This window comes from Spermophilus citellus, assembly GCF_964194105.1.
Source record: "Spermophilus citellus genome assembly, chromosome: 6".
Lineage (NCBI taxonomy): Eukaryota > Metazoa > Chordata > Mammalia > Rodentia > Sciuridae > Spermophilus > Spermophilus citellus.
In genome coordinates this window covers 163236944-163306377 of record NC_138187.1, presented here as the reverse complement: position 1 = coordinate 163306377, position 69434 = coordinate 163236944, and the positions used below count along the sequence as shown (strand labels likewise).

The window sequence follows — 69434 nt, the reverse complement described above, 5'->3', positions numbered from 1 at the left end:
CAAGCACGTAACGGTCTTCTTTCTCTTTCTCTTTCTCTCTTTCTCTCTTTCTTTCTTTCTTTTTTACTTTCAATTGCTCTGAGATACAGATGCGTGCACACGTGCACACGCACACACACACGTGTGTGTGTTTTGAACCAGTTTTGAGTTCAGTAGCACTAACTGTATTCGCATTGTTGTGTAATAGACCTTTAGCCAAGTGTGGTGGTACACACCTGTAGTCAAGCTATTCGGGGGCTGTGGCAGGAGGATCAGTTGAGCCCATGTACTCAGGACCAATCTGGGCAACGAAGTTGAGGCCCTGTCTCAAAAAAAAGCAGATCTCTAGAAGTTTTCATCTTGCAAAATTGCAACTCTAAACCTACCAAACAATCCCCTCTCCCCCCACCCCCAGCACTGGCAACCACCATCCTACTTCCTATTTCACTATTTGACTGATCTAAATATAAGCCAGCTGGGTGTGGCAGCACATGCCTGTAGTTCCTGCAACTCAGGAGGCTGAGGCAGGAGGATCTCAAGTTCAAGGCCAGCCTCAGCCACTTAGAGAGACCCTCAGAAACTTAGATATTTTAGTTTTTATCTAGTTGTTATTTTAGAAAAATAAAAAGGGCGGAGGATGTAGCTCAGTGGTAAAGCATCTGAGGATTAGATCCCCAGTACCAAAATAACTAAATAAATAAATACTAGCGGAATCGTATGGCCCTTGGTGACAAGCCCATTTCACTCAGCATAAGGCTCATTCATGTTGGAGCCCGTGATAAGATTTCCTTCTGTTTCAAGGTGACATAATATTCCTCTGTATGAATGTAACACATTTTCTGTGCCCATTTATATGTAAATGGTATTTGCTTCCATATTTTGGCTGTTGTGAATAATGCTGAAATGAATGTGGGTTTGCAAGTAATTTTTGAGATTCTGCTTTCAATTCTTTTGGCTGTTTACCCAAAAATGGGATTAGGACTCACATGGTAACCCAGTTTTAGATTCCTGAAGACCTCCACATTGTTTTCCACAGGGACCGCATGGCTTTATAGCCCCACCAGCTGTGCACAGAGGTCCCAGTTTCCCACAGCCTTGCCAACACTATGACTTCCTGGTTTTTAATCACCTACTTTTACCAGCAGTCGTGCTAAGTGGATGTGTCGTTTTGATCTTCATCTCCAGAGACGGTGACATCGAGCATCCTTTCGTATACTGTGGACCCTCTGTGCCTCTTCTTTGAGTCATTGTCTGTGTGGGTCCCTTCCTGTTCTGTCTCACTGTGGGGGGCCTTTCTGTGTCCTGGGTGTGAAGCTCACAGCAGAGACGCGTAGACTCGGGCTTCCGGCTGCCTGCACCACCTCTTAGCTCTGTCCTTTGCTTCGTGGGGCAGGGTTTTCAGTTTGGTGTGACCCCTTTGTCACCTGGGCTTTTGGTCTCAGAGTCAAGGCATGATTTTCCCATTTTCTTTTGAGAAGCTTAGGTCTTTGATTCACTGTGAACTGATTTTTTATTTGATGTAAGGTAAGGGTCCAACTCCATTCTTGTTTTTATTTGTGCTTTCTAGTTAATACCTAGGTCCATAACGACGTGATCCTACAGGGAGGGAATATGATTTGTCCAATCGAGTCCCTATATGTGGATATCTAGTTTTCCTGTTCCAATTTTGAAGGCTTTTTTTTTTTTTTTTTTTTTTTTGGTGTGGGATCTTGCTGAAGATCATTTGGCCAGACACATGATTTCTAGACTCTGTCCTGTGTGTCTGTCTTCATGACAGTAAGTAATCACATTGTCTTGATTACTGTAGCTTTAAACTCAGAAAGTATAAGGCCTCTAACTTCGTTCTTCTTTTTCAAGATTGTTTTGGCAATTTGGGGTCCCTTGAGATTTCATATGAATTTTGGAGTGTTTTTTCCCATTTTTGCAAAAAAAAAAAAAATCATTGAGATTTTGATAGGGATTACTTGATACTTTGGGTAGTATGGAAATTTTCATATTATTATGTCTTCCAATCCATTAACGAGATATGTATTTCCATTTATTTTTGAATTCTCTAATTTTTCTCAGCAACATTTTGCAGTTTTTAGTGTAAGGTCTTTTATCTTCTGCGTTAAGTTTGATCCTAAGTATTTTACTCTTTTTGATGGCATGGTAAATGGGACTGTTTTCTTAACTTCCTTCCAGATTGTTCATTGTTACTGTTTAGAAACACAGCTGCCTTTAATATTAATTTTATGTCATGAACTTTGCTGGATTTATTTATTAGTTCTAACAGTTTTATATGTATGCGTAATCTTTAGTTGCCTACATATTAGATCATGCCATTTGCAAGCAAAGATAATTTTACTTTTTCCTTTCCAATCTGCAAGCTTTCTATTTATTTTTCTTGCCTAATTGCTCTGGCTAGGACTCCTAGTACCATGTTGAATACAAGTGGCAATGGTAGGCAAACTTACATTGCTCCTGATCTTAATAGGAACGATTTCAGGGCTTGGGGTTGTGGCTCAGTGATAGAGTGCTTGCCTAGCATGTGTGAGGCACTGGGTTAAATTCTCAGCACCACATGTAAATAAATAAAAATGAAGTTCTATCAACAACTAAAAAAATAAAATTTAATTTTTTTAAAACAGGAAAGATTTCAGTTTTCACCGTTGAGTATGATGTTCACTATGGACTGTGTACAGTTTTACTTGTGATTTATTTTGGAGGACTAAATTTGGCAGGCACTAGCCAGGCATTAAAAATGACAGCTCAGCTGGGGGTGGAACTCAGTAGTAGAACACCTGCCTAGCTTGTGTGATGCCCTCGTTTTGATCCCTAGCTCCAAAAAGAAGAAGGAAAAGGAAGAGGAAGAGGAGGATGAGGAGAAAAGAAAGGAAGGAAGAAATGCTAGCCTGCCGACCTAGGATGACCAACTGGCAACAGAAGATCATTGTATGGGTTTTCCAGACCCAGCTTCATGGAGACGTGGGGAACCACGGTCTTGTAGGCTGTGTTCTCTCAAACTCACGGGTTTCAAGAGACGTGAGTATTGTGTGCTACTCGGGAAGCATTTCCAATGTGGGTGACGAAGGTGAGTCATTGGCCTGGTGGTCCTCAAAGCCAACCCTGTGTTCAACGGGAGTGAGCTCAGCGGAGCAGCTGCTATAACAAACAGGACTTTCCCCTGGGGTCTGTTGAAGAAGAAGGAGGACTTGGAAGGACTGTTCACTTCTAGACTCTCGGTGGTTTTAGAGACTCGGGACCTCCAAGTGTAGAGGTCTTTCTCTCGGGACCAAAGGGGAGGCAGTAGAAGGACGAACAACCAGGAGAGAGAGAGTTGTGCTCTGGCAAGTCCCAGAGCCCTGCAGAAAGGGTCCTTCGGCAGGCGAGGGGTGGAGCAGCGACTGCAAGTGAGGAGCCGTGGTGCTACTTCTGTTGTGCTGACTTGGGGTGGAGCAGCGACTGCAGGTGAGGAGCCGTGGTGCTACTTCTGTTGTGCTGACTTGGGGTGGAAAGAGGGAGGGAAGCTTCCCCCATTCATCCACCAACTGTTCCCTGCGGGTGAGGAGGAGTGAAGAGGCAGCTGCTGAGCAGGTGCCCTGGGACCCTGAGAAGTCACACCCGCATGTCCCTGCCACCTGAGCTAGAAAGGTGCCCTTGAGGGAGCTGGGACAAGGCACACCGCCCATGACCTAGGGAGGGATGCCTCTTCAGCATTCGGGTCTCTGCCCAGCAATGACCCTGGGCCAAGATGGCCATCCTTCCTAGAACCCCCTCCCCATTGTGCTTTCTCAACACCCACTTCCTTCTTACCAACCCTAGTTCTCCTTCTGGTTGGGGCCTTACTGTAAGAACGCCTTTGAGAGAAAGCACCAGACAGACAAAGAGCCAACCAAGACACGGCCAGAGAGAGCGCGTGAGCCCTCAAACACAGCTGCAGAATTAAAACACAACAGAGGAACAGAGTGTTCCAGCTGATGAACTTCCTGTTGATGGTCTCTGGGGAGCAGGGGAGGGCTGCAGTCCTAGAATTGGGGTAGAAGGAGGGCAGGGGCCTGGCGGGGGTGGGACTTGAGTTTCCCAGCTTGATCCCCAGGACTGGGTCCCACCTGCAAGGCGGAGACACACTTCCTGAGGCTGGTCAGAGGAGGCCTTGGGCCACTGATGTGCCCAACCTACAGCAAAACAGGATGTTAGCTCAGACGTGACTGAGCCAAGAGATGCAAATTCCTCCCTGGCCCACCCCACCCCACCCCCAGCCCCTGCACCCACACATGGCTGCAGAGCCACGGCTGTCTCCAGGGTGACTGGCGTCTGCGTCCTGGCCAGCCCTGCAGTGGGGGTTAGATTTAGTTCTGACCCATTTCATTAGGGTTTCAGACTTTCGGTCACTCTGACAAGGAGTCCTTTACCACATCCCTGGGGACTGAAGGCAGTTATCCAATGGGGAAGTGAGAGTGGACAATTTGCCCTCTACAGTCCCCATGTGGTGGCCCCTAGGTGCCTGTGCTCATTGGGCTGTCGGCTGCAGCGTCCGCAGGCCAGCATCTGGGGTCTCTCTCTCTTGCTCATTCTTACCTCTTCTCTTGCTCTTCACTGCCACCAAAAAGTCCCTTCCTGTGCCTTGAAGGAAACAGAAATTACAAACCGGAAGCAATTCTGCTCAAGTTCAATTATCTTCAAAATGCAAATATCACTTCTTTTTATGGGCAAATGCCAAGCTTAAAACACCCCAGAACAGCACTCTGGGTGTGGCCACCTTTCCTGTGGAGGTGAGCAGGGGCTCTTGAATGACCACTGCTTGAAGGCCACCTGTGCCCTGTTGGAGCAGGTGCTGTGAGCCAAGGACACCTGAAGTGGCCCTCCCCACAAGCTCCTCTGGCTCTGGGGCAATCTGTTCATAGGCTCCTTCTACCCAGAGCTCCGCTGTCCAGTGTCCATTGTCCACCCCACCACCAAGCACATCTAGGTCGGCCTCCTCTGCCTCTTGCCCCTGGGTCTTTCTTGACCACTCCGTCCCTGTGGCCCTGGCTTTCCTCAGGACCAAGCAGCGGTCAGCTATTGGCGGCCTCGGGACACTGGGTAGTGTATTTAGTGTGCATTCTGATTCAAACACTTGGGACTGTTGTCACTTTCTCAGATAAATGACACCCATAAGGCAGGCTCCTGGGTTTGCCTCAGGGGGGCAGCACATCAGGGGACACCAAGAAGAGAAGACTTTTGGAATCCCAAAGCCGAAAAGGTAAAAGCCGAAAAGGTAAAAGCAGACTTAGGCCATGTAATGATGATCCCCAACAGCAAAAGCACAGAGAAGGGGGGCAGGGGTTGTGAGAGCCAGGGGGTGGGAGCAAGTGAACCAGCGTATGGGAGGCAAGGCCTGGGAAGAGACCAGAGCGCCCCCCTCCCTGGGAGGCCTGCACCAGCACCTCACCAATGAGCCACCTCCCCAGCCCTTAGGTTTTATTTAGAGACAGGGTCTCACAAAGTTGCTTGGGTCCTCACTAAGTTGCTGAGGCTGGCCTTGAACTTGTGATCCTCCCGCCTCAGCCTCCTGAGCCACTGGGATTACAGCTGTGCGCTACTGCACTGGACTCTGTAGACCTTTGTAGATGTGTTAAGTCTGAGTGATATAAAAACCCCTTTCACCTCCCCTCCTCCTCCACCTCTTTGGCATGTGCAAGCAAAAAATTCAGAATTGGATCTGAACTTGGAATACTCAAGAACCATCACATAAAACAGGTGAGAAGAATTAAGGCAAAGACAAGCCCTTCCTTTGAGTCGGGCTGTAGTCGAGTAGACCCATTTATAAGTAGAAATCGGAACCACAAGCCGGAGGCTTGGCACTGAGAGGTGAACTTGGAGTCCCGCTGTGGAGGAGACCGCGCATGCTGCCGGAACCTGCCCCTGGCTGTGACCTTTCCTTCACGAGAGCATGTGGCTGCCCTTCCTGTTGCTGTGACAACCATGACCCACGTCTGTCACACATGCTACATGCTGACCGTTCCCCTCCCAGCAACCCTGTGTGGTGAGTCCTTCCTCCTCATTCTGCAGATGAAGAATCTGAGGAGCAAAAAAGTATCTCGTCCAAGGTCACAGTTGGCCCCGGGCGGCCTGGTGCCAGAGCTGACCCTAAGTGGCTGTGCTACACTCTGTGTCACCAAGTTTTAGGTGGGCGTGTGGAACTGGATTACAGATTAATCACCTACCTTCACACAGGGATGGTGTACATTTGTGTGTTCACCAACATGTATTTTTACCAGACTTGAACCCAGCGCTGATCATGGAACTTGAAGACAGGGTGGACTGGGCCTTTGTTGGGCTTGGAGTTTGGTGGAGGACACAGCCAACAGGTGGTTCTAAAATCCTCACCATGACAGGAGCAGGAGAGGCAGGAGCTGGCCATGCCTCCCCCCAGGTGGCCAGGACCCTCTTCGCAGGAGCCTCGGCTGAGCACTGAAGGCTGTGAGAGGCAGCTCTGGGCAAAGCAGGGTGGACTCCAGTTTAGGAAAGAGCCCACCAGGAGGCCCAGGCGGGGGGTTCTCCGAGGGAGGCCAGGGAACAGCGTGAGCCCCGCGGGAAGCTGGCTTCGTCCCCAGTGGGGGGCGCCACCAGGTGTTCTAGAAGAGAGCCCGGGAGGGTAGCGCTGGAGGCAGGGAGGACAGGTAGGAGCTGCCCAGTCCAGAGGCGAGCGGTGGAGGGAGGCGGAGGGCAGCACCCAGTAGAATCACAGCACCCCGCTGGGAGAGATGAAGAGGGACCAGGAGACTCCCCTTTCGCCATGAGCAGAGAGACGCGTAGCGGGACCACCCAAGAGGGAAAAAGAGCAGGAGAGGACAGAGGCGTGTAGCTGATTTACCAGAGTCACACCCTGGAACTCAGGTGCAGGGGCTTTTCTCTGCCTGCTGCTGTCCCTGAGAAGACAGGGATGCGCTGCAGGGGGACTCAGCACCCCTCCTAGAGTCCATTCCACCTTATCAGTGTAAAGTCACTGGGGAGACTCCAGTGGTGGCCACGTGGAGCCTGAAGCTGGGGATGGCCACCAGGCCACTGCGGCTCCCTCCTCACCTTACTAACAAGAACCTCACACTGTGCTGCGGCCCGGCTTCCTGCAAACGGACCTTTGTTTCTGTAAATGTCACCCCACCTCCACTCTAGAAAAATCAGTTCTTTTTCTTTGTATGAGAATAAGGCAGAAAATGGTGGTCCATGTCACCTGCTGCTCTAAATTTAGACAGGAGCTGAGACATACGGATTGTGATGATGACTTCAATTTCTCAAATTATTTTTTTCCTTCTCAAAGGACATTAGTTTCCAACCCCCTCTTCTGCCACACACTCTCCCTTCTCTGCCCTTATCTCTCTGTGTTTCTCTTTCTGACCTTTCTGGACAATTTCTTTCTCCCCATCTCTGCTGCTTAGTATTTGGAGGGACTGTCTCTGTCTGTGCTTGTGTGTCTGATTTTGTCTTATTGCAAGTTTGTATCCATCTGGATCAGCCATATACCTTCAGCTATCACAACAACAAGAAGAAAAATAACTCAAAAAGTTTGAACTATAAAGAAATCCCAGAGGGAAATCTCTCCAGGATTGGTCAATTTAGTACCTCAACAAAGTCATTGAGTTCTTTATTAAATGAATATTTACTGAGTGCTTATTTGTGCTTGACCTTGACTTTGGCATACAAAATAGATACCAAGAAAAAAGAAACAAAAGTATCTGTGTTCGGGAAGTTCTGCCTCATGGCAACAAAGTGGCTGCTTCAGTTCCAGTTATCAGGTAGAATAATATTTCTTCCTGCATATCTCTTTAGCATAAAAGATAAACATTTCTCATTTTATCTCAACCAAAATTTCTTTACTTATCCTCCAGTTCTACACAGGGAAAAAGGTATTTCCACAGTTGGCTTAGACTATTCAGGATTTACCTGTCTGCTGAAACTAAAAAAACTAACAAAACCAAGCAAACAAACAAGACAAAACCCACGGACATCAGGCCTTGCTCCCTGTAGGTCTGGGTGGGCTCACGCACAGGTATTTCTTCAAAGTTCCCTTGGTTGTCCCCATTTTCAGCCAGAAGTGGAGCTCATGGGCAGGTGGCTGCTGGGCACACTTCCTCAGGCTGAGGTTGATGGGTCTTTGGTAGATCTGCCCAGTTTCACTCCTGACCCTGGGATGGTGCCTCAGAGGGGAAGGGCCAGCCCCTGGGACGCTGTCCAGTCCCCTGGGGTTTTCACCAGTGTTGCTCTTGAGCCCCGGTGGTTGGGCCTGCGGCCTGCCCTCAGCCACAGCCTGCCCAGCCTCCCCAGAGCCCCCACTGACTGCAGGGGCAGAACTAGGCCTCCCTGGAGAGACCCAAGGCCTTGAGCACCCTTCGATTTGGGTATCCAAGGAGGGGCAGGGGTGTGCGTGTGTGTGTGTGTGTGTGTGTGTGTGTGTGTGTGTGTGAGAGAGAGAGAGAGAGAATCTGTAGAGTTATGAAAGAAATTTTGCTTCTCGCTCTGAATTTTAAAAACAGATGATCAGCAGAACAGTGTGGCCCCATACAAAAGCCGATTGATCTGAGCTTTCTGTAGTTCTGTTTGGAAACTAATTCCGTTACTACTTATCACGGCCTTGATGATCTCTCCTCCCACGGGGTCCTTTCCCCCATGGCAGCCCCATTTCAGAAAGGCTCTGTCTTTGATTTAAAGGTAAAGATCCTACAAATTTGCTTCATTTATTCATTCATTCTTCCATGTATCCATCCATCAAATATATGCCAGAGGCCTGGCTGGGCCTGGGGAAGCCAGTGGCTAGGCCTCCTGGCTGGGCCTGGGGAAGCCAGTGGCTAGGCCTCCTGGCTGGGCCTGGGGAAGCCAGTGGCTAGGCCTCCTGGCTGGGCCTGGGGAAGCCAGTGGCTAGGCCTCCTGGCTGGGCCTGGGGAAGCCAGTGGCTAGGCCTCCTGGCATGGGCCTGGGGAAGCCACAGTCCCTCCCTGGTGTTCCTTGCTCTTAGTCCATGCAGACTTCCACTTATCGCTTGGCTGGTTCAGACCATCAGGGCATGTACAGGGGAGGCCCAGGGACTGAGGAGGAAGCAGATCCTTTGAGGCCTCAGACCCCACAGGAGGGGGAGGCACTGACTGCTCAGAGAGCCACTTTCCCTTCCCCTAGTTGTCACCTCCTCCCACAGAGCTGCTGCTCATCCAGCAGCCCACAGCGCTTCCCAGCTGGGTTCTCTCCAATCTGGCTTCTGGGGGTCTTGTAGAGGTCAGTTCAGGGAGCACACACCCACGGCCACTCACTCACCGCCCCTCCTCCTCCCCTCCTGTCTTCCACTGCGTCCTTGGTCCACGGTCTCTGCCTGGGCCCAGGGAGCTCTGCAGCAGTACCCCACTTTGCATTGGGGACCCAGAAACATGGGAGGGAGGCCATGCATTTGCTTTGCGGGTCATCTCTTCTCAGCCCAGGGAGGGCCTGGGCAGGGCGTGGAGAGCAGCCACAAGGCACCTTGGGTGGCTGTCATGTGGTCAGGGCCTAACGGTTTCCTCTGGGTAGGCATTTCCTCCCTTCTGTTTGTGAAGCCAGACACCTGTACAGGGCTGCCCCATTCTGAGCAGAGAGCAGGATAGGTTGAGGGAGAAGGGAGAGGCCCAGGGTGCCGGGTTAGAAGACATGGTCATACATGATGCTCTGATTATCAGCTCAGTCCTGTGCCTTTAAACAAAGAAAGAGAAGGGCTGGGGCTGGGGCTCAATGGCAGAGCATTTGTGTAACATGTGTGAGGGTTTGATCCTCAGCACCAGATAAAAATAAATAAAGACATTGTGTGTCCATCTACAACTAAAAAAAAAATTAAAATAAATTAAGTAAAGATATTGTGTCCATCTACAACTAAAAATATTTTTTTATTAGAAAGAAAGGGAAGAGTTAGGCACACAATATACATTGCTACCAGGAAAAGTGCTCTGCCCCCACAAGCCTTAACCTGTGACCTCACCTCTGCAGCTGACAGTCTTGGATGGGAGGGGCTTTGCCTGAACTCCTGGGATGCGGGCTCTTTTGCCGACCCCAGAGTAGCTGGCTCTAAGTGAAAGGCTCTTATCCATTTGAAACTTACACGTGAAGCTAGGGATAGCGCATCCTTCCAGAGCACCTATTACATCGTCAGGGTAAGCAAAATGAGGACCCGAGGCCGGAGAGGTTAAGTGACCTGTCCAAGGAAACACAGGGTTCAACCCTCCTTCTGCAGGTTGCTGAGATGGGGTCTTTCCCCTGTGCTCAGCTGGGCAGATGAACTGTCCAGCCTGGCAGGAGGGCTGCGAGTGATTTAGAAGGTCAGGCCTTAGAAGTCTCTACGAAAGGAAGGTGGCCACTTCTTTAAGACTGGTGCACAACCTAGCAGCTGAAGTGCTCAAAGGCCCACATGCGCTGCTTGAAGAAGGGTAAGGGTTGTGGCCAGTTCTCAGCTCCTTCCTCCCCCAGGGTGTCCCCATCTCCCTTCGCAGCGCTTGCTCACCTGTCCCACTGTCCACCTCTGGGAGGGACCCCTTCCCTAGCTGAGTTGGGATCAAGGCTTGGAGACAGGCTGGGGGTAAGAATGCTGCAGCAGGACATGGGCACCCAAGTCCCTTCTGCTGGCCAGTCCCAGGGGCATCTCCCCTGTCTGTCTGTCCTGGGAAGCGGGTCCCAGGAGGGGCGCCTAGAGCTGTGGCCAGCACATAAACGGGCAGCAGACAATGACCTTGGCACTGATCCAGTCCCATGTCCTCCCATGCAGACTCTTTGCGGTCCGAGGGCTGGGCCGGCCCTGGGGAGAGTTGGAGATGGGAATGGATGTTCAGGATCCTGCCCTTGCTATATTTACTGGGAAGGAAGGAAAGGCCCTTTGAGGCAGCTGTGGGAGCTGAGATTCCCACAGAACCCAGAGCACAAATCAAGCCAGATTTGAGGAAAGTTTTCCCACAGCGACTGGAAAGCTTTGCCTTGATTCCTTATTTTTCTCCTCCTCCCTCCCTGAAACACAGGTGGATGGCAGGTGGGCAGAGCGCAGCGGTTCACAGAACTGGGGAGGGAGGGGCGTCGGGGAAGGTGGCCGTCGCGCCACGCGGAGCCGCTCCGGCAGGTGGAGGGGGACCCCGGGAAAACCCGGTGTGAGGTTCACTGCGAAGAGAGGGGAGCGCGGAGCCCGAGGCAGGGAGGGTGGACTCGGGAAGGAGGAGGGCGGCCGACGCCCCTGAGCCCTGGCCGGGCGAGCGCGGCGGGACGCGCAGCCCCTGGTTTGGCGGATGGCTGGAGTCGCCGGCCGCCGGTCCCGCCCGAGGAGGGACAGGGTCTGTTTAGATCTGCGTCTAAATTTAAACGCGCTCGCCCGCCGCCTCCGCCCCGCCCTCGCCCGGGCCCTCCTCCTCCGCGTCCTGTGCGCGCGGCCCGTGCTGCGCCTCGCCTTCGCCCGCCGCGGCGCGACTCGCCGGGGACATGGAGGTAAGGAGCGGCCCGCGCTGCGGGGCGACCTGCCGGGCAGCCGGGCGGGCGCGGGGGGCTTTTCCCGGCGCGGCTCCTGGCCCCGCACTCGCACGCTGGAGAGAAACCGAGGGCGGCCACGGCTCTGATGGGACAGAGTGCGGCAAGGACCGGCCAGAGGGCAGAGCCCCGAATCTCAGAGGTGGCCCTGAAACTGAAACAGCTGCCGTGAGCGGCTGGCCCTCTTTGCAGGTCTGGGGCTTCCCTTGTCACTTGCAGAGTGGCCTTTCTGGAGTCCATCTGTCCTCTTCTGAAGTCCCTCTGCGCCTGCCTCATCTTTCATAACTTTCTGAAAAGCGCCCCTAACCCGCCGTCAGATGACCTTTTTCTAGTGAGACCCTAGGCTCCCGGATGCCCCTGTCCTCTGAAACTGTGTGTCTTGGGACGCGTTGGTCATATGTGGGGGAGCTCCAGAGGGGACCCAGGCTCCTCTGACTGCTGGGAGGAGGGCTGGGGACTTTCTGGCCCGTCCAGTCTTAGTGGGTGAGGGCCACCACCGCTCATAGGAGGAGTGGCTTCCTCTCCCCCTTAAAACTGACACCTAACCTAAATCAACCTTAGCAGGACCTGGGGCTTTTGAAAAGAGCAAAGAGAAGCCGCAAATGTCATGCTGTTTTTAAGGTGGTTCCCACTGGTACTCTAAAGAACACTGCTCCCCTCTGGGCTGGGGTCTGCCGTCCTCAGGATGCAATAACTGCTGGCTCTTACTAGCCAGCTGTTGCGCCTGAGGCCAGTCTCCCAAGCTGGACTCCTGCTGGCCTTCTCTGAAGGGACAGTGGGTTTGTCCTGCATGTTCACCTCACCCACTTGTCTTCCAGGAACTGGGCTCTCCTGGGAGTCTTCAGGGAGGGAGGGACCATGAGATCCACTGGGGTCTGAGAAGGACTGTCTGGAGACAATCGCAAAGCAGAGAAAGTTGCTACAGACGCAGGACCCCTCCTCTTGGAGAGCTGGGTTGCACTCCATCCTCTTGGAGACTTGGGGTGCCTTAAACCTGGGGGAAGGGGTTCAATACGAATCATGCCTTTTCTAATCCCTCCAAGAATGGACTGAGATAAGAGGAAAGCGAATTTACACTTAAAGCAAGTTTGAACTTCAGGAAAACCTCCAAAGGACTCCTGCCACTGGGGGACTTTCTCCCCCACTCAGTTGAGGAAGGAGCAGTGGGTGGTGGAGACCCTGAAACAGTCAGCACAGCAATTTCCTGTGTGGTTTGGGGGTGGGGCATGAAAAGGGAAGGCCCACCCTTTAGGAACTGAGAGATGGAGAGAACTCCCTGGAGTTTGGGGGCCTGGGAGGGGCCTGACAGGAAGCCTGGCAGATCACTGTGACTCCCAGGGATGGGTTTGCTGGTTGGGAATGGCTGCTTTTGAAGTGTCTGTCGAAATCACCTGAAAAAAAAAAAACAACCTGCCACTGCTAGCATTGGTGAAGTGAAGGCAGGAGATGACGATGCTCAGCTAGGAAGCTGGCTTGTCCTGTGGGGCACAGCGTGCTGGTGGGCTTGGGGATTCCTGAAAAGCTCAGAGTGGTTTTGAGAGGTGAAGGCCACTCTTGAGACATGGGGGAACTGCTGGTTTGGGAAGAAACTGAGTTAAATTCCTTCCAACACTAGGAATTCAAACCAGACCTGTGAGGCTCACCTTCCTCTCTAGAACCCTCTTACCTAGCAGGAGCCATTGGGAATTTTTTTTTTTTGAGTCAGTTTTATCTCGTCCTCGACATGGGTCCTTCCGTCAGCCTGCCGTTGGCCCTCTGGAATAAACAGGAGTCGGGTGGCTGCCCTCAGACCCCTGCCTTTGACACCCGCAGTCCAGTAGGGTTCACTGTGTCCCGTCGGGTGTATGATCTTGTGCTAAGTAAGTGGCTGCTCAGAACCTGAAAGGAGTGCAGAGCAGCTGAGCCTCAAAGGAAGCCTCAAGCAAGGTGAGAGGAAGCCTGAGGAGCAGGTGCAGGCAGAACGTGCCCCTCTGTTCAGGAGAGTAGACCAGTGGCTGCAGGGAGAGCAAGAGAGGAGGGGCCACTGAGTCACAGCAGGTGCTGCCCAGCAGGTGGGTGGGGGCTGGGACCCAGGCCATCTGCAGGAAGGAAAATCCCCTTGCCTAGCTGTGTGCCTTTTTCCAATTCCTACAGACTGTCTTCTCTAGAAAAGATTCCAGGTGAAGTTATTGTAGATTCCTGGTGTACCCAGAGGACAGAGGAGTATAGTGAAGAAGGAGCTGGAGCCTGAGAACTTCAAATTTAAATCAATAGTCTCAATTCCTTCTATGCAGGTTGCAGGCCAGCTGGTGTGTGTCCCCCTGGATTCTGCTCCATGGGCAGTAGAAACTCTGCAGTGTTGCCTAAGAGAGTGGCCCTGAGGCAGCAGGGGTGAGAGGGCAGAGGTGCAGCTCATGGAGTGTGCGAGGCAGTCAGGGTGGGGAGCCCCTCTGAGTGCAGGTGTATTCTGACTGAGAGACAGCAAGAATGGAGACACAGCAAAGAGGGAAGACCGTGTGCTGGAGAGACTGCAGAAGTCACTTCCTGGATCACCGATCCAGGAGCTGGGATCACCTAGGTTTGCGCTCACCAAGGTGTCCAGGCAGGGCCTGTGTGCAGGTCTGCAGGCCTCCAGAGATTAGCACCGTGCAGAGCCTCAAATCACGGTTCTCAACAAAAGCTCGCTTGATAAATTTAGTAGAAACTGGGAGCTCCTCCCCGTCAGTCTGCAGCTCAGAAGCCACTACCTCTGCAAGCCCTCCCAGATGCCTTCAGTCTCGAGTCTCAGAATACTTTGTTCAGACCACCATTGGGGCATGGGGCAGCTCTGTGACTGTCACCTGCCTGGCTCTCCCTGAAGGTTGCAGGAGGCAGGGCCATTCTTACGTATTCTAGGGCCAGTGCCATCCAATAAAGACTTGTTGGATGAGTAAGTTTGTTGCTAGAAATGAGACAAAGATCAGATTTTTAAAAAACAGTGTTTAGGTATGTTAGCTTTGATTGTTCTAGGCAGAAATTTCCATGGCTCCATGAGAAATACAGACCTCTTATGATACAAATGTGGTTCTTCTGTAGGAAAAAATAATGGGTGAAGTTATCATAGATAGGAACCCAGAGAACATAGGTGTTTAGTAAGAAAGAGCTGGAAACTCTGAACACTGAATTTAAGTTAGTATTCTCAGTTCCTTATATTCAAACCGTAGGCACTGCCAAGTAGCCTGAGGGTGCTTGAAAAAAGTTTAACTTTCTCTGACTAAATCCTTCACTTGTTCAGCTAAATAGTAGAAAATTCAAAGTGTCTCCCCACCACATGGGTCTGCTATTTAGTTGAACCAATGAAAGGTTTAAATGAGTGAAAACTGAACTTTATCACCTCTGAACAAATCAGGAATTCCTGGATGGAGACAGCGAAGGAGCCTGTCCTCCATGAGGCATGCCAGGTTCCTCCTGGATATTGTCTGCACCGTTTATTTGATATCTGTTGAGCATTTATTATGTGCCACATCTTGTACTTAAAATGCCACTTAAAAATAGAGAGCCTTGGGTCTGGGGCTGTGGCTCAGGGTTAGTGCTCTCGCTAGCACGCACGAGACACTGGGTTTGATCCTCAGCACCACATAAATATAAAGGTATTGTGTCCACCTAAAACCTAAAAATAAATATTTTTTAAAAATATAGAGAGCCAGGTGCAGTGATGCACGCCTATAATCCCAGCAGCTCTGGAGGCTGAGGCAGGAGGATTGTAAATTCAAAGCCAGCCTCAGCAACAGCGAGGCGCTAAGCAACTCAGTGAGACCCTGTCTCTAAATAAAATACAAAATAGGGCTGGGGCTGTGGCTCAGTGGTTGAGAGCCCCTGAGTTCAATCCCTGGTGCCACCCTCCTCCCCCCAAAAATAGAGAGCTGCCACGTCTTCATCCAGGAGTGACAGTAATGGCAAGAGTACGCGCTGGTAGACCTGACGTGTCCACTTTGGAATCTGTTTTCATTCATACCGTTTGGCCTTATTAAACATTTCCTAAGGCATTAAAAAATATCACGAGGATGGAGGAGACCCCAAGCCCTAGAAGACGTTATTTGGAGGTGTCCCGGCCGAAGCCCACACTCTCGCTGCCCTCCGCCCACAGGCTGGGCCGGGGGTTGTCATTGGAGGTACCGCAGCCTCTGGAGCTGGAGTGAGGACTGACACAGGCCCTGCCTTCCTCTCTGCTCCACCGAGCTCTGCAGACCCTGGCAATGGCTTCACTTGGTTGCTTGTCCCAGGGGAAGAGGGGCCGTGGCGCCGTGGGGCACCCTGGCGGGCCCGATGGGCACTGGAGGCAGATTGCAGAGCCTCCGTGGGAAATCTGAGCACGGCCGCTCTGCAGCCCCGGAATCTTATCAGGGCCGCCAGAGAAAGCATTTCAGTTCCAGAGAAATCCGAAGGCAGCTCTGCCTCCCCCCAGTGATAACACCAGAGGTCTACAGAGCCAGCCTAGCCGGCTGAGCTCCCTGGAAGTCCTGGAGAAGTCACCCAGCTCTGGGTGGAACAGGGCTCTCTGACTGTCCCCACACACCGTCGAGAACAGAGGTCTGTGGCGGGCGGTGCGGCCTCATCTGGGAAGGTGCGGCCTGGGCCTTGAGTGGCTCCTGGGGGAGTCTTCTTATCAGAGTTTCCTCACAACAGCAAGATGCTCCTCGTGTTCAGCCTGCAGGATGTCGTGTGCCACACACCAATCCATGACAATGCTGACAAAGTTGAGACTCAGCCACCCCAACCACATGGCCCCAGGGCCCTGCAGGAGCTCCTCGTCCAAGGGGGTCTGCCTGGGCCAGACCAGAGAGGACACTGTCCCTGTCCCTTGGTCTTTGGGCAGTGAGCACCCCTCTGTTCCTCTTGGGCTTTCTGAATACCTTTCTCCTGGGAATCCCGGAAACTGGGCCCTGGGACACACCCTGTAGTGATGTGTTCGGATGCATCAGACCCGATTCCAGGGAAAGGCCTCACTGCCAATCCCAGCCTCTGGAGTCTCTGAGGAGGAGACAAGGTGGACAGGCAGGGTCCCCTGTGAGGGACCCCTCTGAGATGCCACCGAAGCTCATCCCGTGTGGGAGTGTAAGCAGCCTTAGCCAGACACTGTGAGATGGGACCCTGAGAAGCTGGATGTTGGAGCTGACATTCTCCCCGTCTGAGAAACAGGCGTCGGTCACATCAGAGATGTCCCAGCCTTCCTTTCTAATGTGTTTGCCCTGCCTGTACACCTGCTTGCACTCCACCAGGGCCATCCTCCTGGCCTGGGGGCAGGGGTCACGGCACTTTCCCAGGCTGGACCTTTCTAATCTTTGGTGGCAATTCACAGGATGCCACACTGGCATATTAGACTCAGCCAACACCCACGTGCCCTGGGCCCTCACTGCCCACCAGCACTGGGGATCCAGACCAGAATGTATCTGTCACCTTGCTGGCCCCTGAAGATCCCGCAGTCTAGGAGGGGAAGCACCTAGACCGGATGCCACGCACCACAGGAAGGAGGGGCCTCCCAGCCTGGGGCTCATCCGTTAGAGATGGCAGAGGTGGGTGAAGAGAGGAAGAGGAGTCAGCCGCCCAGCTCTCTGAGGGGCAGGTCTCCCAGTCAGAGGGCCTGGCGAGAGCGGAGCCCTAGGTGCCAGCCGTGCCGGGCTCACAGCTCGCTCCTGGAAGAGAAGCCCATAAAAGCGTTTGCAGTGGGAGGACTTGCTGGGGGACACGGAGAAATGTCAGGTGCCGTTGCTGCCATAAAAGGCACTGTCTTCTATTTGGGGAAACAAAATATACGCACATGACATGACATAAAAAGTACAAGATACTATCTTGATGAACTCGGAGGTACGTGGGAGTTCAGCGTCAGCTTCTCTGTAACGGGGTGGAGAAACCCCGCCTCAGCCGGGATGCCTCGGCCAGTGCGGTCCTCCCCTCCTGGCAGCCCTGGGGGTCTGCGGGGACAGGAGACCCCGAGTCCAAGGGTGAGCACACTCCTGCCTGGGTCTGCACCCCCCAAGGCTCCTGCTGAGGAAGTCGATTTGGAACAGGTTCTTGGCCCCAAGGGCGTCCCCCAGCTGGGGGCTCTCAGATGGGGACACTGAGGAGCTCTGGAAGTGGCAGCTAATGTTCAAGAAATGGGCGTGACATCAGACGCGTCCCCAGCATTGTTTGTGAACTCTAGGCAGACCCACCAAAAGGCACCGCAGGCCCTGCGCTGCTCCGCCCAGAGGCCTCTGGGAGTAAACCCCACACACGCTCCTGTCCCACTCACAGCCACCACAGCCCACTCGTTCCTCCCACTGGGGTCAAACCCAGGGCCTCACACAGGCTGCGCTCCCGTCTGCGGCTGAGCTCCCCTGCCCCACCTCTGCACTCTCTGAAAAGCCAGCATGTCCCCTCGGAGCCCAGGGCTGCCCAGGGACGAGCCAGGTGGAGCAGGAGTAACAGCCTGCCACAGGCCTCAGCCCCCACCCAACTAGACCAGGAACGGAAGCGAGAAGCAGAACCCGCAGCTGCCATTGCTCAACCCAGGCACCTGCCCCAGGGCACAGAGAATTTCATCACTGGAGGCTCCGGCCTCCTTGGGCCTCCCTGCTAGACCTCTACTTGAGTAGTTCACTGGGCTAGACAGACCAGACCCTACCCCACACCCATCTCAGCTCCTGAACTACATTCCCAGGCCTCAGGCCCGGCTTGTCATGCTCTCAAGATATGCTCTAGGGAGAGTGGAGGTTCTCTTCTGAGCAGCCTCACCGCCGTGGTGTGGGACAGACCTGAAAGCTGGCCGTCGGGCTACTGACTGCCTCTGTTGAATGCCCACCATGTGGACTCCTGCATAGATTTATCATTTTAATCTCTAGGTAAGGATGTTCGTGCGGCTTGCGCAGACCTGGAAGGTGGCTGCCAGAGAGCCACACTTGAACCCACGGCTGTGGCTGGGGTCCTGGGCCCTGTTCCCTCCCTTGCCCTCCTCCAGGGCGGTGTGGTTCCTGGAGAAGCCACAGGCCTCCCGGACTCACCCCTGCTGCCCGCCGCTGCGAGGAGGCTCAGGGCTGGGCCTTCACCTCGGATTGCCTCTTGGCCCTCATCTGCACATCTGGAAGCCTCCTGAGGCCCTGTCCCTGGGGGACCCTGGTGCCAGCACTTAAGGCGGGGGAAACAGTGGGTTTGTAAGGGGTGTCAGTCAGGGTATAAGCACTTTGAGCAGGGGGGAGCGTGAGCACTTTTTCTCACCCTTTTAATTTTAAAGATGAGGACATGAGGGAAGGCAGTGGCCCAGCCGTAGCGGGTCTAGGCCTCCTGGCTGCAGCTGCAGCAGGACCCTGGACCCTGGTGCTTAAGTGGACCCGTGACTGTTTATTTCCTCCCAGCTCTGAATTGCCCCCTCGGGGTTCTCAGGGGTCTCCCACACTCCAGGTCTCCCCGTCGGGCACCATCTCCTGTGCAGGTGGAGAGGGCGGGTGAACAGCAGTGAGCGTCAGAGGGCCGGAGGGCCCAGCCCCCGGGGGCAGCCCGCATCTGCCTTCCTACCAAGAGCCTTTCTCAGGGCCCTTGGCCCCTTTGCCCAGTCATGCTGGGTTCCCCTCATGGAGGCTCGGATTTGAGTGTGGGGAGGAGGGGGACCCAGAGGACTGTAAATGGATTTTCTTAGGGGAGATGGATGGGAGGCTTGGGGACCTGCCTGGTGCTCTGGCCAGGTGCCGCGGTCCTGCACGGGGGAGGATCCAAGCCAGCCGAGCAGGCAGGCCTACCTGAACAAATGACCACCCGCTGGCTGGCTCAGAACACAAACGCTGATTCTCTCCATTCTGGAGGCCAGATGTCCAGGTGCCTCCTGCACCTCTTCCGGTTCCTGGTGGTTGCTGGGTCTTGACTTACCGAGGGCTGCGTCACTCGGCCTTTGCTGGTCCTCGCCTGTGTTCCTGATAGGGACGTGTGTCACTGACAATTCAGGATGACCCCTCATCTCAAAGACCTTCCAGACACGGAGGGGCGGGCTCTGGGGTGATGTGGAGCATTTCCATGAGGGACGGGTCACTTCCAGTGTCTTTCCAGAGAGAGCGTGGTGCTGCAGGGTGGGGACCTGCTCCAGATCACGTGGGGTCCCCACCTCCATGAAGGACCAGGCCTGGCACGATGCCACGTGATCTCCTTCAACATTTTGCTCTCCCACACCCAATGCCTTCACTGATGAACTTTCATCCCCTTATTAAAGCTGTGTGCTGAGAAATTAGCAATGAGAATAATTAAGTCACAGTGTTTACCCAGAAGACTCCAGAGGCAGAATGAGGAACAGAGACAAAAGAAATGGTCACAAAAGAGAGGACTGTAAAGAGCTCCGCCGCATGAGTGTAGAGAGGCCCGAGTCGCCCTGACACACAGTGCCACAGTTTAGTGGCTTCTCACGCGTACTGTACGTCTGTCGGGGTGGCTGGGGGCTCTCTCCAGGTCAGTGTTTGTCCTCCTGTGGGACCGAGCTGATGAAGCAGCTACCACCCAGAACATTGCTGGAGATCGGGGCAGAGGGGAGGAAAGTTCTGCAGGACGTGCAGTGGCCATCAGGTGCTTTCTCCTGGAAGGGTCAGAAGTGGCCGCAGCTCCACTCAGCCGCAGGGGCCAGGAGGACTTCATGCATGTCTGCAGCGCCTGGCAGAGTCTGCAGGCCTCACGGAGCAGCCGCAGCCGTCTCTGAGCTGGTCTGAAGTGAGACTGCCTCCCGCTGACCTGGCGGGAGGCTGAGGAGGAGCCCTCCCGCCTCCTGACCTGGGCTTCGCGCTGTCCTGGGAGCAGGCGCTCTTCTTGGTTGACCTGAGGGCTCCACCCAGGCACAGGGGGCTTCAGTGACGCCCGCTGCACTTCATGCACTGGGGAGATCTAGAGAGGCAGGCCGGCGTGACTGGGAACCCAGGGGTGCGTGTGTGTCCCATTTCTACAGAGAATGACAGCCATTAGGAGAGCCCTTTAGGCTGCTTCTTGACATCCTGGGACCAGTCCAAGAGCCACACCATCAGGAGGAGCCGTTTCCCCCTGGTGGTGCCTGGGACTGTGATCCTTCTACTTCTTGCCCTTCTGATGGTAGAGGCGCCCACGGCGGGGACTGGGCGCCTCTTCCTGTGGAGTTGTGCGGCTCCTCATCACAAGTCCTGCCTCTCGTGCCCATGGGAGGGTTCGTGGAGGTCACTCTGCTGGTCACGTGGGAATCAGGTGGTAGTCTGAAGGACCGGGCGGCCACAGGCTGCGATAGGCCCAGGGATGGATGGGGTACAGAAGGCAGACGGCGAAACCGGGGTTTCAGGTCCACAGTGGCGGTCAGGCCTCGTCTGTGACACCTGCTTTCTTTCTTTTTTTTTAAATATTTATTTTTTAGTCGGACACAATACCTTTATTTTGTTTATTTATTTTTATGGTGCTGAGGATCGAACCGAGGGCCTTGCACGTGCTAGGTGAGCGCTCTGCCACTGCGCCTCCAGCCCTGACACCTGCTTTTCTGACTGACCGGCTGTGTTGAGGAGGCAGTAAGATCATGCATGCAATAAGTTAGGTGATTTATGAACCCACCTTAAAAAGTTGAGCTGTCCCATAAAACCAAGGTGCTGGTGTTCATTCTAATTGAACCAATACCGTGAACAATCATAACAGCCCGAGGGTGTCTTCTAGTGGGAGGTGGCAGAAGAGGGTGACGCTGATGAGTGTGAGCTGCGCTATGCAGCAGAGTCTTCCTAATCAGGACAGGGAGGTTTTCTACAGCAGAAAAGAAGCTTGGACCTGTGCAGTGGCCACAAAGGAAGTGCTCTTTCTTTCAAAGCCCTTTCCCATATCTCCTCTGGACTCTAAGCTCTGAGACCCCGCTGTCGGCCTGGTGTCCCACGGTGAGCATAATGTGTGCTCTGCATACCTCAAGAACGAGGGTGGGATGTGGCTGCACACAGTGGAGAGGCAGCCACGTGGGAAGAGCGCAGACGCCGAGCCAGGAGGCTGGGTTTGCATCCCGACTTTCCCATTTAGTAGCTGCAGACCTGCCTGCAGCTTGGCTTGCACGTCCGTCCGTCCATCAGTCCAATGGAAACGCTGATGGCACCTGCCTGGGAGGGTCCTTAGGAGGGCCGACTGAGTCAGTGCTTGTCCAAAGTGGGTGGTTAGAATGGTGCCTGGCACACAGTAGGTCAGCAGTTCTCGTCATGGGAGGGAACAGCCCACCCTACCCTCCACCGTTAGTGCAGCTCTGTCTGGGACATGGGATGGACGAGACCATCTGGGGTCCTCTCCAGCCCAGGAGTCTGGTGGGGTGGTCAGGGCTGCTGGCTAACTCTCTGTACTTCCATGGGACACTGGGCCTTCTTAGGGCAGTGCTGGGCCAGAGCTTGTGTCTCCTGCACCCTGGGGAGTCTTGGCACAGAGTAGCTAGTCAGAGCGCAGCTCACAGGGCCTGGGCTTTCACGTAAAGGAAGCCCTTCACCTTTGCTTTGGCAGACCTGAATCCCCAGCATCGCTCCTCATGCACTTTGGGCCTTTCTTAAGTAGAATGAGGGTTATTTGAACACAGGCTATGGATCTGAGCCAAGACAGCTGCCAAGTAACCAGCAGGCAGGTAGCACATACCGTGTGGAAACACTGGACGGAGAATGTGATTCACGTGCTGGGCAGGCAGGAACATGGCAGTATGAGATTCCATCGTGGTATTCAGAAGGGAGTGCAACTTCAAACTGATAAACTGTTTATTTCTGGCATGTTTCATTTAATATCATCAGACTGCAGCTGACCACAGGTAACTGAAACTGCAGAAAGTGAAACCCTGGCTGAGAGGTGACCAGTGTGTAGCTTTCCTGGCTTCCCCCTGCCTCACCTGGTTCTGTGTCCTGACTGGTCTTTTGCCCCACAGGGAGGGTAGAGTCTGAGTCCACAAGATAGCTGTGGGGAGTGGAGGGTGAGGCCAGCCGTTCACAGCAGAGCCATCCCCCTGCCTCAGTGGGCAGCAGCCTGGAGCTTTCAGTGGGTTTAGGGAGTTGAGTGCCTTCTGGTTTCTCGAACAATCACATTGCTTTTACAACAACGGGTATTTTTACTAAGATGGGTTCAGAGTAGTCGGAGCTACCTTGCTGGAAGCATCCTCATCCAGGACCCCTGGCCTTTCCTGAGCATAGGAGTCTCAGTGGCAGGACACAGGGCTCTATTAAACATTTTTGTTAATGACTTGAATGAAAGGGAGAAAGAATCCAGATGACCCACAGCTGGAATTATTAATGGGACACAAGACACACTCAAGTCAAAAATGATTAATGCAGGATGAGACACTGGCCAGAACCAACAGAATGAAGCTAAACAGGGAGGGTGAGAAGCCCTCTGCTTAGCTGTAGGAAGGGGCCTGGCCTGGAAGCGCACGACATTGTTCAACCATTCCACGAACGTCTGGGGCCACCCGAATGCTCGGTTCTGCTGGAGAGAGTGAGAGCCAAGAGGCCTTGTGGAGGCCGAGGGAAGGGACTGGCCCTGGAGGCAGAGGCCGAGGGAAGTGACCTTCGGGTAGAATGAGCTGCGGGGACGCCCAGGTGCTGCCACCCCCTGGGTTGAGGAAGTCAGCCAAAAAGGACAGCCTCCATGTGCTGAGCCGCACCCGACAGGCGGCCATGGTGAAGGAGTCAGGCGGGGACAGCGGCTACCAGAACGCAGGGTCTCCTGAGTGTGGGCGCGGGTGCACGTGTGGCGCGGAGGGATGGGAGAGCAGGTGGTCACGGCCAGGGGGCTGACGAACAGGGCTGCTCAGGCCAGGAAGAGGGTGGACGGTGTGCTCTCTGCAGGCTGCAAAGGGGGGCCCTGGATGGCAGGGCTCAGGGCATCACGGGAGCACCGAGGGTGGCCCTGCGTCTGGCCCTGCGTGCTCGCGCGCCACCAGAGGGAGAGCCGGCGAGGCCGCTGTGCCGCACCCCTGGGAGGACTCAGAACAGTGAAGGAAAGCCCATGCTCAGGTTAAGTGAGAAGGCCTGAGCTTTAGCTGACCACCAACACTTTTATTGATTATTATTCATTCACTTATGGGGGAGCCGGGGATCAGATTTAAGCCCAGCCCAACAACATTTTTTTGAGGAAAAAGATAACTCAATCTCAGACTTGATTTTCACACCCCAAATGCAGGATTTGAGTCTCTCCTCCTGCCCAGGCCTCCTGGACTCTCCGCAGGTCCTTTTCCCAGATTCTCTCTCTAGCTCCGAAAAGGAGGCCTCAGGGACACCAGGCCTGTGGGCTCTGGGCTGTGACCTGAGGCTGGAGAGGATGGGAGTGGGGTAGCCAGGTGCCCTCTAAGTGCCTCCGTGGCACCCAGGCTGTGGTCCTGCAGCAGATGAATCATGAGGCTTCAGCCGTCCACTGACAAAGTCTGAAGGAGGAATGTTCTGGTTCTTGTTTCTCAACCGATGATCAAAGTGTGATCAAGAAAAAACCCTTGGTGCATGCCTGTGGTCCCAGCCACTTGGAGGCCTGTCTGCGCAACTCAGTGAGATCCTTCTCAAAAATAATAAATAAATAAATAAAATAAAAAGGGCTGGGAATGTGGCTCAGTGGTAGAGCACTAGTCTGGCATGCATGAGACCTTGGGTCCTCTACCCAGTACTATAAAAAAGTAAAATATTCATTTATTATTAAGCCAATCTTGAACATTTACAGGTAAACCATAAACCTTCATCATCCTAACACAATGACTATTTCTCTCTCTCTCTCTCTCTTTCTCTCTCTCTCTCTCTCTCTCATTTAAAAGAAGGGAGAAATGGATAATTCTACTATGTGTAACTACTTTCAGCTTTGGGTCTTTCTTATATTTGGCCACACAGGATTCTTACATAACTGGAGTCAGCATAGACGCAAGTCTGCACTCTTCTTATTTACTGTTATTTCCAAGATGACGTCCTTGTTCTGCGTAGCCATATTGTCATTTTAAACGCCTTCTTGATGGTCTATGATACACTACACCATCCTTTATTTAGTCGCTTTTCTATCTTGGGCCATGGCGTTGGCTTCCACTTTCTCCTGTTATAAATAACCCAGCTATAAACAGTCCTGTGTCCTTTTCTTCTTCTGAATGATTTCTTTGGAAGCAATTCCCGGGAGTGGATTATTAGGTCGAGGACATGGATGTTTTTATGGCTCTCCATGCATGTTGCCACTTTGGCCCTGGCCTCCTTCCTTCCTTCCGCGGAGGCTCCTGTCCAGCTTGCCGGCTCAGCGGGATGCTCCAGGAAGGGAATGTGAGGTGAGAGGGCTCAGGAGCCATGTCCAGCCAACGGCCCTTTCCTCCCAGGGTATTGCTGCCAGCCCGGGGAGCGGAGGAAGGGGGTGTGGACACCCTGGGAAATGAAGCAATCCTCTGGTACTTCCCCCTGGAGCGTGGGCCGCTGGGGGGAAATGACATACCAGATAGGGGTGGGGCAGGCAGTGACAGTGACACTGGGGACACAGGAACCTCTAGTGGGGTCAGGAAAGGAGCAGAACCTGAGTGTTTAAGCTGGCTTCTAGGTGATGGCTTGCAGTCTTGGGAAGCGTGTCTGCGCGGGGGAGGAGAAGCGACCCTGCTCACTGGCTTGCTGAGATCTGTAACCAGCACCAACTGTGTCGGGTTCTCTGCTGGGACCATAGATACCTTGGGGAATGAAGCTTGGCTCCTGCCCACAGGGGCCTTGCAGCCTAGTCGCGGAGTCAGAAAGGCAAGGTGTGATTGCAGCAGTTTGGTCAATACGGGTAGACGCGGTTCTATGTGGTGACCTGCACATCCTGCGTGGAGCAGGAGGAGTCCAGGGAGGGGAGGCGCCCAAGGAGGTGATCCTGAGCTCAGTCTGCAAGGACAGGAAGGAGAGGGTGGCTGAAGGGTGAAGAGAAGGGTGTTTAGCTGGAGGACCGAGAAAGTGTGTATGAAATATGACCTTGTCTAGTGGGGGGACCATGCCAGAGGGGACCAGACCAGACCTTCAGAGCCTCTCCGGGGCCTGATGGGGAAGGAGTCGGGATCTTCTCAGAGCAGGCGTTCAGGGTCAAGTTGCAAGGGAGCCTGGAGGACCCACCCTGAAGCTGCGTACATGCAGCCAGCACACTGTCCCACTTATGCTGGGTACAACTAAGGAGAGTGTGACACCAAGAGCCACCTCTTGGTGTCTCACTCATTTTACTCCTGGAGCAGGGAGTTATATGACCAGACATATTTTAGGAAGCTCACTCTGGCTGTGGCTCTGAGGATGGACTGGAGAGAGATGTCATGGAGGCCTTCTGGAGGCCGGTCAGTCACCCACACTAAAGACCAGGAAGCTGGCTTCACGGGACCAGGGAGGGAGGGGGGACAGGAATTTGAGAGGAGGACCCTTCTTCACAGGGACAAGACGTAGCTGAAGATTAGGCACGGTTCCCAGGGGCCTGCTCGGATAGGGATGCCCAGTGCACCACGACATTTAAAAAGCAGACAGGCCAGGGACTGGGTTTCTCATGTCTCCCAGGCACCTGGGAAGGTGCATGGTGTGAGCGTGGGTGTGAGTGTGCTGGAGGAGAACCCAGGGAGCCACTCAGGGGGCCAGGCCAAATTCCACTGCTAAAGCATCTTGGATCAATGGTGCAAGATGGGGGGGCCTCACCAGCTTGATAACTCCACCCCATCTGGCTCACAGGGAGAGTTAAATGAGATAACTTGGAAAATGTGTGTAGGATCCACATGAGCAGGGGTTTTACCACCACATCTTGGAAAGTGCTAGGGACAAACCTGGAGATAACTTGGCCCATTGAGAGAGACGGTGCCCTGGAGCCTAGGTGCTGACGTAAGGTAACAGGGTGAGCTGCCTGTTGTCCACCTGCGCCTGGGCCTCTGCTTCTTCCTCCTCTGTGGCTTCTCTTTGAAGCTCTGGGAGGCCAGATTGGGTGGGGCAGGGGCCACTCACCCTAGGCAGAGGCTGTGTTTGATGCCATCAGCTGCGGTGCATGGAACTTCCTGAGTCCCCGGTGTTGGGGCTGGGCTCCAGCCTGGGGCACGGAGAGACCTGCTGTCCACCCCAGAAGGACCACTGCCATCCCTGGCATGAGCTCTGGCCAGTGTCCAGGAGCTACAGGGACTCCGCTCTGTCTAGGGAAGGATTTTGCATTTTCCGTAGAGAAGCACCAGTTAGGACAGAGCTGGGCCAGGATCCCGGCCCTGCAGTGGTTGTGCTTGTGCAGGCCGGAGAGCTGGGCCAGGTGGGAGAGGACACGAGGCGCTCTCGCCTAACGCATGCTGTGAGCCAGGGGAGTGTGCTGCAGGGGAGTGAAGGGTGGCCCAGATGCCCCTTCCACAAGGCCACCCATGCCCCAGTCGTCTGCTCGGCTGTCACAACACAGATAGGTCGGCTGGAGCAGCAAAGCTCTGCTTCCCCACAGCTCTGGAGGCTGGGAGGCCAAGGTCAAGGACTGCAGGTGGCTCCTTCCAAGGCCTTGCTTCTGGGCTTGGGGACAGCCACCTTCTCCTTCTGTTCTCACATGGTGTGTGTCTCCTCCTGAGGACGGCAGTCAAGTGGCATTAGGGCCCACCGTGAAGAGCTCACTCTGACCTAACTACCTCTGTAAAGACCCTACATCCAAACACAGTCACATTCTCAGGGGCTGGTGACCAGGCTTCAATGTGGGGGTTGGGGGACACAATTCAGGCCTCACCTTCAGCTGTGGTGAGAACAGAAAGGACATGGCAGAGGTCCCCTTTCCACGACAGCTGTGGGGGCCGAGTGGCATGCCAAGGGCTCCTTGGAGCCAGGTGACCACTCCCACCGGGCCTGTCCAGCCGCAGCCTGGGGAGAGGGCCAGGCACAGTGCTGCTGAACGGCCTCCTGCTCCCGCCCAGGCGCAGTGCCCACCCCCTCCTTCAGGGTCTGTGAGCCAGCACAGGGTGTAGTGTGCTCGGTGGCCACCTGAGCCGCCCCCAGCCGTACTGCCTGGGACGCCCCCAGCCTCTCTGCCTGTGTCCTGCGGCTTTCTTCCTCTGGGGCCTGTGGTGAGCTGCTCTGCCCAGCCCAGTGGAGGAGACGGGTGGGCAGGCTTGGGGGAGAGCCTGGCTGGGAAAGTGCACCAACCCTTATCAGCCCTCTGTTATCCCAGGCGACCAGGGGACGGCTCCAACAGGCTGCGTCCCCCCACCCCCCTCGTCTGGGGCTGGGCCCAGATGTTTCTCCTCAGCCGGGACAGGGGACAGGTCCGCTGCCTTTCTCACAGGAGGGCGGCCTGGCTACCAGCTGGGTGAGGAGGCCCTGGCTCTCGTCTCTCCTCACCCTCCATTCCTCACGGAGGAGCTGCCTCCCTTATCATCAGGACCGGGAGGGGGTTGGGCTTAAAAGGAACTGGGCCCCTTTAAAACTGAAACTCCACGGTGCCCAGACGCTCCAGGGTATTTTCAGCCTGGGCCAGTGAAGAGACACGCAGCAGCCAGACTGGCACCAGGCACTCCTTCCCAGGGCCAGGCTGGGTTGCGGCCCCGCGGGACACAGGATTACCAGTGGTTACTGTCTAACTCCGGGAAGCGGAGCAAATTCAAGGCTAGCGCACCCAGTCTTGTCGGTGCACACACGCGTGTGGGTACGGATCGTGTGGGTACCGATTGCTCTGCAGGGTTTCCAGCCAATGTCGCAGCTCCACGTGGACCTCTGTGGACCTCGTAGCTTTAGAAAGTCGAGGTCTGTCACCTGTCACTTTAGCGGGCGCGTGCTGTTTTGTTACTCTTGTGCGTAGGTACTCTGCAGCTCTTCCCTAAAACAGTCTTCAGGTGGCCTCTGACTCCTCAAGGTCGTATAAACTGCATTCCCCACTTCCTGACTGTGTTTTCTAAGAAAGAACAAGGCATTTTCAAACTCTCGTTGCACAGCCCCAGGTTATTGTCTCAGAAGAGGCAGAACTGTCAGCGCGCTCGCTGCAGCTGTTTTGAAGGGGCCACTCTTCCCCATGGTGGTGGCACCTTGGTTTTACCATCGACACACACCTTTGCCAGTGGCCATGCAGTGGTGCCTTGCACTGTCCAGTGATCATCAGGGTCACACCTTTCTTCCCAGATGGAGACTCTGAGAGGGTCTCCTCCCTTGCCTTCTGTGGCTTTCTGGTGCTGACTGCGTAGATTTCACACTCTGGATGGGGGTTTCTCTGCATCCCCCTTGGTAGCTTTCCCTCTGCCAACTTTTCTTCAGATGAAAGCAGGAAGGCTCTGCTGGATGGACGCGAGGGTCCACAGGGAGAGGTTCTACAGCAGCTGAGCTCGTGGCTGGTCCTGTGCTACTCACAGAGACGTGAGGCCCAGCAGCAGAGACACAGTCTACAACACAGACCTGCCTTCTCCAAAGGCTGGGGCTTGAAATCAGCAAATAGTCATTGCACACCTGTCACGTGTGGGTGCTAAAAGTCCGGGAAGCCAAGGAGAAGGCCACAGTACCTCCTTCACCCAGAGGTCAGTCTGGTGAGAGGGACCGATGGGTCAGGGTTAGCAAAGCAGGTGCTGCATGAGAGGCTCCCTTGGGGTGGTCGTGATGACACTCTCCAGGAGATAGGTCCTTGAAGGCTTCCCAGAGCGGGCAGGGAGCTGGGTCTTGGAGGAGGAAGATCCGTGTAGGTGGCGGCAATGAGGACCACAGCGTTGGAGGTGGGAAGTACATGGTGTTCAGAAAGGCACAAGAGGCTCAGGATGGGAAGAGCCGGGGCCTGGTGTCAGATTGCCAGGGCTGAACCCCAGCCCCTCTGCAGCTCAGAGGCCTTGGCAACTCATCAGCCTCCCTGATCCCCACTCCCACTGTCCAAAGCCCAACGGCCAAAGCATTGGAAGAGCTGGTCTCCATCAAATGCCCAGTGTGGCCCGTAGTCTGCTCAGCAAGTGCTGCTGCCGTGAGGAGGTGTGACCTCGTAGGAAGGAGAGGGGACTGGGGCTCGTGGTCTAAAAGGTTGAGGGTGCCTTATCCCAAAGACTTGGGACCGGGTGTTTTTGATTTTTAATTTTTCCAGATTCTGGAATGTTTGCGTGTGCCTATCTTGAGAGATTTCAGGGATGAGACCCAAGTACAAACGTGAAATTCATTTGTTTCACAAGCACCTTATTCACATGGGCCAAAGAGAATTTCATGTGATCATTTTTAGAGTTCCTTTGTTTCAGCCGGGCACCATCACGTGAGGTCAGGTGTGGACTCTCCCCTCATGGTGTCAGGTCTGGTCGGTGTTGGAAAAGTTTTCCGTTTTGGAGCATGTCAGATTCCGGGTTTTCAGAGTCAAGATGCTGAGCTTGAGGAAGGTGACCAGGTGAAGACACGGCAGACTTACAGCTGAGAAAGACCATTTGGGCAGCAGAGGGGAGAATGGAAAAGCGGAAGAAGAGTGGAGCCAAGAAACCCCCCACAGTCGCAGGAGAGATAATGGCATCCTGAGGGTCAGTGGCCACAGTGAGGATGAGGAGACAGAGCAGAAATATAAATAAAGGACAGAAAGACAGGCTTGGTGACCGAGTAGGTGTGAGGAGCCAGGGAGACAGGATCTGATGTTTCCCAGTTGCTGTCCCCAAATCTGCTTGTGAGCTTGGCCACGTCCTACAGACCCAGCACCCTCGACCTCTCCGGATGGGCCTGTCATCGCGGCTCCTCACGGCTCCCAGGGACAGACTTCCTGAGGTTGAGGAGAGTGTGGGGACAAACACAAGGCCCCTTGTTTCCAGAGCGGGATGGAGGATGCACCTCTCCCCAGGGAAATGAGCTCAGCTTTCCGCATGCTCCCCGCCTAACGAAACCCGGAGCCTGAGACTTAGCCCCTGCTCCAGGACCCTCGCTGACTGCCACTCTCAGGCCCACGTCCGCCCGGAGAGGGGCGGCTCCAGGAGGGGCGTGTTTGGCAAAGAGGAAATGGCTCCAACCAGATATCGCTTTGTTTGTTTTCCCTGTGAAAAGAAAAGAGACCATTTTTCCTCTCTTATTTATTTTTTTTAGGGACCAGGCAGATATTTTTAATTCCTCTGGTTCCCTGCTGTCTACAGGTGCTTCCTATGTGCTGCTGTCGGGCAGGACAGAGCCCATGACATAACCGCTCTGCTCCTGAGATTTCCAAAACCCCAGCTGTGCCTGTGGGTGCCGTCTCAGATCCCCTGGCTGGGCATGAATGTGCTACTCCTCCACAGCCTGTCACCCGTGGAGGAGACAGGGCTGGTTCCCCCTAACAGAGTGACAGGAGGCCCCGGGGGCAGTTTGGAAAGGAGGAGCTCTCCTGTGCAGCAGTGCCCTGTGGTTGCTGACTCCCCAGGGATTGTGGCCCTCATGGCCCATCAGAAGCATCATCTTTGCTTCTGATCCAGCGGACAGCAATCCCTTCTCCACCCAGTGGGGGCAGCCCCGCAGGACAGGCTGGGAGACGGGCATTGAGAAGATGGAATGCTTGTTCATTAAAAAAAAAAAAAGTTTTACGTAAGCAAAAACTAGGGAGAACAGTGTGTTCTCCATGCACCCAGAGAAGCCCATTATGGGAAATCCTTTCGTAAAGTGAAGAGACTATTAGTAAAACAGCAGTAATCCCTCCCAATTTATTTGTTTACAGTCTGTGTGGATTTATGGAGCCTCGTGTCTGTCTTCTAGAAGGAGTGGAGCAAATATTTACGGAGCACTCTTATTGCACAGCTTGTCTTGAAAGCCTCGTGGGCATTCCGTGAGCTGGTCATTCTGACTCATTCTGCTGATTCGGAAACTACCATTAAGGGGTCTCGAGGCTGGCCAGGGGTAGAGGATGCTAACCCAGGTCCTCCCACCCCGCCTGAGTCCTGTGTTAAGATCTGATACTCCTTAGACTTCAGTGAGATGTGGTAGTACTTTTGCTGTTATTTGATACTAAGAACAATGATATAATGATGTGCATAAAATAATTAGAAATAAATTCATATAGTGAACCAGAATTGTCCACCTGGAGTTGTCCAGAGAATGGTAGGGTAGGATCAAAGCATTCTTCCCAGAAACCAGGAGCAGCAGACAGGGGCCCTGGGGATGGAACACGGCAGGCAACACCACCCATCCCACTCAGATTCTCTTGTTTTTAAAACATTGAGCTGATTTTTAAAAAAACAAACAGATTAAACTTAAAATCTTCTGTGGAAACATCAGAGCATTTCATGATGCTGGACCTTGAACCATCTTTGGAAAAATGACCCACTGTGCACATGCCAGTAGTGGGCTGGGGCTGGGGGGCAGTAGCACCCTCCTCCCGTAGGTGGACTCAGGTCAGCACCCACCCACTCTCTCACCTCACCCGCCTGGCCTCTGAGGACTGGAGTTGGCAATGCGTCCCCCATGACGGCCAAGAGGGGGAGAAGACAGCTGCACAGGTACCCCATCCGAGCAGACCCTGCCCCGTCCACTCCGAGGGCTCGCGGCTCCCAGGTGTCGAGCTGCGTTCCCAGAATGGCAGCTTCTGTTCAGAACTTACACCACTGACACGTGGAGTGGAACCGTGACTCCTGGGGACACAGGCTGGGAACTGTCCAGTTATGAGTCCACACAGACCTGTCCAAGAAAACCAGGGGTACGGGGCCTGGTGGAAATCGCCTGTGTGCCCGACTCCTCAGTTTATGGTGAGGTGCAAGAGGCTCTTTGGGCTTCAGGTTGGTCATTTTCTGGGGCAGAGAGCAGTAGGGCTTGGAGAAGGGACTGTGATTTGGAATTGGCCACTGCAAGTGGGGCCAGCTGCCCTGGACTTTCATGAGCCTCAAACTTCCTAACAGAGCTTCAGGCTGCATAGATTTAAATTTAGCTTTTGTAGGGCCTGGGCTGTGGCTCAGAGGTAGAGCACTTGCCTCCATGCGTGAGGTAATGGGTTCGATCCTGGGCACCCCATCAAAAAATAAATAAATAAAATAAAGCTACTGTGTCCATCTACAACTAAAAAATATTTTAAAAAATCTTTGTAGAATTATTAGTGACTCTCCACCTCCCTTATGGGCATGCCTGCCTTCTCCCCAGGCCCCTGGGACTTGGTCTTGAGGTCTTGACATTTTGAGAAGGTTGACAACTCACTGCTTGGGGTTTTCCAAGAGTTTGCCCCTGCTCCAGCCAGGCTTTCCCAAAGCAGTTGGAGAGCAAAGCTTGAAACTCTCATTTCAGCTTTTCTTTACTTGATATTTTTCATATGGTCATATATCTTAGCAACTTGCCTTATAAATCAGCTCTTCCTTGTAGAGTAGAAGAAGGAGACAGGGGAGAGAGGAGGGAGGGAAGGGAGGTCCTGGAGTGTGAGAGTGACCGGATCACGTGCTGTGCCTGTGGGAGTACGTGAAGGTACCCCCTTATTCTATGTAATTGATGCACCCGCAAAAAATAAAGTCACACTACAACTGAGAACCCAGGAGAAGATATTTGTAAAGAGCCAAGGTCTCTATATAGAACATATAACGAACTCTTAAAATTGGAAAGAGTAAAAAGCCCATAAACCTGAGAGAGAAAAGAGAGCAAAAGATAAGTAGCTGACTCACAAAAAGATGTAAAATCATCTTCAATCATTTGGAAAGGTTTCACTTACAACAAGACAAAACTAGACCCGCCCTGAGGCGCCATTTCTTCAGACTTTCCAGGCTGGAAAGACGTTAGATACCGTTCAACACACTCTCCGCCAGGTGGTGGGGCCACCGGCTGGCTCACACGTGGCTGGGGACGTGCAGAATGGCACCACCTCCATGGCAGGGCATCAGTCACACCCACCAAGTGGGCACACACCTGTGCTGGTGGACCTCACAAGCCCACCTGAGAGAACTTGCCTGAGAGCTGCACTTCTGTCAGTCTGAACATACAGGTGCATGTCCATCAGTCTGGACATACCGGTGCACATGATTAGTCATGGCAGTGCATGTGTAACTGTGACGTACTGCAAAATGGGCTCAGTGTCCGCATGTCAGAGAGGAGAGGTGTGCACTGTGGTCCACCCCCACAGCAGGTCACCATGCGGTGGTGGGAGGAATCCCTCTGGACTGGCATGGATTGCTTTCTAATGTAAGTGGAGCAAAATCTTAAAGGCTTTCTGTAGCGTGTTTCGTGAACGTGTAGATCCAAGAACTCAGAAACTGGTCAAAAATGAAACAAAAATAGGCCGATCAGCTCCAGCTTACTCACACACACACAAAAACTTTCAAGTACCCGAGGTGTAACTCAGTTGTAGTCTGACTTTTATTTTCTACGCGTGCATTACAGTTATACATAAGAGTGGGATTCCCTCCCATGTTCACAGGCACGCAGCGTGATCGGTCACTCTCCCCTCCAGCTGCGTCCCAGAGAGCTCCGTCCCGGCCCTGCCACCACCTATGCTACACACTTAGGCACCCAGGTGCACACCCGGGTTCTCAGGGGCTGCTTCTTTGTAGATCTCCATGCCCCTCTCCGCAGCCTACTATTCTCACCACAACTTGGTGAAATCGGAGCGTGTCATTCAGTCTTCTTCAGAGTTAAAATGGCCCACTGGGTGGATATAGGGCAAGCCGTTTCCCTTTACCGGCTCTTCACTCTCTCCTGGGCCCTGCTGCTGTAAACAGCTGCCCACGGCCTCCTGCTCTTGAACTTAGAAGCCTGAGGGGCAGGGCGGGAGCTGGGCCCAAGGGTTTGTGTAATCTCATTTCACAGATGCTGCCCGGTCACTTTCCCAGAAGGCTGCACCACTCACCTCTCCTCCAGCAGGATCTGAGGTGCTTCCTGGCTCCCAGGACTCTGCCCCGACACCCTCCTTCCTCTGACCCCCTCCCCTCTCCCTCCCTGCTTCCCTTGGCCCCCTCCCTCATTCCCCTGCCCCCCTCCTCCCTTCTGATAAGTACAAAGAGAAATTATGTGAACTTGCGTTTCCCTGACAACTTTTCATGTTGGCTCTTTTCTGGATGGTGCATGTCCTCTGTGGTGTACTGTCCGTGTCATGCTGCACTTGACAGCTGCGACCTCTGCTCCATCTGCTACAAGCACTTCCAGAGCTGCTATTTCCTCTTCATTTCATTTTCACTGTGAAAAAAAGTGCTTCATTTCCACCAAAAAAAGTTTTACATTTTTTAATAGATAGACATTGGGGGGGGGGACGCTAAATAACTTCTAGAATTCTGTCTTGGTTAAAAAGGGAAACATTGCATTTTTTATTTTTTAAAAAATGCTTATTGGTGCATTCTAATTGCATGCGATGGTGGATCTGCTGCTGCGTGCTGGCCGCTGGCCGTGCACACAACAGGACAACCTGATCTGGTCCATTTGTTTCCGTACCTCTGCTTCCCATCCTTGCTCCCTCCCTCTGGTCCCTGCCTTCCACTGGTCTCCCTTGGACTGGGAAGTGTTTTACTTAACACTCTCCTTCTACACTCTGTTGTCACATGCTGTGTTCCCTAAGAACCTCAGTCTGTCTTCAAAATGTCACAAACTCTGGAGCCCGGTGTGGGAGGTCAGCAGTCCCTCAGGTCCCCTGACCCCGGACCATCCTCTGGGCAGCTCCTGCCCTGACACAGTCCGGAATGCCTGTCCCCCGCTCCCAGTCTCCGGTGTCTCTCCCGTTCCCTGCCACCCACCCCCATTTGCTCCTTAAATGGAAGTTTTCCTTCCATTTTCCCTGCTCTCTTCCATGTGTTGCCCTCTCATGGCCCTGCTCTGGGACCTCCCAGAGTGGCAGATCCTTCCTAGTGGCCTCACCGGGTGGCGCACTCTTCCCTGAACCCCCAGCCCTCTCTCCACAGGAGGCTGCATCGCCGTGGGGCTGGCTGGGACTCCCCTTTGCAATCTTGGTTTGGCGTGGTGAGAACTCAGGACCAGTGTCTTCCCTCAAGATCCCCGCCACACGAGCCCTGAAGGGTGGATTCCAAGTTCCCGGGCTTTGTGTTGAGCAGCAGGGTTTGCTGAGTGTGTGTTACACTGAACAGCCACCTGTGCCCTCCCGTTGGATTCTCATATGGTCTGTGGGGCTAAGCGGTATGTCCCCACTGCACAGGTGAGGTTGCCTGCCCACGGTCACATAAGGAGTAGAGGGAGCCACAAATCAGACTCTGCCCCAGAGCACATCCTGTCTCTCCCCCTCTCCCCAGTCCTCCCCCCTGGGCTCTGACAGCACATTGGTGTTCCTGCAGCTGCTTGGCCAGGACCCCTCACAGATTCGTCCTCATGTGCTTGTATTGGGTCCCCCTTTGCTTCTGTCAGCTTCCACGGAGCAGGGGCCATGGCTTAATTTCTCTGTAACCCCAACCGAGAGGCTCACTCAAGATTCCTAGAGATCTCAAATCTTAAATGTCACTTGCACAACTATGAACCGGTAGAAGGCCTGCTTAAGTCAGGGTTATTAGCAGGTTCTAACCCCAGCCTAGCCAGTGCCCAGCCATACTAAGTAAAATCAGTGTGAAAGAGAACAACAAATGGGGGGGGGGGCGTGTAATATTGTTTTAAGGCATTTCTGTGCACATTATCTCACTCATAGTCATAATGATCTTCTGTGGTGGACACATCCTCATGTTACAAAGGAGGAAAATAAGTCCAAAGGAGACTATTACCTTACCAAGTCCCTGCTAGGGAGGCAGATCCAGGACATGCTTTGGCACACGCTAGCACGCACGCGCGCACACACACACACACACACACACACCAGCCTGTGCCCCAGAGTCAGGGTGGCTGCAGACAGGCAGTGCGGGCCAATCTGGCCTCATGGCCAGCAGTGTGCTAACCTTGGGTGGACGTGAGCACCACTTCTGCCTTCTGCTTTCTGTGGGGATCCAGAAGGTCCTTTTGCAACTTCAGATCCTTTCTGTATGAGGCCAACTAGAAGCCACAAAGAGAGGAGCCTCCTGTCCTAGGTAAGCCACAGCAGCCACCGTCCCAGGCTCTCTGGAGTCCACTCAGGAGGGTAGGCTGAGGCAATGGGAAAAGTACTGCCTGGGCTGTGCCCGGCTCCACTATGGATTAAAAAAAATGTGGGGCATCTGCTCAAATACCTGCCCAAGGAGCAGAGGGAGTGTAGGACAGGTTCTTTGTGTCTTGGATCTGTGAGCCCTGCTGCTTGGTTAATCAGTGCTCACTCCTAGGAGGACCTTCTTGGGTTTCCTCCGAGGAATACAATGTGCGGATTGGTCTGTGGCACCTTGTACACTAACCTCTGCTCGGAGCCTGGTAACCGGGACCAGAATCGCCCACCCGGGGGTCGGTGGAAAGCCCTCCCTGGAGGACTCATACACTCATTACCGCTCCGCCCCCTGCGTGGATCCCGCCTGCTGCAGAACCAGAGCTCTCGGCAGAGCTGTGCCCTGGTGTAGCGCACTGCAAAAACGTAACAGGAAAGTAAGCAAATCTTCATCCCTCTTCGCATGACTTATGATAAAAAGGGAGTGAAGGTTACTCTGCCCTCCTGGGCAGCAGCAAGGTCCATAGGGCTGGGAGGTGGTGGAGAGTCCCACCTAGCACTCTCCGGGTCCCCCTGTGCTCCCCCATTCACTTCCCGTTACCATAGCTCTTCCTGGCCTTGCATCCTACAAGGGTTCTGATGTCCCTCTGCTGGTCCCACCCACCTTTTCCAGGTGCCCCTGGAGGCCCCTAGACAATTTGAGCCTCCCTCCTGCCTTCTGGAAGCTCCTTTCCAAAACAGTTACTGAGCCCAGCTCGCTATTTGTGGTGGAAGGCCCCACAGGCTGCCCGTGGTTCTGGAGAGACTCCATTCTTAGGCTCTGGCCCAGACGCGCCGTCCTGTGCTTGCCGCAGCCTCCAGGTTGTGAGTTCCTCGATGCCAAGCGCCTGCCAACCCGCTGCTCTGCGCATTCCTCCAGGGCAAGTCCCTTGTGAAAATAACTTGGCCGTGGCAGACCTCTCCCATCTCCTGCAATTGTTTTGTTTTGTTCAATTTTTTAAAAAAATGTAGATGGATACAATACCTTTATTTTATTTACTTATCTATTTTTATGTGGTGCTAAGGATTAAACCAGGGCCTCACACATGCTAGGCAAGCCCGTCTGCTGAGCCACGTCTCCAGCTGCCACCCCCACCCCGCAATTCTTTAGGGCCAAACTTGCACCCGCCTAGCATCCCCATGAAGAGTAACCCTACTGAGTGCCAGTGGGCATCTTAGACCTCCACACATGGCTGAAGTCAGGGAAGGTAGCTGGGCGCAGGGCCCTGTGCTGGACCGGCCCCAGGTTGCTCTAGGCTCCCTAACAGTCCTGCTGGAGAAGTGCTACTCCAGACCTGCTTCACAAGGCCGGCGGCTCAGAGGCTCTGTGAGCTGGGGTGTGTTGCCTGAGATCACACAGGATTTGAGTAAGCAGTCAAACACCATCTCTTGGCATCTGCGACCCAAGAGGGTGGTGTTACCCGCATCTCAGAGACTCTAAGCAGTTAGGTCAGTTGCCCAAGATCCCACAGCCCAGAGACTGGAGAGTGGGATGCACAACTGGGCTTGTCAAGCCCCCATTCTGTCCTCTCTCTCTGTGTTGCTGCAGGAGCCAGGGACTGGACAGGAACGGCAGAGGAGGCCTGCTCGTGGCAGCTGCCTAAGGGTGCCCTCCTGCCCGGGCCCTGGGCTCCTGGGGCTAGCACATAACAAGACGAAGTACATGTCAGCCTTTGTATTTGAACTGTATCAGTGCTTCAACAAATTGTTCAGCCACCTTTACAGGATAAGGTTGACGCTCAATACGATTAACCTGCTTTTGTGCCCAGCTCAGGGAGTGCTGACTCGGGTGCAGTCACGCCCACCACTCCTGCACCAGGCCACATTCCAGGTGCTGAGCCTTTCCCTCATGCCGAGTTCCTCCTGCCCCTGCGGTTGATTCCCCACCTGGACCCAACCCAGGCCCTGGCAATCAGTGACCCGCTCTGATCACTTTTTAAGGGTAGGAAGTAAATGAAATCATGCAGGTAGTCTTGGTGGTGACTCCTTCCACTTGCCATAAAACTTTCGGGGTTCGCCTGTGTGGGTGGGCCAGCCTCTGCCCTTTCACTCTGCATGGTGACATAACACAGTCGGCCCGTCCACTCGGAGAGGTGTTCCTAGACCTGGGCTAGGAGTCATGATGCTTTCCTGAAGATTTGCACACGGGTCTTCCTGTGCACATGCACTTTCCCTTCTTTGGGTAAACACCTACGAGTGCAATTGTGAAGTCCTTTGGAGGATGTATGTTTAGCTTCATGAGAAGCTGCCAGAATATTTTTCAAACTGGCTACACATTTATCACTTCCGGAGCAATGCCTTGCCGTGGGCCAGGCAGCGGACTGGGGATGGGGATGTGGCTAACATAGTCAGTGCTCAGGGCTTCTGTAGGAAGAAACCTTGCAGACTGGGGACATGGTAAGTGCTCTCTGAGTTCCAGCAGCACAGGGCCTCCGTCTTCAGTTCCCCAACACCCCCGGTCTCAGCTGGCCAAGGCTTTTGTGCAAACTCCACTTGGGGTACTCTCAGCCACCTTAATCCCCTAACACACACACACACACACACACACACGCGTGCGCACACACACACACGCTCACTTGGCCGGGGTCACGCCTACTTGTCTCAGTGTAAATGTCACATCTTGGGATCAGGCTCCCTTCTCCTGTGATCTAGTCCTTTTCCTCCATGGCATTTGTTGTTCTAATAAATAATAAACTGGAGTTAAAGTGGCAGTGGTTGGAAGCAGACCTTCCCGGAGGGACTGTGATTGGTAGGAAAGGGCCTGGTGCAGGCACGGGGTCCAGGAAGGAGTGGCTGAGTCAGAGGAGTGCTGAGACACCAAGAGGGGCAGCTGTTCTGCTGAGTGGGGCGGTGCCCAGGGGCACGGGCCCCTCAGGGTTTGCTGGAAGGATCGGCAGCTCTGCTCAGGTGGGCATTCCCCAGGCCGTGTTCTTTGGGCAGCCAGGCTCCCAGGGGCTCCTTCTGTGGTGCTGTACAGTGTCTGTGAAGGCAGCTAAACAGGTTTGTGAACTTGATAACTTATAAAAACTCGGGATTTCATTCTTCTGATGTTATTTAAACCCAGTTATTTTCTTCTGCTTCCAAATTAGAAGCTTCCATGTGCAATTAATTCCAAGTACAATCGCGAAAGTAAATGGTGCCTATGAAGAAGTTTCTTCACATCTGCCAATAATCTAATGACTCTATGATTTCAAAACATTGGAAAAGCCCGGTGTGGGCGTGCACGCCTATAACCCTAGCTACTGGGGAAGCCAAGGCAGGAGGATCGCAAGTTCAAGGCCAGCCTGGGCAACTTAGCAAGAGCTGGGGATGTAGCTCAGTGGTAGACTGCTTGCCCGGAATGTACCAGGCCCTGAGTTCAATCCCCATCCCTGGAAAAAATAATGTGGAAAAGCCTTGACCTAGGAGGTTAGGGCTTCTGGAATTTTCAAGGGATGGTCAGTTTGATCACATGGCCATATTCTAGGCCATGTGCAGTACATACTGATCAAGTGGAAAACCTTCTTTTTTTTACTCACTTCCTGCTCACATTGCCTCAGCGACATGAAGCAGGCCTCAGCTGTGCCCTGGGCATCTTTCCCTGCCTGACCTGTCCCCTCCAGGTCAGCACATATGCAGCCGCAGAGCCAGATGCCCCGTGGCCCTTGCCCGGCTCCTCCTGACGCTGCTCCTGAAAGTCCTCATTCATGGCACAGACCCCGAGGCCTGAGCGAACTCTCCTGCCACCACTCATTCTGTAGGCTTTGGAGAAACACCCACCTTCTCTTGCCTCAGCTTCCTCAGTTGAGTGGGGTGCCTCGGTGACTCTCCCTTGGGTGCAGTTGTGTGAATCAGGTGAGACCACCCACCCGGGGCAGGCACATGGCGGGTGCTCAGGACGTTAGCTCCTGGGATCATGTGACCTCCACCCTCAGGTCACATGATGACACTAACGTCTCCCCTCCTGCCCCTGTCCACCTGCTCTGTGGCCTTCACACCCTGCTAGTGTTCAGCCTCTTCCACCTGTAACATGGCCAAGATTCCACCCTGGGCTGCTCTCGTCCCCCTGCAGGGCATCATGCGAGCCTCTCCAGGGCAGGCACCCGAGGGCCCCCTGTCCTGAGGGCCTCCCCACTGACAGTCCAGCTCCAGAGCTGCTCTGCAGGCAGCCGGGAGGGAGGGCTGAACCAGGAGAGGCCACGGCGGACTGGGAGGCAGGCCCGGCCTGGAGGCTTGTTGTAATCCCAGAAGGCAGGCCTCCCGTGGCCTGAAGGACTCACTGTCCCCGGGGGCTCCTGCTCAGGCAGCAGGAGTGACCCCCAGCCCAGGGTGTTTGAGCAGGTGGCCCTGGCTCACCAGGTGTGCTACTGAACTGACCAGCGTGAGAGTGCACAGGTAGGGGTTTCTGGACACACTGTGGAGACAGAGGAATTGCACGTTCACTGCAGGTGCAGTTGAGGGGACCCGTCCCGATCACATGTACCTCTGTCCTGGGGCACCCCTCCCCACTCTTCCCCTTTGCCCTCAGCCACAAGAACCCCACAGTCCAAGAGCCACTGGCCACCAGGCTGAAGCTGTCCTGCTTCTGCCTCTGTGCTCTCTGGCGAGAGGAGGAATTTCAGAGATGTGGCCCAGGAGGCCTGGAGCCTGCGGCCTCTCCTCAGCCACCCCGCCCACCTCCTCTGCCAGCAGATCCAGCCCCGTGGCTCAGGGCGATGAGGCTGCCATGGATCCAGGCTTCCAGCACAGGCCTTGAAGCAGGGGACCACCCTGGATTGTGTGGGTGGCCCTCGTGATCACAGGGGCCTCAGAGTGCAGGAGATGGCAGGAGAGTCAGGGTCAGAGGGAGGGAGGGAGGTCAGAGAGACTGGCCACTGCTGCTGGCTTGGAGCCTGGAGGAAGAGGCCAGAAAGCCACCAATGCAGGTGCTCCTCGAAGTCCAAGGCCACAGGGCTCCTCCCAGAGCCTCCGAGGAGCATGCCCTGGGACGACTTGGTGCAGAGATATGTCCTGAATCTGTGACCTCCTGAACCGTCCGATGCTAAGTTGCAGCGTGCAAGCCCTAAGGGGCGGTCACTTGTTACAGCAGCCACGGGCACTGATACCTCAGGCCACTCTGAGCTCCGGGAACAGTGCAGCGGGGAAGAAGAGGCCGTCCCTGCTCCTCTCTGGCACCCACCCTCCTGATAGAGGCTGGAGAGATGGTGCTGGGCACCACTGCCCACCACCAGGGAGGTCACGAGGGGGAGGGGAGGAGGAGCAGACCCAATGGAGGCTGCTGTGATCTGGAGCCACGGGTGAAAGGCACCGTGGGAGCTCCCGATCTGGCCAGAGGCGCCACGCGGCTTCCAGGAGGAAGGGGCCTCAGAGTGCAGGAGATGGCAGGAGAGTCAGGGTCAGAGGAAGGGAGGTCAGAGAGACTGGCCACGCTGGCTGGGAAGCTGTCCAGAGCCGGCCCCAGGCCAGCGTGCCACGTGGGGGAAGAAGCTCCAAAGCCTGGAGCAAGGCTCCCAGGCCTGAGAGGCAAGATGAGGCTGGGGAGGACAACAGTCTGAGTGCGGAGGCCTCCAAAGTCATTGGAGGGTTTTCAGCAAAAGAGCGCAGCCGTCGGGGTTATCTGCAGCACTCTCTGGCTGCAGTGTGGGGACTGGGCAGGCTGGGGACAGGGCTGGCAGGCATGAGGCAGGGAGGCCCATTTGGAGGCCACAGTCCTTGTTACAGAAGAGGAAGATCAAGCAGAAGCTAAAATGTGGCAAGCACACTGGCTCCAGAGGGCAGGCCCTCTGAGCTGAGCTTCCGCTGGCCTGGTCCAGGGAGCTGGAAGCTGCATTGGGAAGGAGTGGGCAGAGGCCAGGAAGTGAAGAGCGGCCGGTCGCTTCTGGGGTGAGGGCAAGGAGGGAGCCTCTGGCAAGGGCTTGAGGTCCAGGAGACCCCGCTCTAGATGTGCAGCTCCCTGTTGCTGTGGGGGCTCAGCACGAGCGCTGCCTGCCACCCACAGACCCTTTCGCTGTGGGCCTTTCTAAGGGGAGGAGCAAGAATCCAGAGCCAGCCTGTGGCCCACCTTCGGAGGGGCGGGAAGAGCTGCAGACCTGCAGTTGACTGAGTCAGCCATTCAGAGGGTGTTAGAGTCCCCCCACCAGCCAGGCCGGGGCCATCTAGGGGCTTGAGAGCAGGGCAGGTGCCTCCCACCTGCAGGTGCCCCGGTCTGATGGGCCTAGAGGGGAATGGAGAACAAGGAGTCAGCAGAGGCTGAAGGCTGGGCCCAGCGGTGACCCTGAGCACACGGCTCTGTCTGTGAATGAGTCAATATCTGAAGGATGGCTTTGGGTGGAGACTGGTGCTGACACTCTGTTGACCTCAGGGGTCTGAGAAACTGAAGAGGATGGTAGCCTAGCCTGGCATGGGGTCAGAGGAGCTAGAGATCATTAATAGGACTCAAAGGGTCAGTGCCATGGAGACATTAACGGGACTTGCTATAGGTTGGGTCTGCAGAATCCCTTCAGGCCTGTGTGGTCCCCTGCTTCGGTCCCCAGCCTGGCACCCTTGGGAGACGGCAGACTTTAAGAGGGGGGCCTAGGGGAGGTACTTAGGTCACAGGGAGGTGTGCCCTTGAAAGTGCCCTTGAAGGGACTGTGGGGCCCAGTGTGGTCCTCCTCTTTTGTCCTGGGCCACAAGGTGAGCCAGCTGGCCCTGGACTTCCTCCACAGACCCAGAAGCAATGGCACCAATTGTGAACCGTAACCCCCAAACCGCGAGCTCAGATACACCCTTCTCACTGTCAGTTGATTATCTCAAGTGTTCACCCGGTAATGGAGGCTGACGAGCCCAGGCCGCGAGGGCCATTTAGGAGGAAAGACTGACCAGAATGGGTGACTGAATGGGTAGGAATAGGCAGAGTCAAGATCCACCTGCGTTTCCAGCTCGGGCTTCTGCAGGATGCGGAGAAAAGGAGCCCAGGCGAGAGCAGGGCTGGAAGGAGAGAGGAGAGAGGTGGCAAGTCACAGGAGGTGAGCTCAGAGCAGGCGGTGGACGCAGCAGAGGGCCAGGCAGACCCAAAAGCACCTGCTGGGGATCCTTGGAGTCAGAGGAGCCCATGGTTGAACCTGGGCCATGCTACAAGGTGGGAGAGCCTGAAGACTGGCGGGTGTGAAGGCTGCAGAGGAGGTGGGCGGGGTGGCTGAGGAACAGACTGAAATGCCCCTCGGAGCCAACCCTCCCCCACCCCGGCCTTCTGCGGTGCAGCCTCAGGGACGGCTGTCCCCGGGACTTCCCGTGTCCTGAGTGGGCACTTGAGGTGTGAGCAGGTACCGAGGAGACCGAGCGCTGGCTGTGAGGACTGCCTCTGAGGACTCGTCATCACTGCCTCTGTGGCGCTCCCTGACCACCAGGCTCTCCAGCCCAGAAGTCCCCAGGGACCCAGCCAGACATCAGGACCCATCCCCTCTGTCCCTTACTCCCACCCCTGAGCCCTCCTCCCACCCCACCCTGTGACAGGCCTGGTCCACTCACTGTCACCTCTCCACTGAACCTTTCCAGGACCTGCCTCCTCTCAGCTGGACCTTGCCAGGGCCTGCCTCCTGGCTCTGCTTCTACCCGTCCATGCTCCACAGAGGCCTGTCAGTGGCAGGTCAGTCCCTCCTTGGGACCCCGAGTGGCACCCCACCACTCAGCAGGAGGCACCACGCTTGCCCTGCTGCTGCCCCAGACTGCCCGCCCTTCCTCTCCAGTCCCCTCTGGTGCACAGCCTGGCCTGCTCCACTACTCTGTCCCTGTCCCTCAACCTGGGTTCCCATCTGTGTTTTTTTTTTTAATATTTGTTTTTTAGTTGTCAGTGGACACAGTATCTTTATTTCATGTTTTTTATGTGGCGCTAAGGCTCGAACCCAGTGCCTCACATGTGCTAGGCGAGCACTCTACCACTGAGCCACAACCCCAGCCCCATCTGTGTTTCTGTTCAGAATAATGTTCCTCCCGTCTTGTCCCTGACTGGGATCCATCCATCAACCCTGGATGGCTGGGATCCCCCCTCCTCAGTGCTGTCTGCCTGCGCTCCGAGCAGAGGTGCCCATTCGACGTTCTCAGGGCCTTGGCACAGGCCTGGCTGACCACTGGAGGTCGACTGCGGGAGGGAAGGACTGCTGTCTTGCTCAGCGTCAGCCCCAGAGGCTAGAACAGTACAAGAGGCGGTTAGGATCAGTCTCGGAGGAAAGCCGGGGGTGGGTGCCGCGCGCCTGGCGAGGAGGGAGCTGGGCCCCGGAGCCAGGCCCAGGCGTCCCTGTGCCAGTACTTACTAACCTAAAGAGCAAGGTGCTCGGCCCCTCTGCCAGTCTCCCTGCTAGAAGTGGTCAGCCTCACGGGGACACGCCCACTGTAGCCGCAGGTGCTCTGGGTCAGCAGGTAGGGCGAGGGGCTACGAGGTCCAGTCCAGGGGCCTTCCCGTCATCCTGCAATGGCGGTGCTCAATCCTGGATGGCTGGGGAGTAGAGGGAAGGGAAGAGTTAAAGGATCAGCAGCATGCCAACGAGAGACCACTGAAGGGACAACGGGGTGCCTCTTAGGTGATGGCTGGCGTCTCGGAGGGGTGGCCCCCCACAAGGCTGTCTTCGGCTCTGCCGTCCTGCAGGATGGAGGGGGCGAGCCGCCATCTGCCCTCGAGGCCCTGGTCCTCTGGCCTGTTCTCCTGAGCAAGAGAACCTTCCTTCTGGCCAAGAGCAAGGGCTCCTTGGCCAGGCAGAGCCTCTCGTTTCCCTAAGCCGAGGCCCAAGGCTGTGGGGCACTTGGACCCTGGAGGAGGAGGGGGAGGAGCAGCAGAGGCAGACGAAGGAGAGCCCACTCTGGCTCCACAAAGGCTGCCCTGTGTGGACGGTCAGCAGCTTCCAAACCGTGTTTCCTCCACATGGCAACCATGGGAGAGGTCCACGCAGTCCAGCCACAGCGCTCCTCGGTTCCTTCAGAAGAACGTGCCAAAGGAATGGAAAGAAAACACCAGAGGTGACTTTCTTCTGGCCTTGGCACAGCCGGACAGCACCCGCAGCCGTCTGTCTAAACTGGCGGGTGGGCATGGTGACAGGAAGGCTTAGCAGGCACATCAGGTCCCGGAGGATGGAGGGAAGGCCACAGTCTGCGGAGGCCAGGGAGGACGAAGGCAGGACAGGGAGAAGTGTCCAAGACGCTGTGTTGCCAGGGGTGAGCTGAGGGTGTCCTTGGCCTCCGGAGCCGGTGCCCAGGCCCCGACGCTGGCAGACCAGGTGGGAGGCAGGAGGGGAAGGGACCAGCCTTGGTGAGCACCTCCCACCTCAGGCCCTTGCCCGGTTCCTTGTGGGCCAGGAAAGGACATGCAATGCCAGGGAGCCCAAGGGGTCTCAGGAAAGCCTGGGAGTAGACGGGGACGCTGAGTCCTTCCCAGAACTAAGACCACAGTTCAGGTGAGAGTGTGGCTTTCCCCAGCAGCTCAGGGCTGAGAGGGAGCTGGCCAGGGGCAGAGCTGGACGGGGAGGTTACTGGTCTGCTGCAGAATTGCCCGGCAGAAATGCAGGCAGAGCCTCAGGCAGACTGAGCCGCCAGCCCCGTCCATCCCCAAGACCATGCCTCCTCCCCTGCACCTGGCTCCCGGAGGCTGATGACAATTTGGAGCTCACATAGCACCTTTTCAGCTTCCAGGGCAATTCCCCCAGCTCCACCTCTTAACGGGCGTCCATTGCTGTCTTATCAGGTGTTGGGACAAACATTTATTCCCCTCGGCTTCTCCTGTGTGACTCTGGCTAAGTTACTTGTTCTCTCTGGGCTCTCATGTGCCCAGTGGGCAGCAGGCAGCGATCATGCACAGCATGATGGCAGGTGTCTGGGCTTGCCGGACCCAAGAGCTCTGACGTCCTGGAGTCTAAGACCGACTCCCTGGGCCCCAGGAAGACACATAGAGGGGCTAGTCTTCCCTGCGACCCAGCTCTTCAGCTCTAAATGCACCCAGAGCCTTACGGTGCTGCTGCTGAGCCCCTGCCAAGCCCGGTTTCCAGACAGGGAAGTTCGGGAGGAGGTTTTGATTCCTGCCCTGCTCTATTTTTAACTGGAATGTGTGCTGGGCCACCAGCGCCGGCGCCCGGGAGGCCGAGGGAGAGTGCGCTGTCAGCAGGACCCGCGCAAGAAATAGCAGTGAATGGAGGCCGATAGGTCCTGTGGGCAGGAAGCTGGACAGATGGACAGGCCAGTGGGCCAAGAGTGGCTCGGTTCACCACGCCCGCCCCAGAGGCTGTCCCATGTTCCAGGAGGACAGGTTTTGGTCTCTGACATGGCAGAGGAGAAGGCCCAACAGGTGTGAATCCTGTGAGCCCTGCCCCGTGGGGCCTCCCCGGGTGGGGTGCTGGACGTCTGTCCAGCACTAGAGGCAGTCTGGCGTCCTCAGTAGCAGTGAAGTGAATCTTTCAACCTCTAAGTGAAACCAGTGTGGGTGCTGGGTCGGAATGCAGGTGAACTGGAACCAGGGCTGGCAACAGGACCAGGTCGCTGCCCAGCACAGTCCCTCAAGGTCAGAAGTTCTCTGACCCTGGAGACCCTCCCGTCTCTGAAGGAATCTTCTCCAAATTCCTCTCATTTACTTAACTCCATTATTATTATTATTATTATTTTAGTTTTTAGTTGTAGATGGACACAATACCTTTATTTTGTTTATTTTTATGTGGTGCTAAGGATTGAACCCAGGGCCTCACACGAGGGAGGCAAACGCTCTGCTGCTGAGCCCCAGCCCAGCCCCTTGACTCCACTATTGGGAGTTGGTGGGGGCTGGTGGGATGGGAGAAGCCAGGAAGCTTTGAGACAGTTGTCACACAAAAAGGAGGCCCAAGGAAATGGGTGTGTGCCCGGTGGGAGTGCTGGGGCGCCTGATGCTGGAGCCTGTCTTTAGGGCCACGAGGCCTGTGGGCAGGCAGAAATGGACTTTCTCAAACTGCTGCCAGTCCTCCAAGCTTCCAGCTAGATGTGCAGGAGGGAGGTGGCAGAGGGAGTTTGCAGTCTAAGAAATGTCCCCATTGTGACAAAGAGGGTGAAGCCTGCTGCCTGGGATCGGACCTGAAAATGTCATTAAAACCAGGTGTCATAGGCCACGTGCAACGAGGTGGGAGCAAGGGGCATTCCTAGGGCTGCTGCTAGCCCTGCCTCGGGGACACAGCTCGGTGACATGTCATGTCACGTCTTGGCCTGAGACTTGACAGTGAGCAGTGACCCGAACTGGAGGCAGGATGACAAGAACCCTGAAGCACTCGGAGGGCTCCAGGCCTCGTGCCTCTCAGCTGACTCACAGAGCAGCCCTGCGAGGGGCACCTGCAGCCCCGTGGAGGCAGGGAGAGGTCCAGCCAGGCAGGATGGACGAGTCCGTGGTGGAGTCTCAGCGGCCTGGTTCTCACCCTGCAGGCCACCGCCTCCTGAGGCACCTTCCTAATGCAGCAGGTGTCTGCAGAACAACTCTTTGCCCAAGGCAGTCAATTAAGTAGGAAAGCCAAGGCCCCTGTGTTAAATTCAGCAGGGGCGTCTGCTCACCCCTTTCCTACCAACGAAGGCCCATGTCTCTAAATGCACGCTGCAGCCCCCGGGTGACGCATGGAAACCACTGTGCATACAGTCCTTTTCTGGGTCCTTGCAGAAGGAGAGACCCTGGCCTGTGCTACCCCCACATCCCTGGGCCCCCCTCCAGGACAGGACCAATGTATCTGCCCCCAGGTCCCCAGAGGCAGATCCAGGGCAGAGTGTATAGTAGATATTTCCTAATCGTGGTTGACGGCAGGCTTTGTAAAAATTCCTGAATACAGGCGCCCACGGCAGAACACCATTACTACCCTGTCACCACATTCCTGCTGGTGGCCACAAAACAAGTGCCCCTCGTGGCACTGGCACTGAGACTCTGAAGAGCCAAGTGCCCACTTGCTGATGGACTTTTGCTTCTCTTTGGCTTGCCAGGAAAGGCCGGCAGAGACAAATGCCAACGTGGACAGCTCAGCACCCCCCTCGGTGGCCCAGCTGGCCGGGCGGTTTCGGGAGCAGGCGGCTGCAGCCACAGAGGTGAGGCTCCCGGCTTCCTGTTCTGGGAGGGAAGGGGAGTCTGCTCGGGCTGAGAAGAGGAGGGAGAGGCTTGCTATGGCCAAATTAGGAAAAGAAGCCAGAGGGGTCCCTTGGATCCGGGAATGTGCCCTGGGGGCAGAGCCTAAGCAGTCCTGCAGTCCACAGTGAGGTGGGTAGCTGGGACCGGGAGGTGTTGTGAACAGGCCCACAGAGCGGGATCCTCTGGCTGTTCCACTGGCCCAGACTGAGCTCCTGCACCGCTGCCAGGCCAGGCTCCGAGGGCTGCCCTCCCCCAGGAATCAGGAGCAGGCCCTGGGTTGGGCAGGATGAGAGGAAGCACTTCCTGGAGGAAGCCGGGCATCGGGGACGGAGGGAGTCCTGCTCAGGGGGAAATGTGGAGACGCGGTGGCTTTGGGGAGAGCTGGGCTCCGTTTCTCAGCCTCAGGGACCAGGGGTGAGCGGAGAGGAGCAGGGTGGGAGGCCCCTGGCAGCCTGCTTACCTTCTCAGGTGCGCTGCTTTGATATTTGGTTTTTTCAACTGAAAAATTGGGCCCATAATTCCTAGACCTCATAGGAACATCCTAAGGGACAAAGGAGATGACGTGGATCTCAGGTGCTGGCACTGCCTAAAAAGCTAAAGAGGCTGGATGTGGTTGTCATTTTGAGGCGCTGGTCCAGTCAGTGAGTCGGGGGAAGGAGGGGTTCCGCGCCGGGCAGCCCACCCACACAGCCTCCTCCATCCGGCCTCCTCCAGACGCCCTCAACACTCCTGCCGGCGGTGGCGTCCACGCCTTCCTCTTCCTCCCTGTTGCCTGATGGGCTGTCTCTTTCTCTCTCCGTGTGTCCGTCTGTCGCCCTCCCTCTAGACACCAGCCACTAAGCCAACAAGAAGGAAACCACCCTGCTCCCTCCCCCTGTTCCCCCCCAGGGTAGAGCTGGGCCAGAATGGTGAGGAGGTAAGTGTCGCTGGGCGGAGGCCGTCCTCGGGGGTCTCCCCCTCCTCAGGAAGAGGCACAGCCATCACACTTGCAGGCCTCCGAAGTCTGGGCAGGGAATTTCTCCGTTTCACATTCAAGGATGAATCTCTCTTTTTAATTTTTTTTCCTGGTTGTTTGTTTATCGTTAGTATTTGGGGTTTTATGGTGCTGGGGACAACCCAAGGCCTTGCACATGCCGTGTATGAGCTCAGCGCTGGCTACATAGCCACCCCGAATCTCTCTTCTTTCTGCTCCTTGGATCCTTTACCTTGGAGTCTCAGTGCCCACTGAGCCCCTGCATGGTCCGCCGAGGACAGGAGCACCACTCTTCAAACCTCAGGATGCCAGCCAAGAGTGGGCCACATACTGTCACCGCACCAGGTCAAGCTTCAGGGAAGCCAGGTCCTGTTCCCAGGCCTGACGGGTGGGTTCGAGAAGAGGTGCCCAGAGGGGCTGTGTGGCCTCAGGGTCCTCCACAGAGCAGGCCAGCGTTGTTGTGATCACTGAGGAAAACGGCACAGAGGCCCGCTGCCTTGAGGTGAGGAGCCGTGCCGCGCACACCAAGGCTCTGGCAGACAGTCCGCGGGGCAGCAGACCCCCGCCTGCACACCCTCCAGCCGGCCTGGCCCAGCGGCAGCTGTGAAAGACTCCTCCAGGGCCTGTCCCGCCGCCCAAGGACCTTCAGTGCCAGGAATGCATCTGCATGTCCTGTCGTCCCACCTGGAGGCCGACCCCAGAACAGAGCCATGAGCCCAGGACAGTTCAGCTCCCAAACCCACTCGGGCCACCTCTGCTTCCCTCCCCTCCTGTCTTGGGGGCCAGCCTCTTGGCACGCACACTGAATACCACGTGAATCGGGGCGAACTTCGTGGCGCCTGCGTCCTCTCCTCCACCATGGAACGGGGCGAGGTGAATGCTTTCCAAGTGTCTATGGCCCCCCAAGGCTGCTAAGCAGAAGCCCATCAGAAAAGTATAAAATATGGCTGCAGCGGTCAGGTGGAAGGAGGGCAGGGGGCCCTGCTGCTCTGAGAGTACCTCCCTCCCTCCACTGAACCCCAAGGAGTAGAGTTTTCAAAACACAGGGTCTCCTGCTGGCCTTTCAGGCGCTAGCGCTACGGTTCTGGGGTTTCGTGGGGTTCCAGCCAACGCCATAACGAAACGCATACAGCAGCTCTCCACAAAGGGCCAGCTTCTCCCTGCGGCCTTGCCCCAGGACTCGGGCCCCTGCCGCCGCGCAGCAGGCTGGCTTGGCCATGCAGGGTGTGCTCTGAGGACCTGGGCCTGGCCCAGGAGGTCAGCACACCATACTGACTGTTTTCTTTTTCACAAAGTAAGGACAGAATCACTCACCAGAGAACCACAGAGGCTGGGAGCGCTTACTGGCTGGAACAAAAGTAGCGAGGTCAGGTTGAGGGTGTTGGGTTTCCTGAAGTGAGCTTAGAGGTCGAGCCCCCTGGGGCACCCCTCCTGGTGCTGGGAGGGAAGGGTAGATGTCAGACTGAAAGCCCTGCCTGTAGTGACCGGAGGCTTGAACCTAGGAAGGACCCTGTCTCCAGGAATCGGTGACTTTTTGTCACCTTGAAACTCATATAGAAATAAAGTGGGCAGCCAGCTCTGTCCCTCTGGATGGGTAGAGGCTGCAGGCCTTGCTCCTCCTGTGCTCTGGGAGATGTCAGAAACCTCAGGGCCTGGCAGGGGGAGGCCCCGGTCAGGCTGCCCTCCTTCCTAAAGCTCAGTGCTAGGAAGGGCCACTTTGTTCCTTCTTCATGTGTGTGTGGTACTGGGGATTGAACCAGGGTGCTTTGCCACGGAGCACCTTCTTATTTTCATTTTGGAGGGGGTACCGGGAACTGAACTCAGGGGCTCTCCGCCACTGAGCCACACCCGCAGCCCTATTTCATATTTACCTTAGAGACAGGTCTCACTGAGTTGCTTAACGCCCCGCTTTTGCTGAGGCTGGATTTGAACTCGCGATTCTTCTATCTCAGCCTCCCAAGCTGCTGGGATTACAGGCGTGTGCCACTGTGTCTGGCTGTTTTTCATTTTTGAGACAGGGTCTGGCCAAGTAGTCCAGGTGGCCACCTGCTGAAGTTTGTGGTCTTCCTGCCTCAGCCTCCTGAGCCTCTGGGATCGCAGACATGTGCCCTGAGCCCTGTGCTTCACCTTTCTTCATCCCTGCCCTCTCCCCATGCCCGCTGGGGCCTGAGGCCAGGGGTTCAGCCCCCGGAGGCACCTGCTGGCTGCAGGGCCCCTACTGCAGGAAAGTGACCAGGGGTTTCCCTTTTCTACAAGAACCAGGATGTTTAATGCAGTCACAGATCCTGCCTCATCTGCTCAGAAAAAGGCTGAAAAACACTCCCATATGAAAATTTAGGTCCACAGCTTCCATGGTGCGCTGACCTCCTGGGCTGGACAGTATAGGACATGATTGGCATGTCACTAAGCATGTAATACACAGGCATGAATGTCAGGCTGTGTCCCCCAACCATTGTCAGCCTTGTTAAACTGTAAAGGAAATGCTGCCACCTGCTGTCAGTCCCAGGAATTGCAGTCACGACTTGATGTTCAAATTACTAGTGCATTGGGCACAGGGACTGGATCCCCAGTACTGTCCTGTGGCTAACAGATAGCATTTGTTGAATTTATGCTGTCTTTAGAAGGCAGTTTTCAGTCAGGGAGGCATTTATAGCATTACCTAGAGTGAGCTTTGTAGCAAAATTGTTGCTGCAGATTCTGAAACAGCACCTTCAGACACGCATTCCAACCACAAAGCACAGCTGCTAAGGACCAGCCCACTGGGATTGGGAGTTCTGTGCTCACCACGACAGAAGGCTGCTCCAGGAGCATGTCTGATGTGGAGGCAGGGGAGCCCGGGAGAGTCCTCATCATTGTTCATTTCACCCCACTGCTAGGGGAGGCTGTGGCCAGGGCACCCACCTGGCTCCTCCTAAAGCGAGAATTTAAAAGGTGTGATATCCCGGCCAGCGGCCATCCCTCTTCAGCATGCTCCCCCTTGGTGATGGGACTTAAAGGTGACAGGGGATCTGTTGAGTCAGGCTCCCTCCTGTTCCTTCTTCGTGTCACTAAAATAAAGCCCTCTCACTCCGTGGGCATCTCAGAGTGCTCCTAAGAGGTCAGCCTTCTCCTTCCTAAAGTTCAGGTAAATGAGCACCTGGCTGAGGGCAGGCAGGATACGTCGGGCCCAAGCTCAGGAGAGCCCCTTCCACCCCTCGAAGAGGGAGAGTTTTCGTCTTCACTAGATCGTCGTACCCCCACCGTCATCCCTCTCACCTGGTTGCAGGGAGTTTACATGAAGCAAGGAGTCCATCTTATTAGAACTGTAGAATCCAGAGGCAGACAGGGTTCCTGACCTGAGCTCATCCCAGACACACCTGTGACACGTCAGCCGTGGGCGCCTGCCTCACGGGCAGGAGCTGAACCACCCTCAGACAACTCACTCGGTGGCTGGAACACGACAGATGTGCAATCCACGTCCACGGGTTAAAGTGCCTGGGAGAGTGGAGAGTTCTAAACGATGCCACAGGCAGGAGCTTCCAGAAGAGCTGAGTGCCACAGAGGCCTTGCCTCTTGTGCCCCAGGGGGTGACTCACCTTGCTGGAGGTTAGCAGGTGCAGACACGCTGCCCACAGACACATGAAGTCATTCTCCCTGGCCTGGGGGACTCCGTGTTATGCGTCTGCCCTGACTTTTCCTAGGCTCAAGTGGTCTTGCTGGTGGTGAGATGGGGGACCGGCCTGCCTGGGCCTGAGGCCAGGTAGGCATGGAACTAAGCAGTGGGGTGAGGAAGGCCGCGTCTCCTCTTGTCCTCCACCCGGCTCTGGGCTCCACAGAGCCCGCCCTCTTCACCTCACTCACTTGCTCGTGTTGGTCCATTTTTCCATAGAAATCACCGCCCAGTGCTGGCCACCCGCCCAAAGTCAAGGTGAAGAGCTCGCCCCTGATCGAGAAGCTCCAGGTAGGTGCAGAGTGCGTGGCCCGCTGCTCACTTTCTTCAATTTCTCATCCCAAAGTTGCAGGTCTTGGGGACTCCAAGGGGTGCTCCCCATTTCCACCTGGATAGTTGTCCCCTGTAACCAGTTAATGACCAAATTGCCCTAAAGGGCGAGACTGGCAGCCTTCACCTGGGGCAAAGATCTAACAAGGACCACGTCTCGCATGAGTGGACAGGTAATGGGTGCCTCGAGAGTCTTGGAGAAGTACACTTTAACTGCAAGAAACACTCCAGGAAGACGGAGCCCTGTGCTTAAAGGCCTGAGCCAGCCACACACCACTTCAGCCTTACTCAGGGCTGCAACAGAGTCACTGTGTGTTGCGGGGACCAGACCAGATCCCTTGGTTGGCCGGCATTCTGCCCTGCCCCTTCACTGTGTGCCCAGAATCCTTGAAAACTGCACCCACGGCTGGGCAGGCCCATGGGATGTCCATGAACCGACAACTCTGCCCTGAGCTCAGAATCTCGTGGGGGAGACAAGGTTTTCACACGTGATACAGTGAGAGATATGGAGGGAAAGGCCAAGATCTGGTGTGTGGTGGGCCAGCTCCTACTGATCCATCAGGGCCTCTCAACCTTGGTCTTTGGGGGCCAAGGTACTGTCCTGTACTCTAGGCTCCGGGCCCCACAGACCCTCCAGGGATCTCAGAAGGGCCCAGCACTCCAGAACTCCTCCTGGCAGCCCGCTAGGGGTGAAGCCGGGGACCCTGCCTCCGCCTCCCTGCGGCCCTCCACACTCTGGTCCAAGGGCCAGAGATTAGTTCCCAAGTTCTATACCCTGTTGTGTGTCCATTCCCTTTCCCAGTCACTAATGAGCCTTTTGGGAAAACTTGGCGAGTTCAGAATGAGGTCTGGACATGTAACTGTTGAGCCTCCTTAAGAATGTCAGCCAAAGCCCATGGGGGAACGGGTTGGGGAGGGGACAGGGAAGCCACCGTCAGCGTGGGTTTTCCTCTCATGCCCTACTGCATCAGTTAGGAACTGGATTCTCTTCACTAGAATGTCCTTGATTCAAAGGTCAGCTTTCTTTGTTGCTGTGTGGTTGATTAGTAAGATCCACTTTACTTGCAAGCAGCCACAGGGAGGGATTTCCCTGCGAAGAGTCTGGAGGGGCGGGGAGCCTCCTTTAACAGCCAGGAGAAGGCGCTCTGCCCCAAGCCCTGAGCTGGCCCTGCTAGACTCCCACGGCTCTGAGGGCTGAGCCTCCCCATGGCACCAATTACGTGCTGCTTCTTGACATGGCTTGGGCTCAGCGTGTCGCTTCTTCCCTTGAATACTTTATACATTTCATTTTTTGTTTATTTATTTATTTGTACCAGGGATTGAACTCAGGGGCACTTGGCCACTGAGCCACATCCCCAGCCTTTTTTGTATTTTATTTAGAGACAGGGCCTCACTGAGTTGCCAAGCACCTTGCTGTTGCTGAGGCTGGCTTTGAACTCACAATCCTCCTGCCTCAGCCTCCAGAGCTGCTGGGATTACAGGCGTGTGCCACTGCACCTGGCTACATTTAATTATTTTCACGATTCATTCTTGCCTTATTCATCCTTTATTAGGATCACAATAAAAATACTGATGCTTTCTTAAACCCGTTAGTACTCTGTAGTTTGCAAGTCCTAAGTTCTCCAGGGCAGCAGCCTTGGCTGGAGGAGGTGGGGGCCCAGGGTAGTCAGGAGGGTGTGCCTGTGAGGTAAGAGCCATGAGCCACAGAAGACAGCAAACAGGGTCCTCTATAAAGACTCTGGAGTTCAGCCTAAAAGGAATGGAAAGATAACAACCTGAGACTCAGGCTCCTGGGCTGGCAGAAGGTCACACAGCAGCTGTGAAGTGCAAGACGGAGAACCCGTGGACCTCCGGTTGCAGCTGCCGGTCCTGGTCTGTCTCTTCTTGGTGAGGTTCCACTGCTGTCTGGAGGACACACAGTGACTTGGCGATGAGAGGGCAGGAGGGGGACACTCGCGCACTCTCTTCGCTGATGCCTCCTGCCATGGCAGTGGGTGGGTTGGGGTCTACCCACCCTCCCCTGCCCAACCCTCCCTTTGGTCACTCTCGGCGATTTGGATACAGACTCACCTGCACCGTGACTTCCCAGTGAGGCACGCGCTGGTGTGTTCTGCCCCTCCCACCTGAGAGGAGGCAGCGGTGGCCACCATGCTGGCACCCACCAGGAGGGAACCGGGAGGCTGAGGCCGAGCTCCGGGGAGAGGTCCCTTGCCAGGTTCCCGATGTGTTCATGAGAACAGACCCCATGCGCAGGGCTGCTGCCGAGGTGACCTCTGCCAGTGCCAAGCGGGGCCTCCGCTGCATAGTGGAGTGGCTGGCAGCCATGGGGACCCACCTTCCGTGAGGCCTGGGGACCTGCATTGCCTAGCAGCTGCTGTTTGGGCTACCAGCTGGGGCGGTACCGGTGCCGGCCCCTGGGTTGGACCCGCCAGCGTTGGAAGACAGCGTGTGGCAAGCCAGGTAGCCGGAGAGAGGGAGCAGGCCATGCTGAGGCCCCAGAGAACTGGCTGCCAAGCAACAGGAGAATGAGCCAGGTGACCCACAAGCCCAAGTAGAAGCCCTGGTCCTCTCCCCACCCGTATTTGAAACTCCTCACTGTTTCTCAACAGGCCAATTTAACCTTCGATCCAGCGGCTCTGCTGCCCGGGGCCTCGCCCAAGAGTCCTGGACTCAAGGCCATGGTGTCACCGTTTCACAGCCCCCCGTCCACCCCCAGCAGTCCTGGAGTGCGGCCCCGGCCTAGCGAGACAGAGGAGGTGCCTGTCAGCTTCGACCAGCCACCCGAAGGTAGCCACCTGCCCTGTTACAATAAGGTAAACTCCGGTTCCCAGGTGCTACCTGGGCCAGGTGACCCTGCATGTCCCCTCCCCTGCTGTCCTGTAGAAGAAGAAACCGCTCCTCTCCCCCACTAGTGACTCCTGAACTAAATTCACCTTCCAGCTAGCCGCCTCTCTCCTCCCTCCCTGCCTTGTCCCGGTGGTGGCCTGACACAGTCTGGGGACAGAGTAGGCTCTGCTTTGTGGAGAGCGTGGGGTTCAGAATGGAGCCCCGCTGCACAGGCAGGGACCTCAGGACCTGGAAACAGACGTGAGGAACTGACCTGTGGCTCACACAGAGGGCTGCCGGGGCCACCAGGACCGCAGGATGCCCTGTTCTGACCCAATGACGGGCAGGCTTGAGCTGCTGCCTGGGCACAGAGCAGAGGTCCTTCACCACAGGGTGCTGGGACCCGAGGCAGCGGGAGAGCCGTCCTTCCCACAGGACATCCGCAGGGAGCAGCAGGGAGGCAGGACAGCGCCCGGTCACACACCCAGGGGCTCCGACAGCAGCTAGGGAGCAGGTCCAGGGAAGTCCCCTGAGAAACAAGAGCTTACTCCAAGCCTCGGCCAAGGAGCTGGGATCGACAGATACCATATGTCATCAGTGGGGAAATAGGATGACAAAACAGTTAGTTTACATAGTGTTAAAGGAGACATGGCTTCCGTCACGTAGGGCAAAGCCTAGTGTCCCAGATGAAGCCTGATCCTGAGCCCTACCTGCTTTTGATGCAGAGGATCACACCGAGCTGCTGAGGTAGGGCTCCGGACCCTGGGAGCTTCCCAGGAAGCAAAGGATTCGCGGCTCAGCTTTGCCAGTGTGAGCCAGCTTTGAGGGGCAAGGCAGACCAGTCGGGGCAAGAGAGGAAGCTGGCCACGGCCGTCCAGCTTGGCCCGTGAGGTCCCTGACCAGGGCCAGGTCATCTCCAGACCTCAGGCCTCTTCCTTGGTGGGCGCACCTTTGTCTAAAAAATGTTAAAGCCTGACTCTTACAAACTAGAGCCAGATTGTGTCCAACTCGTCAGTGTAGGAAGAAGCCTGGCGACGGCGGAGTCCACTCAGAGCATTTGAAGAACTGATGGCTTATAGGTACAGCCTTAAAAAGATCTTCCCACAAAATTGCCAAGTTAGACACCAAACTGGTGGCGTTTCCCAGGGCAGAGCGGTTCCCGGCCACCTTGTTTCTCCTAATGGAGAGCAGCCTCAGGTGACAGGCACGAGGGCTTCTCCAGGAAGCTGAGCCATGGGTGGGGGGCAGTTCGGGAGCACCAGCGGGCCCTGGAAGGACAGCAGCCTCTTCTGGGCCCTTTCACAGGTTCTGGGTGATTTTTCTTTATCCTTTCCTCCAGGTGCGGACGAGGGGCTCCATAAAGAGGCGCCCTCCCTCCAGGCGGTTCCGAAGGTCGCAGTCGGACTGCGGGGAGCTGGGAGAGTTCAGGGCATCTCAGGAGAATGGCACCCAGGAGGAGAACGGGGATGAAGTATTCACAGCCAAGAGCAGGGCCCCAGGGGTGCCCCCGGCCAGCCAGGGGGCAGAGGGAGAGGGGGACAGGGGAACCCCAGGATGTGATGGGAAGCCCCCTCCGGGGACGCCCGGCAGGACAGGGAAGCCAGAGGAGAAGGCCAGCACTCCGGGGGAGGCCAAGCAAGGTGAGGCCGGGCAGAATTCAGAAGCAGCTGGCCAGAGCCCAGCACAGGAGGCCCCAGAACCTCCCCGAACGGCCAGCCCAGAGCCAGAGGCTGGGCCAGGGGACCTGGTGCAGGAGGAGGCAGCCGGAGAGGAGAAGGAGAGGGTGGAGTCCACGGAGGAGAAGGGGGAGAGCGATGGAAACGGAGAGGACCCGTCTGGACGCCAGGGCCAAGGTGCTGAGGAGCCGGAGCGCGAAGCTGTCGGGGACGAGGCCCCTCAGCGTCCTCCGGGAGACCTGAAGGACGGCCATGTCCCTGCACAGGAGCAAGGCCAGGGAAAGCAAGAGGAGCTGGCGGCTCTGCAGCCAGGCTCCAGCCACGCCACACTGGAGGCCAGCAGCAAGGTCCCCACGGTAGGTGGCCCGGCTCGGTCTCCCAGGACAGCTGTGCAGGGCCGGGAGCGCCCTGTCACACGCCATGTGCTTGTGATGAAGCAGCTCAGAGGGCGGAAACCAAGGCGCCTGGCTCCAGCCTCGTGCAGGCTGCAGGGAGACAGGCTGTCGCTGACAGGACAGGAAGGGAAGCATGTCTCCCGCGGTCAGCGCCTCACTGGTGGGGACTTCTGGGGGGCTGAGTGTGTGTGGAGGGCGAGAGCCCTGGCACAGTCGGGAACTGAGGCCACCAGTGCAGGGCCCTGGGCTCACGGCTGTCGGGGACCCTGGGGTGAAACCAGGGCGCTCCTTCCAAGAAAAAAGAGAGAGACTCCCAGACTAGCAAGTCGGCCAGTGGCTCCTCGGCACGTGGACGTGGAGGCAGGACACTCCTGGGGAAGCCCAAAGCACAGGGGACGGAGAAGGGGTTTGTGTGGGGATCGGGGAAGGAATTGAGGACCCTCCGGTGAAGGTGGCATTTGAGCTGGGCGGTTAGCCCAGGAGGCTCTCCGTGACATCCGCTCAGGCCCTGGGCTCTGCTGCCCCTGAGGAGGGGACCGCTGGCCTGGCTACCTTCCTCTCTTCTGGACCTTCCATCTTCCCCTGGCTCTTCCCCCTCCCCAGCTCCCAGGATCCCAGCTGGAGCTCACCTAGCTTTGCTTTAGGGACTGAACAGCCCCCAAGACTAGGGAAATTTCCCCAAAGACCTGAAATTTCCCCCCAAAATCTCACTGGGCTGAGCGTGGCACTTGCCTCCTGTGTGCCTCGGGTTCAATGCCCAGCACCACCAAACGACCAAGGCCAGACCTTGGCAGCACCCGCTCGCCCCCGTCAGCCCAGCACCCCGTGTTCTCCCTGCTCGCTGGGCCTCAGGGGTTCACTCGCCACCGCGGCATCCTACCAGGAACCTCCCCTGGCCCTGCCCCCACTTTTATTCCAACCGGGAATTCTGTTCCTGAGCAGCACCCAGGGTGGGGGCAGGGTGGGTGGTTAGTTGGGATCACCTGCTCTTGGCTAAAATCACTTGCTCTTGTGTGGGTGCTGTCTATGAGTGACCACAAATGTGGCAGCTTAAAATCACAGAAAGACACTTCCTCACTGTTCTGGGGACCTGGGCTCCAAAATTAGGTGCTGTGACCTCTAGACCAGGGGCCTCGGGAGGGAGAGCTGTCCCTCCCTGCCGTGGCCCTGCAGCCTGTTCCAGCCCTGGGGCTCGTCAGCACTGCTGGCCACACTGTGGCCGGCAATTGCACCTTCACACGGCCTTAGGCGGCCCCCACGGGGTTCAGATTTTCCTCTCTTCTCCCTTGTAAGGTACCAGCCATTGGACATAGGGTCTGCCCTAAATCCAGAGTGATCTCACCATGAAATCCTTAATCACATCTACAAAGACCTTATTTCCAAATAAGGCTGCACTGGCCAGCTCCAGGGGCAGGACTGGACGTGCCCCTCTCTCCCACCCCTCCCTGCTGTGTGCTCAAGCTGGGATGATGTTGTTGTGTTCCTCAGACACCGGGTGCACTCATTCCTGCCTTTCCCCTGGAAAACTTCACCTTCTGCCCCCTCGCATGGCCACTACCAGCCCCCCACCCAGCTCTCAGCTTAGATGGCCCCTCCTCGCCTAAGCCTGTCTGGACGCTCTCTCAGAGGCGTCCATCCTCCCCGTCAGTCACTGTCCACTAGCCCACTGTGTCACTATGGTGGGTATCACATTGTGAAATTCTCATGTTTGTTTTATTATCATCTTTTCTACTCTTTTCCCCTAGTGCATCCCTGATACCTACCTACTCCAGAACTTGGAATGTAAAAGGTTCCTAAAAAATATTTGTTGAGTGAATGAATGAACTTTAAAAGAGGTGAGAAAATTGCTGACCCCAGAGCAGGACTAAGGTGGAAGGGAAGTGGGCGGTCGCCAAGCTCCCAGGCGCCCTCCACTCCATCACGAAAACCGGAGGGAGGACAAGGAGGTGTGACTGAGACCCCTTGGGCTTCCGATTTCCTACACCCTCCATTCTAAGGGAGACACCTGTAGCCTACATTGTGTGTGTGTGTGTGTGTGTGTGTGTGTGTGTTGCTGGGGATTGAACCCAGGGCCTTGGGCGTGCGAGGCCAGCACTTTCCCAACTGAGCTATGTCCCCAGCCCCCTCGCCTAGATTTATAGTGCGCAATCTAGATTTAAAGCCCCTGGAGCTGAGAGAGTCCACCATGCCCCAGAAGGCACCTACAAGCCTGTTCCTCCTCCTTCTAGGGTCCAAGCGGTCCCATGGTTCCCAAATCTGAGTGTGCTCAGGCTAGAGGTGCCTGCCTTGCCAGGAGCTTCTCATCTCACCAACAGCATCTTCCCGTCCTGAAGGGTCCAGTCCCTTGGATTTAGAGCTAGCAGGGCAGGACCGTACCTCAGGGGGGTCTCGGGGAGGAGGCTTCCCGCAGCCTGCCGGAGCCTGGGGCTGGCTCAAGGTCTCCCCTTAGCACATGCCTGACAAAGGAACCTTGGCGAAGCCCCCAGGGGTCACCCCCAAACACAGCCTCTCCATGCTCTTCCTTTCCTTATTTCACTGAGATGCAAAACCTGGGTTTTAACCCAGTCCCTGGGTTTACAGAGACAGACATCCAGGCTTCAGGAGGCCCAGGAGCTGCCTGGGGCCACTCATTTCAATCACTGTGACAGATGGGGACCCGCCTTCAGAGCTCCTCCGCCCCTGTGCGGACTTCGGTCTGCAAGGGGCCTTGCCTCCGCTCTTCTGTCCCTCCCCAGCCTGGTCAAGGTGAGGATCAGAATGCCCGCGGCCCAGTGCAAAGTCAGCGCCAGCCAGCGAGGGCGACCGTGAGGCAGCCCCTGGAGCTTCGGGCACCGCTGTCTAGGCAGACACCCCTAAGCCGCTCCTCCACCCGCTGATCCAGTCCCTGCCGTGTGCCTTGATTGGCAGAAATACATTGGTCAGAAAAACTAGTTCTGACCCGGTGAATGCACTGACCACCACTCACCCCCACCCCGTGGGAGACACCGGGCTCCCGTGGGAAAGACAGAGGCGAGTGCGCGGGTCTGCCCTCCACGGGCCGGCTGTGGAGCCCCCGGGACGGGACGCTCTGCTCTTCAGGGGAAGGCAGGGCGGAGATGTGAGAGGGCCTCTGAGGGGCCAGCCCCGTCCTGGCCACCCCTCACGGGCATTTAACATTTCCTGGCAAAAGAATGAGTCTTCCAGGGGCTTGCCGTGGTGGGCAGGTGACGCATTGGAACAGCAGGTCGCGAGGGAGGAGGCGCTGCAGGGGGTCCCTACAGCACCCACCATCCGACTGGGCGGGGCAGCCAGGTTTGCCAAGGACGAGCCTCACTGGGTCGCACCAGCCTGGGCACCTCCTGCTCCCCAGCTCCAGGCTGCCCCAGGCCGGGCTCTGTGCTTCCTCCACTTTCACTTGGAACCTTCCTCCTCCGCTGAGGAGGTGGCTTTCTTTGAGAGCTCCCTCCCTCGTGCTCTCTGAGACCCTCTCCCTTAGACTCCCAGGCCCCGGGCAGGTGGCTGAGGCTCCACTGGTGGCCCTGTCCCTCCAGTTCTTGATGGTGCATGGTCCTGCATTCCCACCTCCACCCTCCTTAGCCACAGTCCTTCCCAGGGACCCCTCTGCTGGCCGCCCTCCCAGCACTGCCAAAGTCTCCTTCTCATTTCGGTGACAGCTACAACTCCCACCAGAATTCCTGGGCTCCAGACCAGCCCCTCACACTCGCACCAAATTCATCTTCCTAAAAATACCACCTCTGTTGGCACCTCTCCTGTCCTGAGACTGGATACTGCTCACAGGGAAATGAAGTCCACTCTTCTCTACCTGCTGAGCTTTGCTGGATTCCTTGCCCTTCATGGCTCCCCATTGCCTCATGGTGGGAGCCAGGCTGCAGCCAGCCAGCCCCTGCACCCACCATTCCCCACCAGCACCGCCTCCTCCCTCCTCTGCTGTCCTTTCCACTGAAAGCTCTCACTGCTGCAGACCTCCTTGGGCCCAGCCCTGGCTGCCAGGCATCTCCACCCTCTCCTCCCGGGCCTTCTTGATTGTCCCCAGAATAAATGTCCAACCTCCTTCTGCATTTGCTTGGGGCCAGGAAAGCTCACTAGGATGGTCCACATCACATATCATGGGCACGTTCATGAAAGGCTCCATTTCTCAGTTGGTGGAGGAGGCCTGAGTCCCAGCCCAGATGCTGGCAGGAGGAGCTCGCTAACAGTGAACCTTAGAATGAATGGCAAGTGGATCGCCCGTGGTGTCCTTTTACACCAGCATCAGGCCTCTATTTAGTTTCTGCAGTGCTGGATGTCAAACCCAGGGCCTGGCACAGAGCAGGGAGCGCTGTCTGAGCCACACCCCCAGCCCAGCAATCTCTTTTCATTTCACTGTGATCTTTTCCCATGTGTATGTTGCCATAGAACTTGGAGCGATATTTCAGGAAAAGGAAATTGAATGGGAATCCCCTTGTAGTGGAGGACTCAAGCTCTGGTCCTTGGATTTAAATCTTGACTCCACCACTTACTAGCTGTGTGACCTAAGGGAAGCCACTTCCCCACTCTGTGCCTCATTGTCTCACCTTAACACAGAGTTAATGGGGATGAGTGGGTGCCTGTAAAGGTGATGTCAAGCTCCTAACGTCGTGAATACTGCTGCCCCCAGCCTGGGTTTCGCCTCATGGGGCATCCCCAGGGAGGCCTGCTGAGCGTCCAGCGTCCCATTCTCATTCGCTTCCAACTCATCCTCTCCCCCTCTTTACAGGATGACAGCCCCTTCCAGGATACCAAAATGTGAAAAGGAGCTCGTGGTCCCTAGTGGCAAAGCTGCTACAGACATCTCTTTGGAAGTGGCAGCAAAAATGGTAGCAGCAGCAGCAGCAGCAAAAGAAGCCATCGCAGAAGCAGAAGATGCCGTCTGAAGCCGGCAGGGATCACGGGAAGCCAGCAGGGGACACAGGAACACGGACGGCTGTTCCTGGCCTCCATGCCCAACGTCCCAGTGGATGGAGAGTGAATCCACGGGCAGCAGCTTATCAGCTTGAGCTTGTGTCATTTGATGGACTCTGTCAATGTTTAAAGCCACTGACTGTGGCGACAGCTCCCCAGGGAATGGGACAGCCTGGGGACCCTGGGCACCCCCCCACTCTCCCTGCAGCCCACTGCCTCTTGAGCTGACTGGGCTGACCTGATGCTGCCTGTGTACAGTTCAGCCTTTCGCTAGTCTAAGATCTCTGTGGCTCTCCAAGGTCAGCAAAAATTAACTTTGGGTGGGTGGAAACGAAGAAAATCATCTTGCTAAAAATAGAATTCCTGTAAGTTATAGAAACTCTTAGACTGTATCAAGGCCCAGAGACAGCTTTTCAGCTTCTGCACATGTGAGCTGCCAGCCGATTCTGAAAACACTGGGCCCAAAGAGATACTTACTGACACCTTAAAAAGAAAAAAGGTTGGCTTATTCCACCTCAGGAGCTCTCCTGTCCACCGTCTCCAGCTGAGACTCCCAGTGGGTGCTGGCTCAGGGCAAGCCTGCTGCCACCAGGAGGGGGCCGGAGGGACTCCACAGAGAGGCTGGTGGCCAAGCTGGGCCCCTGAGCAAAGCTGGCTGATTCCGCCCACCTGCCTCGAGCTCCCAGACGTTCCCTGCCCATGCAGACTACCCCTCCTGCTCCCCTGGCTGGAGCCTCTCCTGAGCCTCAGCCCGGCCCTTCTGCTGACCCAGGCGGGTCTGTCCTCACGGGTGGCTCGTGTTTAATACCGCTGGAGAGGACATGGAGGTGCAAGGCCCGGCCACCGCTCCTTGACCCGTGAGGGGAGGGGTCCCTTCGTGTGCCTGGGGTCTTCTCTGGCTTGGCATCTAGTGCCTCAGCAGCTGGTGTGGCAGTGGGAGCCCGTCAGGCCACTCGGCCCCTGACGTCACAACAGTGCCAGACAGAAAGGCCTTGTGTCACCAGGGTACCTCAGGTTTCTCATCCAATTTAGTCTTTCTAAATCCAGCACAGTGTTCACATTTGAGATTCTCATGTATTTTTTTTTCAAATTGTTTTTAAATAGTTTGTAACTTTGTAACGAACTTGAAACCTGGTTGGGACGATACTGTGGTTGCTATGATAAACTCTAGATTTTAACACGCGTGTCGGTTATTTTGAGGTCTGTGTACTGTTTGTCTGTGGACGGGGTCTGCTCACGCGCAGATCTGGGCGAGCTCCGGGGGGATGTGCACACGACTGTGCCAAGAACAGTGTGGAACAGAAGCCTGGGGTGGAGAAGGAGGGCACACTTCTTGAGGGTCTAAACCCAGTGGCACAGGAGAAAGGAGCAGGGGAGGGGGCGGGGGTTGGGGGAGCCGCCCGATGGCCAGGAGCCCTTCCTACCCTGACCCTTGTCAACCATTTGATCCGCGAGGGAAAGCAGTGACCCACCCCAGGCCATGCCGACTGCTGATGGGGCCTCTGGGCAGGGGTCCCCTAGGGACAGGAGGCCCTTTTCTGGTACTGCCATAAGGTTGTCCTCTGTCCTCCTGGAGCCCCTCCATCAGGCCTTGCCCCGGCCTGGTTGACCTGGGGACTTCTGAACTGGGGTTGCAGAAGGCCATGGGCATCTTAGGTGGCACAAAGTCAGAACCAGGCCAGGAAGGCCTTTATTTAGGTTCATTTAGAGGCTAAAAATAGAACCCAGATCTTCCACAGCAATAAGGCAGGAGAGGAGTCGGACTCCCTCTTCCACTCTCCTTGTAGTCACGCTCGAATTTCAGACTGGGCCTTCCTTACTCCAGAGAGAGAGCAAGGGAAAACAATTCTGTGTGCTTTGAACAGACCTGCCGGTGCCTGCAAGGGGGCCTTGCTGCTCTTTCAGCCGCACGGGGGACAGCAACTCTGCGACCTTGAGGAGCCCCGGCCTCTGAGCCCCGAGCTCTCACCCAGGAAACCAAGTCCAGGTGGCTGCGCAGGATTTGGACCAGGACTGGCCAGCTGATGCTCAGTTAATACATGTCAAATAAAGGAATAACTGAGTGGAAAGGAAAGCAGTTGATTCTTTCAATGGGACTCTTTTGTTCTGGTGAAAGTTTGATGCCGGGCTGGAGATGTGGCTCAAGCGGTAGCGTGCTCGTCTGGCATGTGTGCGACCATGCGTGCGACCCGGGTTCGATCCTCAGCACCACATACCAACAAAGATGTTGTGTCCACCGAAAACTAAAAAATAAATATTAAAAATTCTCTCTCTCTCTCTCTCCCCCCCCCACCTCCCCCTCACTCTTTAAAAAAAAAAAAAAAGTTCGATGCCATCGAATGAGTGAGGACACTGCTGGTGACAGGAGCCCAACTCAGATGGGCAGAGGAAGGCAGAGCTCGCTCCCAGCCCCTCAACACCTCTCTGCTGGTCACACGCAGGTGGAACAGGTGCTCGAGTAACTCAGGGATCTCACTTGGGGCCCTGCTTCCCCCTCTGGGGGGCTATGGCTTGGATCTGGAATTTCCCTGCGAGCTCGCAAGTTGGCAACACTGTCCCCAGCACGTGATCCCAGGACGTGATCCTGGCGCTGCCCTCCTCAGCGGTGGCTGAGTGGATTACCGGAGGTGGGCCCAGTTGGAGGAAGTTGGTCACTGGGGCTGATCCAGTCCCAGCCCCCTCCCCTCCCTCTGCTCCTGGGCAGCTTTCCTCCACGTGCCCCTGCACCACGATGTCTCTGCAATGGAGCCAGCTGACCGTGGACCGAGACCTCTGAAACCGCGAGCCAAACACACATTTCCTCCTCTCAGATGTTCTGGATAAGTATTTTGGTCTCAGAGACGAAAAGCTGACTCACACAGTGGGCCATATCCTTAGGCAGCCTCCTCCCAGCCTGCAGACCCCAGGGAAGGGTCCATTGGCTCCAGGGACTAGAGAGGCCTCCCACGGGCAGCAGCGCCTGCGTGCCTGCACCTGAACCACCCTATGACCAAGGAGAGGCCAGATGCAGTGTCCGCTCCTGCAGCCACGGTGAGTGAATCCTGCTCATCTGCATGGACTGTGACCAGGACCAGGTGGTTCTCAAAGCGCTGTTACCAAAGGACACCACACGGGGCAGGTGGAAAGCGACTGTCCCCAACTGAGCAGCACCCACAACACTCTTCCATTGTTGGCTTCAAAATTAAATTTTGCTTAGTTCTAGTGAACTTTGTGCTCTGTGAACCAGGTAAAAATAACATGGACAGAATGTCTCACGAAAGTATGATCAGTTGGCTCATGAAGACGTCGCAGGCACCGGGAAAAATCAAATGCTGCTCAAATGAAATGGGGACTAGGTTTCACAAGTCACCAAGGAAATCAGCCTTGTTGTTCTGTGCAATAAAGTGTCACGTGTCCAGAGTGCACCTGAGCCCCAGGAGGTCCAAGACGTCACCACTACTGCTGTCACTGTGTCCAGGCCGCTTACATAGTAGCTACTCAGTAAATAGTTGCCAGATAATGAATGATCGAAGGGGATGGTCTTCAACATCGTGGCCTCCCACCCCTCCCTTGTCTCATCCAGTTGTGTAAAATGTCAAAGTTAGCAACTGACTCCCTTGGTGTCCGCCTTCCCAGTCAAAAGGCAAACATTCCAGAGAGAGATCATGTTTTGCACCTCCTGTGTCATTCTCCCCATGGTGCGGGTTGGTTGTTGAGATCCTTCCCAAAAGGGTTAAAAGGGAAGAGCACAGGGCACAGAAGTCTTGGCCAAGACACCACTTCTCTGACTCCCTATGCCCCCCCACCTCCCGCATGACCCTGGCTCCAGGGTGGCCCTGGTCTCCTGACCACGGAGGAGGCTGAAGAGAGGCCATTATCCCAGCTCTGCCCTGAGTCCCAGGAGAGCGGTGGAACTCCAGGGAGGCCCACTGTGGTCCACTGGGGCAGGAAGCTGTGGCTCTCTGAGACCCTCAGGGGAGAGGCCGTGATGAAGGAGTGACAGGCCTTGCAGCGAGCCAAACCACGCCCCTCTGAGCGAGCAGAAGGCTCCTCAGGCCCTCCTGCTCCGGGACAGCGGGACAGCGGGACAGCAGGACAGGACAGCAGGTGTGTCCAAAGGAGCTGGAGGGCCCTGGCTCTGGCCCAGACGAAGAAAGGGAAACAGGATGCTGGTAAAAGCGGCAGCGCCCTGTATCCCAGCGGGTGCCCTGGTAAGTGCCCTGCACTGTGTGGTTTTACCTAGAAATGTAGGAAATGTAGGAAGATTACTTGAAAGTGGTGGACCGTTCAGGTCCTTGGCCCAGTTATGATCTTGGGTTATTTGTTTTTTTGGTGTTTAGCTTTTTGAGTTCTTTATGTACCCTAGAGATTAGTGCTCTAGCTCATGTGAGGGGTAAAGGTTTGCTCCCGGATGCAGGCTCTGTTCACCTCACAGAGTGCTTCTTTTGCTGAGAAGGAGCTTTTTAGTTTGAGTCCATCCCATTTACTGATTCTTGATTTTAATTCTTGTGCTGTACGAGTCTCCTGAACAGACACTTCTCAGAAGAGGATAGACAACCAATCGACACACATGAAAAAATGCTCATCATCTCTAGCAATTAGAGAAATGCAAATCAAAACTAAGATTTCATCTCACTCCTGTCAGAATGGCAATGCTCAAGAATACAGGCAACAGTGAGTGTTGGCAAGCATATGGGGAGAAAGGCTCACTCATTCACTGCCGGTGGGACTGCAAATTGGTGCAGCCAATATGGAAAGCTGTAGAGTGTGGGAGACCAACCTTGCCCGTGACTGGGTCACACTCCCGGCTGGGTGCTGTGGCGCTCAGTCACAGAAAAGTGGCAGAGCTTTCCCCACCCTTCTTGGGTTCGGGGGTCGGTGTCTCGTGCACGGGTGTGTCTTCCTACAGCCCCGTGGGTGGAGCTACGCTCACCTGTTCCTTTGTAATATCACCCCTTGCCCTGTTTAGGATAGAATCTTCCATGGAAGTGCCTTGTGTGTGTCCCCTTCTCTTACTGTTCCCTGGGGTGTGGCCTACCCAGGTGTCAGTCAACCTGCTGACAGTGGACATCATGAAGATAGACTCAGCCCCCTGAAACCTGACCCCTGGCCTCATTTGAGTAGCTTCTCCTCAATAAAAGGGGTCAGCGCATGCTCTCTCTCTCTCTCTCTCTCTCTCTCTCTCTCTCTCTCTTCCTGTGGACCCTTAAGGTCAGAGGAGCCATCACAGCGACCCCAAAGAAAAAGGTATTTGTGTCTCTTGTGTGGTTATTTTGTGCAGCCCAGTTAGCCCAGTTCAACTGGAGTAAACCCTGAGCCTTTTAGTCGAGAGAACAGAAACCCAGCAGTAGAGATTCCTTGGAAAACTGGGAATGGAACCACCATTTGACCCAGCTATCCCTCTCCTCAGTCTATACCCAAAGGACTTAAAAGCAGCGTACTACAGGGACACAGCCACCTGAATGTTTATAGCAAAAAATTCACAACAGCTAAACTGTGAAACCAACCTAGATGCCCTTCAGTAGATGAATGGGTAAAATAAAATGTGGCATATACACACAATGGAATATTACTCAGCAATAAAAGAGAATAAAATCATGGCATTTGCAGGTAAATTGATGGAGTTAGAGAAAATAATGCTAAGTGAAGTTAGCCAATCCCAAAAAAACCAAATGACGAATGTTTTCTTTAATATAAGGGGACTGATTCATAGTGGGGTAGGGAGGGGGAGCATGGGAGGAATATACGAACTCCAGATAGGGCAGAGGGGTAGGAGGAGAACGGAGGGGGCAGGGGTTAGAAATAATGGTGGAATGTGATGGATATTATTATCCAAAGTACATGTATGAAGACACAAAAAACAAAATAAGTAAATAAACAAATAATATCATATATATATATATATATATATATATATATATATATATATATATATAGTGGGTGGACTTGTAGAAGTAGCTATCACACTTATCGATGGCTTGTTTTTGTTTTTAGTACTGTGGACTGAACCCAGGGGTGCTTACGACTGACCATATCCCCAGCAGCACCTCCCTTTTTCTTAGTACTGGGGATTGAACTCAGGGGCACTGAGCCACATCCCCGGGCCTTTTTTGTATTTAGAGACAGGGTCTCACTGAGTTGTTTTGGGCCTCACTTTTGTTGAGGCTGGCTTTGAATTTGCAATCCTCCTTACTCAGCCTCCTGAGCTGCTGGGATTACAGGTGTGCACCATCGCACCCTTAAATTCCAAGGTAGGCCAAGTCAGCGCCACTTAAACTTAAGCTGGGTCAGAACTCAGTGGTGAGCAAACATT

General features: G+C 55.4%; 1 protein-coding gene across 7 annotated transcripts; it reads left to right on the top strand.

Moving 5' to 3' along the window:
• The first annotated feature begins 11273 nt into the window (after nt 1-11273).
• RCSD1 (RCSD domain containing 1) lies at nt 11274-64320 on the top strand. 7 transcript variants are annotated; one of them, XM_081297300.1, is made up of 8 exons: nt 11275-11421; nt 48232-48333; nt 49200-49289; nt 53215-53286; nt 55935-56138; nt 57491-58183; nt 59968-60057; nt 62958-64320. In XM_081297300.1, exons 1-7 carry the CDS (start codon nt 11416-11418, stop codon nt 60031-60033), a joined length of 1233 nt encoding a protein of 410 aa, XP_081153426.1. In that variant the 5' UTR covers nt 11275-11415; the 3' UTR covers nt 60034-60057; nt 62958-64320. The 7 variants fall into 7 exon arrangements, with proteins under 7 accessions (XP_081153427.1, XP_081153426.1, XP_081153424.1 ...); XM_081297295.1 differs by lacking the exon at nt 11275-11421 and adding an exon at nt 24519-24679; XM_081297297.1 differs by lacking the exon at nt 11275-11421 and adding an exon at nt 45318-45471.
• Nucleotides 64321-69434: the final 5114 nt, after the last annotated feature.

What these genes read in the sequence shown, in the direction of transcription:
- RCSD1 (XM_081297297.1), top strand. Translation starts at nt 45,346, where the DNA reads ATGGTGACAGGAAGGCTTAGCAGGCACATCAGGTCCCGGAGGATGGAG. An exon ending in AAGACGCTGTGTTGCCAGGG is followed by an intron (nt 45,472 to 48,231) that starts GTGAGCTGAGGG and finishes TTGGCTTGCCAG; the next exon opens with GAAAGGCCGGCAGAGACAAA. An exon ending in CCAGCAGCAAGGTCCCCACG is followed by an intron (nt 58,184 to 59,967) that starts GTAGGTGGCCCG and finishes CTTTTCCCCTAG; the next exon opens with TGCATCCCTGATACCTACCT.